We start from the raw sequence: 51,447 nt of genomic DNA on the forward strand, positions 1-51,447 counted from the left end.
TGGAAAAGGGCAGGAAATAACTACTCAGAACCTTGAAACTGGGCAGGAAGATTGTTACCAGTTAGGGGCCTAGTTTGGTTGCTGTGGCAAAGGCCAAGTACCAGTGGCTTTGACGAGAGGGACGTTTTTGTGGCGGATGGTGGTGAAAGAGCGTCGGAGAGACGGTTCTGAGGAAGACTCGACCTGCTGCCGTTGCCGGCTTTGAAAATAGAAGAAGGGAACCACAGGCCAAGGAACCGGGTGGCCTCCAGAAGCTGCAAAGGGCAAGAAAACAGATTCTCCCCACGAACGTCCAGGAAGGAACGAGGCCTGTCAGCATTTCAGCTTTAGCCCCTGAGACCCGTGCCCCACTTCTGACCCGTAGAACCTGAAGATAATAAACTTGTGTTGTCTTAAGCCACTTAATTTGTGTTAATATTCAGCAGCAGTAGGGCACTAGTAAAGATTTTGGTACCTGAGAGCGGGATGCTGCTAGAACCAATACCTAAAAATGTGGAAATAGCTTTGGAATTGAGCAGAGGGCAGAGACGGGAAGAATATTGAGGCGGCTGGGATTGCTTTAGACATACTGATGGTAGGAATACGGATGCTAAAGTCTCTGCTGATGAGGGCTCAGGAGAATCATCTTAGAGAATACCTGCATGGTTGTAAACAGACTGCTAATAGGAATCTGGACTTAAAGGACACTTCTGGTGAGGATTCAGAGGGAGGCTGAAGAACACGTTGTTGGAAACTGGAGGAAAGCGGATCCCTGTTATCTAGTAGCAGGGAGGTTAGCAGGACCGTGACCTGCATTTCTGTGGAAAGCAGAACTTGTAAATGATGAACTTGGATATTTAGCTGAGGAGATTTTTCTGCGGAGTGTTGAAGGTGCAGCCTAGTTTCTTTTTGCTGCTGATAGTAAAATGCAAGAAGAGAGAGATAATGGTTAAACAGAAAAGCCCCCAAGACTTGATGTTTTAAAAGGGAACTTTTCGAGCTTTGTGGCAGCTGGTTCCTGAGGGAGTTGGGTCCAGCAGAGTGAAGATTTAAATTCCAAGGTCATGGCAAAACATCTGAAGTTCATTGCCAGGACTGTGATGGTACAGGCAGGGAACATAGAAGGTGCATACAGGACCCTAAACAGAATCCTCACCATGGATGGGCTCATCGAGGACATTAAGCGACGGCGGTACTATGAAAACCTTGTCGCCAACGACGACAGGAAAGCTACGAAACCTGTCGGCGGATCTACAACATGGAAATGGCTCGCAAGATCAACTTCTTGATGCGAAAGAATCGGCTGGATCCATGGCAGGCCTGCTGAGGCCTGTGGATAGTAGGCCCAGTATGAAAATCCCTATCCAGCTGTCTCCTTTCTTTCTCCAATCCCATTTTCTCTTACCTTTCTTATAATAAATTCAATCACGTATGTGCAAATAAATAAATAAATAAATAAAAAATAAAAGGGAACTTTTCTTCTTATCCAGATTGCAAATGAGTGCTAAAATTGAGAGATTGATTGTTTGGAAAGCGTGCTCTTAAGAACAAGCTGAGGGTGTGGTTATATGAGCCTTTGTTCATACCTCAGAAAGATCAAAAAGTCAGAGTATTCAGTCACACAAAAGGCTTAAGAGGAATGTCCCTCAGCCATTTCAGTGAAAGCAAAAACAGAGATGGGATTATCTAGCAAAGATCTGTGGACGAGCCTCTTGCCTAACAGAGTGAATCCCAGCGACAGATACGGGAGACTCCCAATGTTCTTGGCAATTTCATGCCTGTCGAGGTACTGTCGGCTGGGACTGAAAGGGACAGAATGCAAATGAGACAAGGCTGTTGGACCCCCAAGATGCTAGAGGTGGGAAACAGGCTGATAAAACCACTCAGCTGCAGGGGCGCCTGGGTGACTCAGTTAAGCATCGACTCTTGATTTCAACTCAGGTCATGATCTCAGGGTTGTGAGATTGAGCCCCGTATAGGGCTCCCTGCTGGGCGTGGAGCCAGCTTGGGATTCTCCCTCTTCCTCTCCCTCTGCCCCTCCCCCACTCCATCTCTCTCTCTAAAACAAAACTACTCAACTGTAAACACGGATTGCCTTTCAAGAAAAGGGAAGGGCACGTAGAAGGATCTGAGTTCCTTTCCTAGACAGACTTCGAGTGTGAAGAGCTCCAAGTACGCCTGCATTCTTCTGGTAATGGATTGACGCCTGCATTCTTTTGGTACTGGATTGTGGTCATACGGTGCTTCCAGATGTTGTAAAACAGAACATCAGTTATATTTACAAGCAGTTTATATAATCATATCTAGAAGGATTCGTGTTATTTTGATGGTGCTAGAAACTGGTATGGAGAACGAGCACATTTTTTCAAGGAGATGTCAAAATTAGCCTCATCCAAGCTTAGTTATTTGCAGGAAACAAGTTTTCATGCCAATGGAAGTAGAAAAAAGGGAAATACAATGGCTTAAGAATAGAGTTGATCAAGATGTTAGTACCATAGTTTTAAAAAGTACTGGCAGTTTTCATTTTGAACTTTGTCTTTCACCTAGCTGGCAACTGATGGGCTGTATTTCCAAAGACTTGTGTATTCATTGAACAGCAGACTTGAAATATCTTCTGTGTCTGCCAAACTTCATACTAGGTGCTGGGGAGGCTAGAGCACATAAGATATGTCCCTCTTGTGCAAACTGTAATAAATAGCTACAAATTCCTCCCATCTCTGTGTCCTTTTCCCTTAGCAAGGTGACTTTGCCTCTTCTTTCTTCAATAGGTGAAGTCTATTTTCCACCATTTTGAATGTGGCTTGATCTTGTTCCTCACTTTCTCCAGTGGAATGTGGCAAGAGAGACATTTGTGGGAGTTCTCAGCTATGAGAATTCCAGGTCTTGCAGCCTCTGGTCTTGCTTTCTTGGAATTGTGCTCCTGCTATGGGAAGAAGCCAACGCCAGCCTCCTTGGTAGTGAGATACCACATGGAGACAGAGAGTAGCCCAGCTGAGAGCCAACACTAACTTCCAGTCATATGAGGGAGGCCATTTTGGATCATCTAGTCCTGGCTGAATTGCCAGCTGATAGTTGTGACATGAGTAAGCCCAAATGAGGCCAAGAAAAGAATCACCCATCTGATTCTAGCCCAAGCTGAAGACCCAAAGTATAGTGAGCTATAAATTATAGTTGTTTTAAGCCACTAAAGTTTTGAGGTGGTTTGTAACATCATAATATATAACTGCCATTGAGGGGCTCACTGTCTAATGAGTGTATTTCCAATGGTTTTTTTCATTCTAAAAGATTTACCTAGGAAATCTATATTTAGGTTTGTGGTAATTCCACTCATTGGGTTTCTTACATTCACATATTATATGTTGTCTCTTTGTCCTTTAGTCCAGATTGTCTGGATATCATGTGCTACATTTGGATTTTATTAATAAGGATTTATTCAATTTTGGATCCACTGTCTTAAGGGAAATTACGTTGGACTCCTTGGCAAAATTTGTTTTATACTAAACCGAGAGGGAGGGAACTGTGTCAGGGAGGGAATATCTAAACTGGATTTGGGTTCATTGCAAGAAACAGGGCTGTAGTTCTTGGATAGGTCACTTCTCTTGCCTTCTGAGCCTGAGTATTCTAGAGTCCTTCCTCGGGGCTTGAGCATGAGAGTAATTCTGACCTCCTTATGGAAAGAGTGTATGAAGCTGGATCTTGCTCTTGTGCTCCACTACCAGTTAAAATAGTACTTTACATTTCAGGGATGCAAATGAGCTCCCCCCACCCCAAACAAATCTTAAGTTTGCCCGACATGGAGGAGAGATTGCTCTGCTGTGGTTGTCAGTCACTAAAACTCACCATACCCTAAGGGAGTTTTCCCTAGTAAGAAGCCCCATCTGGGCTGGCATGTGAGTTTGTCTCTAGTGGTAGGTAAGAGAACTTCCTGTTGGTAGGGCATCCCTTCTTTGGTATAGAGATGCGCTCATCAGTGACTGGATGCTTTAGGTTATAAATGAATGGGAAGCTGAGCTTGTATCTAGGAGATCAAAATATTTAGGATCTTTTATGCAATATGAGGTGTCTTTTTCTTAATTTCCAATTGGTTCTCAGTGATATATTCTTTCCTCTTACTTCATGTTTGCATGATACATTTCCCCCTAATTTATGACAAGAATTGAGGCACTGTAACATTTAATATTAATTGGCTCATATTTCTCAGTACAGGGCAGGAGAGAGAAATACTGCTTGTCTGTACTTGTTTAAATAAGCAGTTTACAGAGGATTTTACAAGAAGAATTGCAATCTTACCACCAAGATCATGAGGCCTTAGTCACCGAGAAGCTATGTAGCAGTCTTAAATGATTTTGCAATGTGAGAGTTTTTTGCTCTAATCTATCAATTACTTACCCTATTACACTTTCAGGTTCTCAGAAGTAGGTATCTGAGGAGAAGAAGGCTTATTAAAATACCAGTTGAGGATACAATAGTACACTGAATAGAAGGTTGATTTTATTAAATATCTAAGAAATGCCAGAGGAGCTCATTTTATGTCCAGAGAGTATTCGGAGACAGGATATGTCTTTTATGATTTCAGTGCTAGAAGTTCATGACATTTTTTGAGGAAAACTGACAGGCCCAGAGCTCTTTTCTGGGAAAAGCAGAAGCAGACAGTTCCTTATTTTTGGTTTCTATTCTGTAGCCTGTAACCCTACTACCCTGGCCACTCTGATGGGACCAGGGATTGATGGACTGATGGGTTGACAACTGACCCAAAGAGAGTTACATGTCAGTTGAGATCCAATCCAATATACTTTTGGGGAGAGGAAATCCCATTCACTCAGAGAGATGATGGCGGTAAAGTGGGACAGAAGCCAAGAGACATGGAGACAGGCAGTCAGGAGAAGACACAGAACAGTTAGCTAGAGGTGAGCAGAAGCCATGAGGTAGAAAATAAGGGAGGGGAGAAACTTAGTGAATGTAGACATTATCAGCCTGGGTCACTATAAACCAGTGCCCCAGGACAAGGCCCAAGGGAAGCCTCTTGTGGAGAGATGACAGGATAGCCAGGGACTAGTAGAGGATTAGTAGACACTTTCTGTAGTGTCGCGCAGTTCGCAGCAGCCCCTTTCGTTTGAGAATGACCTTCTTTCACACTCTTACCACTCTCCTGTGGCAGTCAGGCTCGTGCTCCTTAGCCCCGCCTTCCAGGCCTCACTGGATTGGGCCACGGGTGGTAGTTTCGTCCAAGCTGAACCAATCAAACGGTCTTTCCTGGCACTTCAGAATTGGGACTCAGAGATCGTCCGTCTGTCTCAGCCTGTGGCTGGAGCAAGGGGACATAGAGCTATGGCATGAGAAGACGAAGCTGGTATGTGGAGAGAAAAGAGAGAAACAGATGGGTAGTGAGAAGTAGATATGGAGAGGCCACGTGGAGAGAGGGAGGGAGACAGTACGGGAGTCTTGGCTTCTGCTAGCTTTCCATTTCCTGGTTCTGATCCCGCAAAGAAGTTCCTTAGGGCCTCAAGATCCTTGTATTTTTACAATGTATACCACCATTTTTTTTTTTTTTTTAATTAAGGTGGTTTGGCGTAGTGTCCAGTGCTGTCAATGAAGAGTCTCCATGAGAACATAGAGCCGGTGTGGTAACCTGTATGAAATTTGTGTTCTCTCTGAAGCCCAGCAGGGCACCTGTCAAGATGGGTTCTTGTGTCTCTTCCTGTAAGCTCCCAGCAAAGTATCTCATATTCTTGCAATCTAGAGGGGACTAACAAGCATACCTGGAGAATCTGACGTAAGAATGGGGTGTGGAACTAAATGGAGTTAGATCTTCAAACGCCAAATACCAATTTCTGTTTGAGAATATTTCTGCAATTTTCTCTTCTCATTACCCCTTACTTTATATATGTTTGTTTGGGGAGAGCAGAGACTATCTCAGTGCAGTAGGAATGGGGGGACCCATGCTGAATTTCTCAGGTTCAGGGATTCCCCATTTGAAGTCTTCCTTCCTTCTGTCAGAACAGATGGGCAGGATTTGGGATTCTTGGTGAACAGCGGCTTCAGTATTAAATGTGGGCTCAATGATTGTGACTTTATCGAGGACAAGGATTGTGTTGCTTTCATTTGTGTACCCTGGAGCCTAGCACTTGGCCCAATACCTAATAGGCCTTTCATCAAAATTTATTGAGTGAAAGACTAAATAAATCATTTTTACCAGTGGCAATTTGAAGATACAAAAAACAGAATATAAAATCTGAAACCAAGCCACTCACTAAATTATATAACCTGAGCATACAAATGAATTAATGCCTAATAAAATTCTTTAAGGTATTAATTATGATGATGGTATCTTTGCTATGCAATTTCTTAACCCTCAAAGTGTGAATTCCCTAGTATGGAAACATTGATAAGAATATTAGGTCTATGTGTCATTTGCAAGGAGCTTGCTTTTCTCAACCCCAGACTGTGCTTTAATTTTGAAAGAAAAATTGCAAGCCCAGTTGCCACCAAGTCGTGCATCACTCCTGCTGAATTCCCCAGGGGGAAGGCTTCACAGTGTCTTGGAGGCTTCTACTTATTTTGCTTGTCAGAGGAACGTTTATAGTTTTCATATAAATTTTAATGGGTGGAAACATCTGTTGCCCATCCAACCGTGATGTTCGCATTGGGTATAGATGAGAATCTGGCTGAGTACGTACTATATTTGCTGTTTATTGGATCCTCAGAAAAATCACATAGACCAAGGACAAAGAAGTGGGGAGGAGTGAAGAAGGGAGTGGGGAGGAGAAGGTGGGTGTTTGGGCAGGAAGCCCTTCCCTGTCCCAGTGGGTGGTGCTGTGTGTTGACCTGTCCCTCCTGGGTGTTGTGGGTGGTCCCAGTGGATCCCAGGCCACCCTCCTTCCCCTTGAGCACAGTCAATGGGACTCGTGAATCTCTTAGCTCCATTTTATGGAGCTGCTCCCTCACAAAAATGGTGGGGGCCCCTTGCCCCTTGTATGGGAAAGGGTGGATGTGCGCCTACATGCTGTGGCTTTCGTACCCATTGGCCTTTGAAGCTGACAGGGCTGGCCACTCCTTGTCCGTTCCTGTACTTTGAGAGCTTTCTCTCTGCCTCTCATGACCTGAGCTCCTGCTGAAAGTTTGGCTCCTCAGGTTGCACTAAACAGAGCGCTGGGCTTGTCCCTCCATAGCTCAGAATTTGCAGAGGGCCCCCTGACCCCTTTCTGGCCCTATCTCTCATCCCTCCCACACTGTCCACGTTCTCCAGCCACCCCAAATTACTTGTGGTCCCCCAAATGCCCATACTTCTGAGCCTGTGCATCTGCTATATATTTTTTTTTAATCTGGAATGCTTCCTGCTTCTGTCCCCCATTCACTTAGTGGAGTGTGCACATGCGCAGAGCATGCATGTGAACACATACATACACCACCCTGCCAACTTCCCCCGCATACTGTAGAACTCAGACTCGAAGTTTTCTCTGTGAGGTGTTCTCTGACCCACTGGATAGTTTATCACCTCCATCTTGCTGCCCCAGGATTCTGCACACGTGCTCTGTGACAGTGTCTGTCATGTCCCTTCTCAAGGACAGTTTTGGATAGGAGAGCTCTGGCTCTGATGTCAAGTTGCTACAAATCATAGCTCCATTACTGGGCTGTGTGATCCTGGGCAAGTTACTTAATCTCTCTAGGCCTCAGTTTCCTGATTTGTAAAATGGGGATAGGGATGTTGGGAAAAGTAAGTGAGATGATATGTGCAAATCACTTAGCAAAATATTTGCGTCAATAAAGGGCAGCTATTAATACTATTAACTCCTCAGGTTTTTTAAAAAAGATTTTGTTTATTCATTTGAAAGAGAGAGAGAGAGCACAAGAGGGGGGGGAGGGGCAGAGGGAGAAGCAGACTCCCTACTGAGCAGGGAGCCCGACATGGGGCTCAACCCCAGGACCCCGGGATCATGACCTGAGCCGAAGGCAGACGCTTAAGCGACTGAGCCACCCAGGTGCCCCTCCTCAGTTTTTTTTCCCCCAGCCATGTATAGGGACTGTCTCTTACACAGCCTCTGTTCCTAGAGACCGGCATGTAATAGATATTTCAAATCTGTTTGTTGAGTTAAATTGTCCCGGTGGTTCCCAATAACTTATTGGCTTAAGTCCGTGTTCTCTAAAATCAGAAGTTGGGGTTCAAATCTTAATTTTACCAGTTTCTAGCTGTGGATCCTTGGGCAAGTTAATTAAACTTTCTATGTTTCAGTTTCTTCATCTGCAAAATGGTCATTAGGATTGTATCTACCTCATAGGGTAGTTGGGAGGATTAAAAGAGATAATACCACATTCACAGTGCCTGGCATATGGAAAGGTCTCAGTAAATGTTAGTTGATATTCTCAATGTGTTGGGTATTATTTCATTTAAAGGCTCATCTTAAGTATCACTACTTAAGATTAATCAAGTCTTTCTCAGTCACTCTAGCTGGACATGATCTCATTCTTTATTCAAACATCCAATATGATTATTAAATGCCAACCAGAAGCCAAGCACCAGGCTAGAGACCAGCTGTGTAGTGGTAAATACATCAGAGAGGATCTCCACTTTGGTGTAAGTTCAGGTTTGAGGGAGTGATAAACCTCAACCTGTTCTCAAAGTTCTAAATCCATTGAGATATTGATTCAGGAGACAGACAGATGGGGATCAAACTATCAGCTTTATAGCCGATTTTGCTGGATTGGAGAATATGATGTAGTCAGCCAAATTTAGTTTTTCTATGACTCTCCTTACAGAATTAAACTCATATGTCTATGAGTTAGTTTGGGCTGTAATTAACAGAAAATTTAAGTACTGGTGGCTTATTACCTGATGAAAAACCTGGAGGAGGGTGACTCCAGGTTGCAGCTCAGTGGTATCATTTAAGACCCAGCTCTTGCTTTTCATCATCCACGTGTTACCTTGTTCCCGGCATCCATGCGTTACCGTCTCAAGATGGGTAACTCCAGCTCCAGGTTGGAGCTATTCTCATATCTGCATTCCAGGGGGAAGGAAGTGCAAGATGGCGAGGAAGACTTTCTTTTTATTAGTGAGGAAATCCTTTCTGAGGAGCTTTCAAACAGACATCCTTTTACATCGCATTGGCCAGGAGAGGATCCCATGCCCAATCCTCTGCAAAAGAGGTGAGCTTACCTTGCCCAGCTTAGAGCTCTTCATTCTCGGGTGCAGGGGATCCTGTGCTAGTGGGAAGAGGGAAGAAAGAACTGCTGGAAGGCCATCCCAGTGACTGCCGCACCGTTCACGTAGAGCACAGCTACGGCCTTCCCTACCACAGCCTGGGTGCCCTTTGCAGGACGCAGGGGGAGAAAGTGGGACGCACAGCAGGTGGCCTGGCCCCAGTGAGCAAGCAATGAGGAGGCCTGATGTCACATGCTCAGTTTCTTCCCTGATCTTACCAATAGCAAGGTCATTCCCTCTCCATTGCGAGGAGTCCAGGGCAGAGGTGCTTCCCAAGGCTGTTTTTCCCAAGGGAGAGGAGACTAAATTAGGCTCTTGTGCTGCGTGAGCCCAGGCAGGCAAGCTGGGAGCGGTAGGGAAGATTCTCCTGCACCAGAGACAGTGTGGTCCCCGTCTGGGTCCTTGTGTGCACATCCCTCATAGCCTCTCACCACCGTCTGCATCAGATCATGCTCCCTGGCTCCCCTCCCTCTGGGTCCTGACCTCCTTGACTGTGTGGCCCTGCATGCTTGTCTGTGTACCCTGCACAGCGTCTCCCATATGTCCTTGCACATAGTGAGGGCCCGGCACCTGGTTGCCTCGGAGGGCGGCTCACTGCATTCAAGCCTGTTGATGGAGGCTGGTCGGCAGAAGGGTCACCGTGAGATGTCATAATTAGGGAGTTTGAAATAACAGACCAGATAAGGTGGTGGGGCCTGGTGTTCATCTGTTTTGCTATTCAGCAGACACATACTGGGGCCTTACTGTGTGCCAGGTTTACTGTTAGCAGCTGGGATAAACAGGTGGACATGATATTCTCCTGCCTTTGAACAACTCCCACTCTCGTGAGGGTGACACTTCTGTATCTGCCAAGGTGACATTATCCAATTCTGTTCACCCACTTCCTGCCACCCCAGGGGGTGGGAGCAGCGCCAGGGTCTGTCCTTAGGAGCTGCGGAGAATCTCCTCACATAGGCCAGAGTGGTGGATGAGATTCAGACAGATTGAATCTGCCAGTTCCAAGCTATAAAACCTTTTCCCTAATCTCAGTTGCCCAAACTGTAAAATGGGAATAATAGCAGTATGTACTTTATAGAGTTGTGGCGAAGACTAAGTCAGATAATGCGTGTCCGTGCCTGGCAGACGTGCCGGTCACTGTTCATTGTGCTGTTATTAGCTTCACACTTCCGGGAAAGGCACGTGCTGGGTTCAAAATAATACAACTTGCTTATGTAGAGAACAAAGCATATGTTTGTTAGTCAAAGATTTTTGTCAGATTTTTAAATTGCTTGTGAAGGAATCTTTTAAAAATAACAGTAACTTAGACTTATAAATTTTCATCAATTAAGGGCTTGATTCATTAAAGAAAAATCTGGATGATATTCATTGCAGGGCTAAGCTAAATGCTTTCTACCAAAGCCAAAATGTCTCACTGCCTTTTAAGTGTTGGAGAAACCATCCAATTGTTAAAGACACATAGGGAATCAGGAAAACGTGCAATTAGAAAAACAAAGCAGGAAAATGGGAATACTTACACCCACATATGAAAGGTGTTAACTGTGCATGTCCTCAACCCAACTATTCATTCTTTTGGCCTTTTTAAGTATATCATTAAAGAATTCTTGTGTCGCTGTAATTGGTTAAATCAAGGCCTTTGCCTTAGGCTGGTTTTGACTGCTTGGGCTAAATAGTCTCATTGATTTTTCTGTTGCTGTAGAAAGGAACTCCAGGGAAAACGTTGTGTTGGTTGGGAAACCAGATTACTTTGGGCAACTCTTGGATGATCCCTTGATGGATTTGGTAGTTGCTGGGGAAAGGAACACTGGACTTTATGCTCTTTGAGGCTAGGAATGTGGTCTTATATAACTCTGTGTCCCTGGGACTTGGGATATTGCTTGTAATAATATGTGCTCAGTAAATATTTGTTTAACTCACACTGTTGAATGACAGTTAAGGTCAACATAAAATTCCAGGTTGGCAGTTTTTTTCACTAAGCACTTTGATCTTATAAGTAACTGTCTACTGACCTCTAGGATGGCTTTGAGAAGTCTGCTGTCCATCTAACTGTCATTCCCCTCTTTCTTAGAGGTAGTCTTTATTCTGTAGTTGGTGCGTATTTTTCTCACCCATGCTCGTATACTTTTACTAAATGTATTTAACTATAAAATATTAGTGTGGAGTTAATTATAAAATTATATATATTTTTTATATATTATAGATATATACTATATCTATATATATATAGTATATATAAATTATTGTCCTGTAGGTAAACTGCAGTTTGCTCTTTCAAATTACTGTTATGATCTTGATATTTATCCATGTTATACAAGTAGATCTACGTCATTCATTTGCACTGCTGCATACTATTTCATTGTATAAATATGCCACCATGTGTTTATTCATCAATGATCATTAGGTGGTTGCTTCCACAAACAATGCTTTGATGAGCATTCTCATGTCCATCTTCTTGTATAGTACAGAGGAAGCACAATTATGAGTAGAATTGCTAGGTTGCAAAGGGTATGCACATCTTAGATGTTGATGGTTGATCTCCAATGGTGGAGACTGGTGGAGACACTCCCACCAGTAAGGCAAAGGAACCTCCCTTACATTTTCATCAACGTTGGCATTGTCAGATTTCTGAATGGGTATGTACTTGACCCCTACTTTACACATCTTCTCCAGGATTATCATTCCCTTTTATGGATGAGAAAACTGAGGCTAACGAGTGGAATGCTCTGAGAATGAATGAATGAATGAATGAATGAATGATATGGTGATATTTTGTTTGTTTATTATTTCTCCCACTGGAACTTAAGTTCCATGAGTTATAAGTACCTATTCCTAGCCCTTAAGAACAGGTCCTGGCATAAGGTAGATGCTCGGTAGTTATTTATTGTTGAATGAATGAATGAATGGAGGAAGCTGGGCAGAGAACAGAGAACAGGAGCCTCCTCTTGGCTTTCTGAGCTACACTCTGCATTTCCTCACTCACCTGGCAGGATTTTAGAAGGAGGGGCGCTTAGCAAGCTCTGCCACTGGAATGGTAACGCCTGCAGGCTGAGGCTGAGCTAACAGTGGAGGAAGGGTGAAAGCTAAGAATTTTTCAATGGAAAATGGAATCTGCTCAGCAGGAGTCTGATGAGGCGCTGGGGCCAGCAAGGAGGATGCAGCTGGAAAGAGTGTCCATCTGGATCCCACAGGCCTCTGGGTGTTGAGAGGTTATTCTTAGCCATCTTCTCTTCAGTCTTTATTTTCTCTTAATCAGGGCTCTCTTGATTTTGCAATTGGAGCCTTTTTCTCCCCCTTCTGTAAAGCAATGATTTTCCATATAGTAATTCTTTCCTTCTTTAGACTTCCCGGAGGGGGTGGGTGGTTCTTTTTGTGCTCAGACACTTTGCACATTGCCTCCCACCCAGCTCCCCGCGAGTGCTTTTGTGGCTGGTGGAGACCTATTATGTGAGCTGAGTATTTGACCCCATCTCCTTGTTTGTTTCCAGAGAATTTAAGCACAGCATTCTCCTTGCTAATTATTTTTTCCTAGTAACATCAATGTGAGTACATTTCCCGCCCTTCCTCCCTGTGCCTCATGTGTCCTGAATTCTGTTGGATTAATTTAACTTGAGCCTTAAGAGGCAACAAAGCCGAGGGCAGGTGGCCGAGCTCCAATCTTTGGTTCCTGCGTCATAATCATAATCCCTGGCATTGACATGGTGCTCTGTGGTTGACAAAGCACTTCCACACTCAGTAGCTCTCCAGAATGACAGAAGTCAAGGCCTCTGGGGTCTGGTGACATCCCCAGCATCTGTGTGCCTAAGAAGAAAGGCCTGGGTTTGAACTGGCTTTTCTGATGCTAAATCCCCTCCTTACTGTTTGTTACAGCTCTTACGGGGGTTACAAAGTCAGATGCCCTTAGGGCCAGGGAAATAATCAAATGAGGGAAGTTGGCTGGGGGAGAAAATGGTAGGGGCTAGTGAGGACTATGGGGAATAGGAGAACATGCCTTGCCTAAAGGCGTCGAAACGCAATATGTTTAAAAAGCAATTTAAAAACCCATTTTATCACCTACTCGATGCCCAGTCTGCAATCTACCTTCTGCTGGTGGAAAAGGGAGAGCATATGGACAGTGTCCCCTTTGCCACTGAGTAGCGTGACTTGGTGGCATGGGTAAGCGCCCCTTGGTTGCAGTAGGTGTCCAGTGTCAATGAGGCAGTCTGGTACTGTAGACCCGAGTGAGTCGCTTACTTTTAGGGTCATATTACCGACTGAAGGATGTACGGATCTTGGTCTACCCATCATCTCCCCTCCCTCCAGAGTTTTCAAGGGATGAGATTCAAAGTAATATTTTATTAATGGTTGTGCGGGTCCCTGATGCCCCAACCCACAGCCCTTGTCAAAGGTTCTACTCCTTCCCCACTTCTTTCTGCCTGCTCTCATCCCTTTTTGAAATCATGGGACTTGGTTGCTCAGGTCTATATTCTGAGAGAAAGAGTGACAGTGACAGAGACAGAGGTAGTCAGGGCCTTAAAGGAACCCCAAGTTCATGTTCTAATCCAGTGCATGGGACCCAGAGAATAGAGAGGAAGAAGATGGCTCGTGCCTTTAAGTAAAGAAAGCCTGCCCATCGGTAAAATGTGGCCCAGTGAAGGTCATGGGCTTTGGCCAATCAGATAAAAACTCCTCTTTTGAGGGGAGTTAGGGGGAGGGCATGGCCTGAGGCGCCAGCGTGGGACTGGGGCTCAAGTGTATCCCCTACTCTGAGTAGAACAGGTTAAGATCGTGGCTCCAGAGAGAGCAGCTCTGCTGCCTACTAGCTTTGTGACCTTGGCCGGGTGATTTCACCTCTTTCCTCATCATCTTCATCCATAAAACTTGGGGAAGTGCAGTGGTGATGAGGATTAACTGAGATAAGTCGTGCATATCAGTAAATGTTATTTTTGTTTTGAGTTCTGCCTTCTAGCGATACTCATCTTCATGTTAGTTAGAACCCAAGGACGCCTTCAAATGCTGCCAGAAGGAATATGGAAAGAATAATTCATAGAATAAGAAACTACAATATTCTGCCAATATTTTCCTCTTCAGAACTTGCCACTTGTCCAAATGCCCTGATTCTACCTTTCTTTCCTCCAGTTCCATACCCGTAGATGGTCCCAGTGAGCTGGAATCCTGGGCAAGGTAGCTGGGGTTCCGCTGGCTAAGATTCGGCTCTCAAATGCACTTTTTGTGAGGTGTAACTGATTTTTGCCCAAATACTCCAACTTAACTGTTGTTCAGTTGAAACTTTTGCGAAGTAGTTGTTTTCCCATCTGGCTTTCGTGGGACAGAAAATTTAAGAAGGTAGATTCTTTATTCAAACGCAACATTGCTGTACTTACCCAATCAATAGTGGACTGAAATTCCCCCTCCCCAGCCCCCACCAGTCTTTAGAATTTGTTTTCTTTGGTGTGCCTCACTTCTACTAATAAAAAACAGTTCATAGTGGATATTGCCTAGGCATAGAATCAGGTTCTTGTTAATGTGAAGAATTAGGTTCTTATCAGTGGCAAAAGTAGCATTGAGAGACTGTATGAAATGCTTATAGACTCTGATTTATTCTTAGTTTTTAGCCACATAATGTGTCTGTTGAGACCAGTTGACAGAGTAGGAGGTTCAGCATGGAAAAAGCATGGTAAATTCTGAAATGCAGATAATTCACAAATTACAGGTGTTTTATTATTTTTTTTTTCAAAGATTTTATTTAGTTATTTGACAGAGAGAGACACAGCGAGAGAGGGAACACAAGCAGGGGGAGTGGGAGAGGGAGAAGCAGGCTTCCCGTGGAGCAGGGAGCCCAATGCGGGGCTCGATCCCAGGACCCCGGGACCATGACCTGAGCAGAGGCAGACGCTTAACGACTCAGCCACCCAGGCGCCCCTATACGTGTTCTACTATGGAGTCAGCTATATATTCTTGGATGATCTCTTTCCCTCCCCCAGACAACCCCCCACCCTCCCCCAAACTTCTCCTTTCCCCACATCTGTGGCCATCCTCTCCTGCCTAAACCCGGAAGGAAAACTCGATGGTAATGAAGGGTACCATCCAGGAAATTATGATACCCAGGTTCTAGTTCCGGCTCTAGTTACTACCAACTGAGGGGTAGTCATCCCTCTGGGTCTCAACTTCCTTATGTAGAAAGTAGGAGACTGGGGCCAAGGCACCTGGGACTAAATGAGCTCTAAATTTTTATTACTCCGTGAATCCCACCTTTGCCAGCTTGGAGCCTGGCAGGTCTCAGCAGCTGGTCACTTGGATAATCCCCAAAGCAGATAACTGCATGCGGGATAACTGAGAATGGACTATAATCACAGCAGAGGCCAGCCACTCAAATAAATGCTGGGGCCTTTGGCTGCTTCTCGGAGCCACCAGCCAACCCAGAGATGAAGCTGGCTGGAAAAGTGGATGGATGTGTCGGAAAGGCCCGTGTCATCTCCAAACACAGTGTCTGGGAAATGCCCATGTCCCCGAAAGAGGTCCCCGAAACTCTTCAGCTGGTGGCGCAGTGCAAAGAGTCAGGCAAACCAGGTTTTGAACCCTGACTTTGCCACTTACACCAGCTGCATGACCTTGGGCAAGCTCTCTGGCCAAGTGTTCTTCTTCTCCATAGAATGGGGGTAGCAGTATATCTACCTTGCAGAATTGTAGTAGGATTGGGGTACTGCGGAGGCCTAACACTACCTACTCAGTACAGGTGCTCAGAGGGACTTAGTAAATGGTGGTAGTAATAGTTATAATTTTTCCTGTGCCCTTCATTCACGGGAGTCTGGCGTGGAGGTGGAGGAGCGCGGCGCCCCGCCCCCCGCCCCCACCGTGTCTGGCTCAGGGCTCCTCCCCCCACGGCTGGGAGGCATTGGCTCCGTGCCACGTGCCAGGGCCCAGCGATGCTGCTGATTGGAGCGCTGATTAAATCCCCTGATTGAGGAGCCTGGGCATCCTGGCCCACAGCAGCGCCAGCAGCATTTAGCACAATCTGCTTGGACCCCTCATCAAGTTGTTTTTTAGAACTGCCCTTTTCGGGCGCCTGGGTGGCTCAGTCCTTAAGCGTCTGGGTCCTGGGATCCAGCCCCGCATCGGACTCCCTGCTCCGCGGGAAGCCTGCTTCTCCCTCTCCCACTCCCCCTGCTTGTGTTCCCTCTCTCGCTGTTTCTGTCAAAAAAAAAAAAAAAGAAAGAAAAAAAAGAAAAGAAAAGAACTGCCCTTTTCAAGGTCTTGTCCCCTTCCGTCACCTCTCTTCGGCCCCGTCTCTGTGGGCCCGTGCCAGAGAAGGGAAGTAAAGCGATGCCGGGCTTTCCTCCCTCGTCCTCCAGAGAGAGGGAGACAGGAGGCAGGTAGAGGCAGCTTTCCGGGCAGCAGATGCGGCTCCCACAAGCCCTGGCCACGCAAGGCGGCTGCAGCCCCCTCCGGGAGGCTAAAGTCTCCGCGGGCGCCCGGCCGATCCCCGTTTTTCTGGCCAAGCCGGGGTCCCAACTCAAACCTGCCTCTTTCTCCATCCTGCGTCCCGACAGCTCGGCAGCGCTCTGCCGGGAAGCGCGATTAAAGTGGCACTCCGTGGGGGCGCCTGGGTGGCTCAGTCGTTAAGCGTCTGGCCTTCCGCTCAGGTCATGATCCCAGGGTCCTGGGATCGAGCCCCACATCGGGCTCCCTGCTAGGCCGAGAGCCTGCTTCTCCCTCTCCCACTCCCCCTGCTTGTGTTCCCTCTCTCGCTATGTCTCTCTCTGTCAAATCAATAAATAAAAAATCCTAAAAGAAAAAAAAAAAAGTGGCACTCCGTGTATTTTTCCAGCTTCTTAGACCCACCTGGTAAAAATAAAATAAAATAAATAAAGGAGCCCAGGATGGAACCGTCGTTATTTTTCAAAAGGTCGGGGGGGGGGGTCACATGACTGCGAGTAACCGTTTCAGCGAAGTGGCCGCAAGTCTGAGTTTGCTGCAGAGCCGCCCCCTCCCGGCGGGGGCGCTGACGTCACGGAAAAGCCCCGGCGCGGGCCGGCCGGCGCGCTATAAACGGCGGGGCCGCGGCGGCTGCGGGCGGCGGCACGGACGGCGGGCACGGCGCGAGCACCCAGCGCTCGGCGGCCCCGGCATCGTAGCGCGCACCCACGCAGCACACGCGGCCTCGCGGGCGCCCACCCGGCCGAGCGAAGTAAGCGGGCGGTTTGGGAAGGGGGTACCCCCCGACGCCGGGTGGGGGGGGTGGAGTGCGCGGGCACGGAGTGGGCGTTCCCGGCTCGCACAACTTTCTAAGTTGAGAAAAGAGGCCCTGGAACTTGCCGTGCGCGCTGTGGTTTTCTGTTCGGGGGCGGGGGGCAGAGTTTAAGGTGCAAAGGATGCCATTTGTCATCAGGTTCCTTAGTTCAGTTCAGTAGGAGGATCACCTCCTCCTGCAGACTCTGTGGTCAGAGGGCAGCCCTCACTTGATACGTCATGCTTTTGTTGTTCGAATGCCAGCCGGCCAACTGAGGCACGGCTTAATGAGATTGAAAAACCGGCCGGTCATCCCCGTTAGTGGCCGGGCGTGTTGGGGTGTGGAGTGTGGGTGTGAGTTTGGGAAGAGGAGTGTGCATTTCTCACTCTCACGAATGATCTTGCTTATGAAAAATGAGAAGGCTTCTACTTTATCTCAAGTAGCCTGAGAGAACAAACCTCCGTGCAAGGGGATGGAGGCTTGCAAAGGGAAAGTTGGAGCAAAGTTGTTCCATGGCATTTAGGAGGGTCTTTGGCCTTCTGATTTTCCTCAGGAAGGTTGAAGAACTCTCGGAGTGGACGTGGTTTAGTGAGAGTGAAGCATTTTCTCTGCCAATTTGATAGGTCCGAACGTGAGCAGGTCATTTCCCTGCGGGAACAACAGGGCTTGGGGCTGGGATTTTTGAAACATGATGTCTGTGGGCAAGAGGGCAGAGCTGAGGCATGAACCTCAGATAGAAATTCTTTTTTGCCCCCAAATAATAGCTTATTCGGGCAGCTGGAGAGCATCAGGGCAACTTTACTAAACATGGAAGTTCCAATAAGTGCTTGTCCAGTGCAGCCAGAGGGAGTGAGGTCATTGCCACGTGTTTGCCACCCAGGCACGGAAGCCCGCTGGACGCTGGTGCAATGAAGAGCCATGTTTAGACAAGAGCAGCTAACTGGCCGGCTGGTCCCCAGCTCCATTAACTTGTTGCTTTTCGAGCCATCTCCGAAGGCTGCTGGTTTGCTTGGGCTGCCTGTGTGTCAGTGCCGAGTGGGCTTCCTGAAGGCTCGCTCAAGGATGGAGGAAGCAGGGGGGGCCGTGGGTGTTGTTCACGGTACTTCTTTCTTTTTGTGAACGACAGTCTGCCTGAGGAGCTGGTTACTAATTGAAAGCCTCTTGGATTTGGGGACAGTTTCCTTGGGGTTCCGATGTCAGGGTTACTTGGGTGTCACCCCATCTGCTGAGATGCCACTGATGACTGTGTGGTGAGCCCCCCAGGCTCCCGCTCACTGATGCGTGCCTCTCGGCTGCTCTGCTCTGCAGGACCCAGCGATGACCCTGAACAATGTCGCCATGCGCCAGGGCACTGTGGGCATGCGGCCGCAGCAGCGCTGGAGTATCCCGGCCGACGGCAGGCACCTGATGGTCCAGAAGGAGCCCCACCAGTGCAGCCAGCGCAGCCGCCACTCCGCTGCCCCCGAGGACCACTGCCGCCGGAGCTGGTCCTCTGACTCCACAGACTCCGTCATCTCCTCCGAGTCGGGGAGCACCTACTACCGGGTGGTGCTCATAGGGGAGCAGGGGGTGGGCAAGTCCACTCTGGCCAACATTTTTGCAGGTGTACATGACAGCATGGACAGCGACTGCGAGGTCCTGGGAGGTAGGTGGCCCAGCCCCAGTGGGCTTCTGTCCATCAGCGGTGGTCCAGTCCGAAAGAGCGAGGGGGTGGGTCGTTTATCTGCAGAGTTGGGAGCGGTGATTATGCGTCCCTGGCACTGGCTGGGGAAGCTGAGTCCCCAGAAGAGCCCTGGCATGGGCCCTTAGGACGAGAAAATGAAAATGCTCCTAGATGGAACCGGGCCAGAAAGGGAATTTCTTAGATACCAGCGCCGTGGGGACTGGGGGGGTAGACTAATTAAAGAGGGCAGAGTCAGAGGGTCAGGATCCCACTTCTGGCTTTTGCCAACTCTGACCTGGACTTTTCAAGAGCTCAGTATGGACACAGCTTTTTTGCACGGTTATACCTAAAACCAAACAGATTTGAAAAACTATTAGGGTAGGTTCATCAGTTTCCACCATTATTAGAGGCTTTTGAGGGTGTAAAATAGTTTAATATCTATATTTGAAATAGTGCAATATTAAATTTTTTTTAAGTATAACAGTGGTGATACATGTGTTTGTATATGTACAGGTTTTCAAGACAATGTTCCATGTACAATCTCACTTAAAATATTTAAGACTCGCCTGTTTGCAAAACGGATTTGAGGTGACGTAGTCACAAAAATGCATGTGTTCCTCAGATACATGTATGAGGATCCTGATCATCAGTGGTATTCATACAGTGACTTTCAGCCACAGCTTCCATCTTAGCGTACGTGACAAGGGGAGCTACAGATCCTTATCTGCAGCTGTAGACATAAAGGAAGAACCTTCCAGTGCTTGCCCGAGTGGCATGGTCTGTACTCTTACTTGCAACTCACAGCTGAATCACAGACTCCCAGGGTAGGGAACTGCCTTAGTGATGAGTTGGTTCTGCCCTCTGCTTGACGCACAGGAGTCCTGCTCCTTCCTCCCTCCTGTCAGCCCATTTTGGCCAACCGTTTCTTCTTGATTGTCTCCAAGGTCAGGGAGTTCACTGCTTCACGTGGCAGCTCCTGATCTGGACTGTAAATGATGACTCATTGATAGAACGTTGAGTTCTCTCCTCACTTCTGGAATCTCAGGGATAGCTAAATGAGAGTCAAGGAGAAATAGGGTCAGTATTGGAAGGCTGATTCTCTCTTTCTCTGTAAAGGCTGGTGGGTGACTGTTGGTATAGGAGAAAGGGAGGGAGGAACGAATATCTAGAATGCACGTTTGCAATGGGAGAGGCGCTTTATTGGGTACCTTTTATCTGCTACTGTTAATTTTGGTACTTATAAAATTCCTGTACTCATAGGAGTAAACTGAGTCTCAGGGATACCAAGTAGCTTCCCTAGAATCAGTGGGGTAGCTGGAATCAGAGCTCAGGCCTTTGTCATCTCAGTTCCGTGGTATCCTTACACTGCCACTGACAGGGGACCTGCTCTGTGCTGGACACTCTACGAAGTACTTCTCCTGAGTTTTTTCTGATAAAACAAAAATCGAGCCAATTTTGTATTAATATCCCTGTTTTGGGTGCCTAGGTGGCTCAGTTGTTAAGCGTCTGCCTTCGGCTCAGGTCATGATCCCAGGGTCCTGGGATCGAGTCCCACATCGGGCTCCCTGCTCGGCAGGAAGCCTGCTTCTCCCTCTCCCATTCCCCCTGCTTGTGTTCCTGCTCTCGCTATCTCTCTCTCTGTCAAATAAATAAAATCTTAAAAAAAAAAAAAAAAAAATCCCTATTTTACAGGTGAAGAAATGGAGGCTTACGACATGACGTCACTTTCCCAGGGTGATAAAGCTAGCCCGTGGTCTGGCCGGGAGCCGGACCTGGTTGTGTGCATTCACTGTGCCCAGCAACCCCTGGCTTTAGCGTCCACATGCTGGTAGTGTCAGGTGCACGCCTGGCTCTGTGCCAGGCTCCGGGGTACCCAGTGACGTGTAAGATGCAGGACACCCTCTCAGGAACGAGTGAAGTGTCAGTGGCTGTAATTCAGAGCAGGGTGAAATTGGTGAATACCGTAAGAAGTAACAGGAAAGTGTTCCGGGAGATTGACAGAAGGAAGAGATCAACCAGGAGTCTTGTTTTTTGAGGGAGGTCTTGAAAAAGTTAGTGGGTAGCAGACTTTCAAAAATGTCCATTCGAGTGGAGTGGTACCTCTCGGGGGGTGGCATCCCCATAGGCATAGAGTGTTAAGAAGACCGACTCATACCTGGAACCTGGGAAGGCAGGCTTCGGTATTTGGGAGAACTCTTTATTTAAAGTGGGGAGGGAGAGGGAGAATGCTTACCTCCTCAGAGAATCTTGGGCAAGAAGCTTCTCCATTGACCCATCCTATCTAATGTGTCCTATTTGAATAACTTAATTTATACTGTCTAGGATTACAATATCTCTTACCTGTAGGCAGCTGTTGGAATCACTAGGGGCCTCACGTTTCCAAAGAAGAAGGTTTTCCAAGGCATGCCCCCACATTGTTCTTTTTTCAGCATTAACCATAAAAAAAAAAAAAATCCTCTATACAATACTCTCATCAGATTTTCTTCTAATAAAGATGGATGTTGTTACAGCTATATTGCAATAATCTTATGACTCTCTCTACACATTTAATGCCATTCATTTATTCATCCCTTCATTCATTCCTAAATAGTTACTGAACATACACCATGTAATTCGGTGAATCACTACGGGGACGTGCAAAGAGTCCTAGGGCTTCCCCCCAAAGACGCTTACAGTATGTGCGATAGAGACGGATGTACCCCGTCTGTGCACCAAGATCGGGTGTGATGGGTGTTTTGAAAGGGGTACAAGGACAGTGCTGTGGGAAGTCAGAGGAGGAAAGATTACTTCTGGCTGTGGAAATCAGGAAGGGGTTCATGGAAGAGGCGGTCTCTGAGCTGGACCCTAAGAACGGCCTGGGGTTTGGAAGGCCTGAGGTGGGTGGGAAGGTACGGCACCTGCCCACGGAGAGTCTGGAAGGAGCACTGGGCTTCAGGCTGTCGGTGTGGGTCGGGAGCCCAGCTTGGGTACGGACGTAGCTGAGCGCTCTCGCACAAGGGACGGACCCTCCTCAGACTTCCCTGTTATTGAAACGGACAATCCCTGCTTCACAGGACATTAGAGGAGTCAAGGAGAGAACATATACTAAGCATGTAGCCCAGTGCCTGGCATGTAGAAGTACGGAATGAATGAAAGAGCCGATTCTGAATCTACCGTTCCTTTCCCTGGACTTACCTTCTCAAACTGGCGCTTCAGTCACCTCTGGTCCCCATCCACTCTCGTCCTACTCCTGGCCAGGGTCCTGTGAGACGCTGCAGGAGGCGAGGACAGTGTTCCTAGAGCAGGTGTTCCTTCAGGGCCCCTTGGCATCTCCTGGGCTAGGAAAGCTGAGAGCCATTGAGAGTTTTGGGGGAGAGGGATGTTGGAGCCTCAGAGCTTTTGAGAGGCTGCAGGAGCCCGTTGCAGCGTGGGAGAGAATGCCTGTGCAGGTCCCACACGGCACTGGAACCAGTCCTGGGCCGGGGGGCCCTCCACGCACAGTGGGGGTCAAATGAAAGGTTAAGGTGTGCTAGTCCAGGGACGATAGCGACGGTCACCCAGTCATCGAAGCTCCATCCTACCCCCGAGGATGATCTCTCATTACACAGAGTGTGCAAGTGCACCCCCAGAGCACGGGAGAAAAGAGGACTTCCCCAGACCCAGGATCCTGAAAAGCCCTACAAGCCAATAGGCCTCAACCCTTTCTCCACACACCTCAACCCAGGGCAAATTTCAAAGGACTCGATGCTTAACCGACTGAGCCACTCAGGCACCCCTAGAATTCATATTCTTTTATCTCCCCTCTCCCCACCTGATTAGCTCTTGAGAAGGCTAAAAAGTGAGTGACAAGGGGAGGAAGAGAAACTAGAGCTTCGGGTGCAGGCAGGGCCCTCTCCTGGTTAGCCGAGGGCCAGGAAGCAGGATGCTTAGTGTGTCCGAAGAATCCGTGGGCCTGGTAGCCAGAGGCAGTATGTAAACCTAGGTGTGGGTCACACGCAGTGAAGCAGGGTGGAGACACGTTTTCGGCTCCTGGGTTTGCAGCACGATTTTCAGGCAAGGGTAAGTCCAGGAATCTTGGCAGAACAGCAAAGCAGTTAGGCATCTACTTTTTAAGGTGTAATCTTTAAACCACTTTTTCTCTAGGCTGATGTTCTGATACCTCGTGAACCAAGGGAAAGTTTGGGTTTGCTTTTTCCCCTAGCTATTGCTAGGGGAAAACAGTGTGGTAGGTATGTTTCTCTTTGAACTGCTGGGGACCCTGGTGAATCCCTTGTACCTGCTTTTGGGTGGTGAGTGGTAGGCTGAGGACAGAGAAAGTGCTGTTTTGGATTTCCTGAGCACAGGGAAAGCTTTTAGAGAAAAGAGAAGAAGCCCAAGGTAGCAAGGGGCAGTCAGCCGGCCCCCCTTCTGTGCTGCTCAGGCTCTGACCATTTCCATTTGGCTGTATAAATATGCCTGTTGAGTCATACTCTGTCATACTGTGCAGTAAGCCAGATTGTGCATCGCACTGTGATCCCATTCATGCTGCAAGTTGTGCATGGCAGACAGGATGGGCATAAAAGACTTTTAATCCCCCAGTGGGGACACCGTTACCATTGCTTAGAATGATACCTTGTGGAGGCAGGGAGACTGACAGAAAGACAGAGCCATCCCATCCCTGGTTAACTTTCTTCTCATTTGTCTGTGTTTTCCTTCCTTTCCCTCCCCTGATTCCATTTCCTAGATGAAGAAACATTTAAACAGGAGCATTACTTTTAATAAACCCCTTATTCCTATAAAATAAGAAATGCTCTGGTTTCCCCAAGTGGCACTTTTAAGCTGGCTTTTAGCTATGGTAGGAAATGCCACGTGTGGCAAGAACCAGCTTCCTCCATCCGAACAAGTGAGGACAGCAGCTAATATTTATTGCCTTTCTACTTTGTGCCCAGGCTTAACATAGGTAATGGTCATGCGGCCTTAAGGCATGAATACGGTTATCAGTCCCATTTCGTAGATGGAGAAATTGAGGCCCAGAGCACTTCAATGGTCCAGAGGCACATAGTTAAAAAGGGATGGCATCCAGATTCTAATCAGGTGTGCTTGTGCTTATATCCCCAGTGCTATAGTTCTCATTCATTCATTCATTCCATAAGCATTTGCTGCCCACCTGAAGTATGCTGAGCACTGCCCTACATGGGGGGTCGGGGGTATAGCGGTAAACATCACAGATGCAGATCTCTGCCTTCACGTTCTGGGGGTGAGAGGGACAGAAAATAATAAATGGATTGCATGTTAGGTACTTTTAAGTACGATGAAGAAAAACTGGAAGGGAGTAAAATATTGGTAGGGAAAATGTATTGCAATTTTAAGTAGATGGTGAGGGAGCGCTTCTGGAAGGAGGTAAGGGCGCAAGCCTTTTGGATTTTCCAGGGAACAGATTTAAGGCAAGAGGAGCAGCAAGAAAAATGGTAAAAAAAAAAAAAAAAAAAATCATTATGAAAATCATAATTTTCAAATGATGAAACTCAAAACAGGAAACCTTACTGTGAAAATAGAGTGGGGATGGGCTTCTTTGTATGCAGTTGATGGGAATCACTTCTGCAAAATCCCAGTTAACTCAGCCAACCCTACCCCCCAAATGATTTCTGTGGGCTGGAGCTGCTCTGGCCCCTCGTACTGCTCACCCTTCACCTATACTCAGACTGGGCTCAAGTGCAGGGAGGAAAGTTTCCATTACCAAGTGGAGCTGGAGGCTGCACTTAAGGCTCTACTTAAGATGGAAAAAGAAAAGCCTGTTTATTCCTAGGGAACTGTACTTTTTTAAGGGAGAAAACCTCAGCCAAGACAGGGACAGTCTCAAGGTTTTTTTCTTGCGTGTCTCAAAACAGGAAAAATGTCTCTGAGCCCAGAGCTCCTGAAATTGCCAGTGAATGTCCAGTAATCCCCCCACTGAAAGGTACAGTGGATTTCCATGTAAGGCTTACGAATGAGGCTTATGGTTCCCTTGGGTGATTCTCAAGCCATCATCCATTGAATCAGAGTCAAAAGCTCTCAGTGAGTTTATCCTTATAGATGGTTTCCCTAGAGCAAAGGTCTAGGAACGATGAAAATGAAAGTCTTCATTTCAAGTGGCTCAGTGAGACACATTCAGAAGACATAGGTGTTCTGCTCAGGAAGTACTGGAGGAACATACGTAGAACATTGTGGAAGGTGATTAAGAAATAGTAATTTGCCTTTGTGAGTATCTGCATATTTGCATAATTAATTGCATATTTAGTAGGCTTTCTTTGTAACATAATTTCCTACATGACACTCAGGTAAAAGTGTTGCCTATTTTCCTGACTCCAGTATTACTGTTCTTTCTTTTCCAGAAGATACGTACGAGCGAACACTGATTGTTGATGGGGAGAGTGCAACAATTATACTCCTGGACATGTGGGAAAATAAGGTATGCGGAGCCCGTAGCTCTCCGTAAATTCCTTCAGGGCTTGCCTTCCAACAGGCTGTTTGGTGCAAGGGTGACCTTGTCCTTTTCAGTGTTCTAGGTGAGGTGGGCTCATTTTCTTGATTAGCTTTTTTTTTTTTTTTTTCTGAAGTAGGAGACTGTTCTCAAGAAAAGGCCATTCACAAATGAGCTCTGAATAATAAGCAAGTTGCAGTGATTTGCCCTTAATTCTATTAAAAAAAAGACAAAAACGTCTATCTGCTTTAGGGAAAGTGCCAAGGATGGATGATCATTTAAAGCTATATAAAACCAGATTATATGAAGTTGACATTCTTAATACTCATCTTCAACGTTTGCTTTTTAAAGATTTGGGGCTTCTGAGCCTCTATGCTAGACCTTCTCTTGGTTGGGAACCCTCTTCTCACAGAAGGATTTGAAATTTCATCAGTTGGGAAAAGGCAAAAGGGAGTTGTTGGAAGTCAGAGAGGGCTCATTTTTGGTAGATTAGCTAGAAATTGGAAATGTGGTTTGGCAAAGTCGTTGTATAATTTATCAACTCAAGCTGTAGGAGGAACTGGATAGTAAAAACCTTAGGATACACAGATCGCTTCTTTGCGAAGGACGCTTCATTTCCCAGGCACGCCCGAGCTCAAGGAGTTTCTTCTCGTTTTTTCAGGGGGAGAATGAATGGCTCCAGGACCACTGCATGCAAGTCGGGGATGCCTACCTGATTGTCTACTCCATCACAGACCATGCCAGCTTCGAGAAGGCATCTGAGCTGCGGATCCAGCTCCGCAGGGCCCGGCAGACCGAGGACATTCCTATCATTTTGGTGGGCAACAAAAGTGACCTGGTGCGGTGCCGGGAAGTGTCCGTATCAGGTGAGAGAGGTGGTGCCCCACCACGGACACCCTCTCGGGGTCACCTCCTTTTCCTTCACCTGGGCCCTCTTTTCTTCTTCTTTCGTGAAGCTGGCACCAGGGACTCATTATTAAAATGCTCCGTGGAGTATCGTGTAGAAGATGCCAGCGTTCCCAGCAGATGATCCCTGTGCTGATGGCCGCCCCCTTGTCCATCTGGGCTACTTGCTGGATTCCCGTTTTCCCCAGCCTGGAATTGCTTGAGGGAAAAGATTATGCTCGGGGGGTGGATTTACTGGCACTCCCCAACCTTTTCTCCTTGTCCTTTTCTCTTCTCTGGGGAGCTCTTAGGAGTTCAGGGAAATAGAAGTAGTGTCTTTATGTAAGAAGGATGGGAACTCTGATGTGGGGGCACTGTGGGAGTTTCAGTGAGAATAAGAATTCCACTCTGGCTGCCTCTGGTTCCCGGAGACCCTAGGAACACCGTCCCGCCCCTTGCCTTTTGCTTCCTAAGTTTCCGTGAAGGCATCAATCTGATGGTGTCACCTAGACATCTTCATGCTTAGTTCAGGGATATCGCCTATTTGCTGGGGGCGGGGGCCCTTGAGATTTTATTGTCCACATACAGATTTGGTTCCTGGTGCAATGGTAAAAATTAAAACCCTGCATTGCCAGGCCCCACTCGGGAGGAAAGAAACCTGATGAAGACTTAATGTCTACAACTAGCTTGGGAATGTCTTACTCTTAGGAGACGACTGTCTACACTGATCATTTTTTTCTAAGCCAAACTTGGATACGTGGTCAGTGAACACAACGGAACTTTTGACACGGAGGCCACTCCAGAAAAGCTTGTTTATACAGTTTGCTGGAGACTGTATTGTACATTTGTGAAATCATCAACATTTTTTCAAAATAACCTCATCAGAGCTTTAACATCGTTTTTTAAGAGAGGAAAGTCAAAGAGTAGGATTGTTTTTCAATTCGGGGAAACCGAGTCAGCAGACAGCGTTAAGAATCCGAGCGTGAGGATGAAGCAGGCCTGGATTCGCTTCTGCCGCTTACAGGCTGTGCGAACTCCCTCGTGTTTTTAAAGGTCACCCCCGACCTCAGTTTCTTCATCTGTCTGGGAGGGAGAATGTGTTTTCCCAGTAACATGGTAAGTGCAGTAAGTGAAGGCTGCGGTTTTTACTGAGTTGGTGTTACCGTGGCACTCCACACAGCGCATCTGTGGTGGCCCAGCTCTAGAGCCCACCTCTCCTGCTTGCGGGAAGCTTCCTGTGACCGCCTCCCTGTGTGCTGGGAGGACACCGTCACCACCACGTGGCCGCCTGACCTAGAGTTGCCCGGCGACAGCTCCGAGTACGGAGCCCGCTAGCTTGGCCTGGGCCACGGAGCCCCTCTGACTTTCTTCTCCCCTCCTTTCCTCCCCAGAAGGGAGAGCGTGTGCTGTGGTGTTTGACTGCAAGTTCATCGAGACGTCGGCGGCCGTCCAGCACAACGTGAAGGAGCTGTTTGAGGGCATCGTGCGGCAGGTCCGCCTCCGGCGGGACAGCAAGGAAAAGAACGAGCGGCGTCTGGCCTACCAGAAAAGGAGGGAGAGCATCCCCAGGAAAGCCCGGCGCTTCTGGGGCAAGATCGTGGCCAAAAACAACAAGAATATGGCCTTCAAGCTCAAGTCCAAATCCTGCCATGACCTCTCTGTGCTCTAGGCCCCCACAGTCACCCCAGATGTCCCCCTATGGACATCGTTGAACACCATTGGGACTGATAATCTATATTAGATTGGATCCTTAAGTATTATTAGATAAGGCTTCCCCCATTGTAGCTGGGAATTAGCTTGTTAGCCTCAAGGGCAACATCATGCATGGGAAACGAAAGATCTTTGTAAAATCAGTATTTATTTACAGGAAAAGCCTGACCTTGCTACTTGAACACCCAAGACTCATCAGAGGATGTGTTTGGGGTTCACATGCGTTTGCTCTCTCCTCTGGATAGTAGAGAATTGAAGCCTACAAAAGAATGCTCAGAACAAGAACTTTTTGTTATTAAAATGTCACCCAGTGTTCCGATACATGAATTTGAGGCCAGTGGGCCATAGACAAATACAGGAAAGCCGTCAAAGGATTTATCCAAAGGAGGGAGAATTTCTTTCTCTGTACCTTATATTCGTGGAGCTAGGATTGTAGAACCGGGCTCATCATAATCATGACTATTATTGCTCCATCAAGCTGTGAAAAGAAATGATGGACCTTCCTGGAAACTAAAGCTTAGCGAACAATTTTTGTTCCATGCCCATAGTTGGGGATCCAGAAATTTGTAGAATTGGGAACTGATAGGGGTACCACTTACGGGATCAAAAATCATATCTTGGCTTTTGTGTCTTAAATTTTTTGTTGAGGGGAAAATTACTTAAATTCTACTTAGTCAAACCACCTTTTGTGTTTTCATTGTTTTTAAAGTCTTAGGGCCATCATGAATATATTTTAAAAATCTGAATTATTGATAACCTGGAGTGCAAAATGCCAAATTTTGAAATATAATCAAAGGTCTGAATTTTTATAAAACACAAAACATAAATACTTCAGTACTTTGGGTTGACCCTTATATGCCACAGCTCTGCTCTATTTATTGTTATTTTGCAAAATAATAACCATTTTAACATTTGATAAAGCATATTTATGAACATATTTCTTAATAGGAAAAATGTCCATTTTATTACCATTTTCTATCTTTTTCAGAATATGCAAGTTTTTACCTATATATCTTACAATAAAAGAAATAAAATCTTTGGGAAAAAAAGGCATTCTTAAATGTTTTTTCCTCCCCAAATAAGACGATTATGATTCTTTCCATTTGTTTTGAGAGCAAGCACACTCTACAGAAACATACCTGTTATTTTATTTCTTCTTTTCATTGGTGGTAGCCCCATTGTTATTTGTTTCAAAGACTATCCCTGACATCTCTCCTTCAGAACCATGACTCACAATAATGCAGAGTTATTTTTGGCTAATACAGTTGGGAAGTATTTGGGGTCCTCTAAATGCTAAGCACAATAAAAGCCAGATTGATCTTTTACTTTGGCAAATTCCTGACTGAACAGATGGACCTTTGCTCCCCAAAGGCTTATGGCCCTAAGCTTGACTAAAGCATTAGAGGAAATTAGATTAGGGGGCAAAGAAGAAAAAAAAAAAAAGGTGGTTTTCAGCCTGCAATCTAGCCAGCATGATTGTAACCAAATTCTCCCTGATGGCATTAATACAGTTTGACCTGCCCGTGGCTGTGTGTGACCCCTTGCTGGAGTGGGATGACCCGGTGTCCCCCTTTCACATCAGTGGCCCCTGCGTGTACCTTCTGGCACCTCCCCTCCCTATGTTTCTGAATATCGCCTAAAGCCACAGCCTTAGAACGCAGTTCTGCTGGCCCGCTCTCCTTTTTCCAAATCCAAATTGAGCACGAGGTGCCCATCTCTGTGCGCTTGGCCTCTTCGCAGTGCTCGAGGAAACAGTACAGGGAGAGGATAAGAGTGAACAGTCAGGCAATGTCACTGCCATTTAACATCAGTGTGTCTTTGGAGCAAAGGCGGAACCTTTGTGACCATCAGTTTTCTCCTCTGCAAAATGGGGTTGTTACTAATACCTACCTGTAAGATTGTGAGATGAACATCTTTTAATCTGCTAAACGTGAAGAGCTCAAGAGACGTCTGTTTTCATCGTCATACACCTTCCATTCTGCATAAATCAGTTTTATAAGTTTGCCTTCCCCCAGATGGAATGGAAACTCCTTAAAATCAGGGACGGCTATTTCTCCCTTTTATCGCTATACTCTTCAATGCAGTCCCTCGTGTATATTGGGCCTTTATCTGTTTCTTTGTGAATAGACTTTCCAAATGGCCCATGAAGTTGACAGGCCATTTTACAGCAAGCAAGTTCAGGGGGATAGGTGGCTTGTCCCAGTTCAGATGTTGTGTCTGGGCTTGGAGTAGAGTCCAGATGTGACTCGGAGTCCTTTGCATCTTTCAGGATCCCAAACTGTTTCCTATAGACACAGCTCTTTTCATCCCCAGGTGCCACCAACACACACCACATGATACCACCTCCACACATCACCCCCCCCATACATAGCACACACTCCACACAATACCACACCCCCACACACACTATGCACCACACACATGCACACCATACACACACACCACACATCCCATACCCCACCCACACCCCCCACACCGCACACACCCCTCCACAGAGCACACACATAAACATGTACATACAGCAAACACAGCACATATATCCCACACCACTCACCCCGCATCCCACATACACAACACCACACACACACACACACACACACACCCTAAACATACATTCTTTAGGCTATTATCTATTCTAGATTCAACCATCCTAGTCACTTACTTCTAACCTTCCCAGCCAAATGGCCAACAGTTGCCAAGACTCAAGCTGAAGGGCCTGTTGAGGATTGTCCCACGGGGCCTCCCTCAGTTTGAACCAGGGCAGGACAATACAGGGTGCATTCCAGTCTTAGAGGCTTTCTGGGGAAGAGCTACAGCTCTGGAGTCAGACAGACTTGGTTTCACTCTGGTTTCATCACTTAGATGTGTGACCAGGAGGAACTTCTTTATCCTCTCAGCCTCAGTTTCCCATCTGTGACGTGGGAATAACAATGACATCCGCTTCACAGGGTTGTGGTGAGGATGGTGGAGACCTGCAAATGTTATCATCCCGTGAGGACTTCTAATGAGACGTTTATGCCTTCATTCCCTCGTGCATCCTTCAACAGTATGGGGCACCCGGGCACCGCTGGGTGCTGGGAATATAATGACAAAGACATTATCCAGGTCCTCAGAGCCCCCCAAAATTGTATATTTGCCTGTCCCAAGAAGCTAGAGAAGGTGGCTTTGGCGGTGGGAAGAAACTGAAAAAACCATGGGAGGGTTATACCAGGAAGGGTCTGGATTTGCTGCCATTAGATAAGATTCAAATGAAGGAAAACATTATTAATAAAATGATTGGATTTGATGTGGGAAAGTAAATTGGGCTATTTAAAAAATTTCCATTTTGGGGAAGTGGGAACATTGGGGAAGAGTTGGTTTTTAAGCATCCTACATTGTTGCTCGCTAATACGTGAACTATTCAGTACAGGGAGAGGCAGATGATTATGAGTTCACTTGGCTAAATCTGTGGAGCTCTTGCCGTGCAAGGGGCTGTGGAGAATACATGGTACGAGAAGGAGGTTGTGATACATTAGTGGGAAGTGGGCACAGTGGTGAACAAGGACAACTGCACAAAAACCCAGAATAGGATGTAGAAGATAAGCAGGAGCAGCAGAGACGTGAAGTAAGGCAGTTGGAGCTTGGGTGGGAGAAAGAATTCCTTCCTTGGCCAGTGTAATCATGAATGTCTTCTTGGAGGAAGTGCCATTGAGCTTGATCTTGAAGGCTATTCAAGATTTCCACAGGTAAAATGCAATTAGTTAAGGATCTCAAGATGAAGTCTTTCTGGAGTTAGGGTAGGCCCTCAATCCAATGAATGCACAAAGGAGAGAGAGAGAGACTTGGACACAGAAGAGACACACAGGGAAGAGGCCCGCGTGAAGATGGGGCAGAGACAGGAGTGATACAGCTGTAAGCCAATAAGTACCGAGGAATGCCCGGGACCACCAGGAGCTGGAAAGGGAAGGAAGGATTCTCCCCTAATGTCTTCCAAGTGAGTATGGCCCTGCCCACATCATGATTCTAGATGTTTAGCCTCCAGAACTGCAAGAGAATACATTTCTGTTGTTTTTTAAGCCACCAAGTTTATGGTAAGCTCCGCAGCCCTAGGAAACGAAATACTTTGGGTTATTTAGGGCAACTTACTTAGCAGCTGTAAGCCTCAATTTCTTCATCTGGAAAACAAGGATAATACCCATCTCAAAGGATTATTGTGAGGATTAATTGGAAAGCGTTTAATGTATCATCTGTCCAGGAGGTGGGAAGTGAGCAATCTGCAAGGGAAGATGGGGAGCAGTTGCAGAATATGTCGATTTCCAGACTGAGAGGTTCGACTTGGTTCAGAAGACGATGCCGGCGCTCGAATGTTTCCAAACAAGGATGTGACGGGCCAAGTGGCGCTGCTTCAGGACATGGCCCAGGGGAGCTGACTGGCAGGAACCAGAAGGCATGAGATGGCCCTGTGAGGAGCTCGGTGAGGAAGCCACCGGGCACGGAGCCTGGTGCAGGCGGGAATGCGCTGCAGGCAGAGCGAGGGCGCTGTTCATCGGAGGCAGCAGCCCCCCAGAAAGTCCAGGATGGGCTTCCGGGGCGCAAGCGTCTGGCAGCGTTCAGGTTTTGTACGGGGAGGGCTCGCAGAGCACTGAGGCCCGACGCCGGCCACAGCAGACAGCGGTGCGGATGCCACGGAGAGCGGGGGGACGGCCGCTGAGGGGGGCAAACGCAGGAGTAAGATTGCCCTGGAGTCAGGGCTCGGCTTCTGACTTTGCGACTGTCTGGAAAACAGTCCCGGGGCAAGAGACCCTAAACCATCAGTCCTTGTGCGGCCTAACTTCCTGGGAAACGAGGAAGGGAACACGGCACACCTGCTTTTCTTATAATACGGCTAGGCACAAATGTATGCAAACAAGGGCTGGAGGCTTTTGGCGAAGGCCGGCAGGGCGCACAGGTGGCTCTGCGTGGGTGTGCACGTGGAGGCTTGCACGTGTGCACGCGAGTGCATGCGTTGAGTGTGTGTGCGCGCGTGCATGTTCGGGGGTACAGGTGGGAAAGAGAGGTCTCACAGTTAAAGGAGAAGTAGAGTACTGCAATTAGAGGAACTTCAAACATCAACTAGACTCTCATCTTGCTCCACTTTTCAGTATATGCCAAAAATGGGGCTGGGCGGTCTTACTATAGCAGCGTCCACCAAGGGAATGGAGTATTCGAGAGGTGCATGTCCTTTCTGAAACTCAGGACGAGTTGTCATTTAAGTTTGCTGGGATTGTGGTCAAAGAAGTCAGACAAAAATGTGCCAGGGCACCTGGGTGGCTCAGTCTGTTAAGCGTCTGCCTTCGACTCAGGTCATGATCTCAGGGTCCTGGGATCGAGTCCCGCGTTGGGCTCCCTGCTCAGCGGGGAGCCTGCTTCTCCCTCTGCCTGCCACTCCCCCCAACTTGTGCTCTCTCTCTGACAAATAAATAAATAAAATCTTTTAAAAATAATGTGTCCGTGCCTTCGGCTGTGCTGTTTTTAACTACTTGAATCGAAGTAGAGAAGCTAACCCCTTACGGTCAGCATTTAGAAACATGGAAATGTGGGGGCACTGAGAAGTGCCCCGTGTCTTACTGTATCACCCAGAGGCCCGAGGGCAGCTGTTTGACTTGGAGAAATCGGCTGCCTTGTGGGGAATTTGAAAGCTTTGGAAGGCGCTTTCTGGAAAGGCGTTCGCAATTTTATACCCATCTGCACACACAGACACGGATGCATATACGACCAGACCTACAGATGCACGTGGGCGGGTTCACACACACACATTTACACCAGCCTCGTTTGAAAGCAGGGAGTGCTCGTAGCACAGAGGGCAGGTGTTGGAGAATAAAAATCTGATGAGGGAATTACAGCCTATTAAGTCCTATTAAAAAAATCCAGAGGAAATCTCCTTGTGATTCATCTATTTGATTATAAGAGGGAGCTGGTGGCCTGCCTGGATGTGTTTCACGACTTGGAAATGGCAGCGTGAAGCTCTTGGGTTATCTGAGGGATGATTGGGCAAAAGTAGTTCTGAGCCGAGGTGGGAAAAAAATAAGCGAAACCAGGCCATACAGATGTCTTCTGGACGAGACCTGCAGCGCCATGAATATGCGACGCAAGCGAGCGGGCGAGGTAGTCGGCCCGGGGGTACCTTCCCTGAGCACCCCGAGAGGGGCCCATTTGAGCTGTCACTACGAACTGAATTCTCTGAGTCACAGCCCAGATTAGTGTCGATAAGGATGCTGGTGCTAATTGTTACCACTTTTTTTTTTTTTTAAAGATTTTATTTATTTCACAGAGACAGCGAGAGAGGGAACACAAGCAGGGGGAGTGGGAGAGGGAGAAGCAGGCTTCCCGCCGAGCAGGGAGCCTGATGTGGGGCTCGATCCCAGGACCCTGGGATCATGACCTGAGCCGAAGGCAGACGCTTAACGACTGAGCCACCCAGGTGCCCCTTGTTACCACTTTCTAAGTTAACATTTGTTAAGTGGAGTACAGGGTGCCGGGTAGGGAGCCACAGATCAAAAAGAGACCACAAGAGAAATTGAAACGGAGTTTTGCACAAGTCCTGGACCAAGTACATAGCACAGAGGCCTTGAGGAGGTGCACGGGGAGCTCAAGGCAGGTGCAGACAGAAAGAGAGGGAGGCCCCAGGGCATATGCCTTTATTAGCATTCGAGCGCTGGGGTTCCCAGACTAAGGCTGAATTGGTCGATTCAAACCAGACTTGGCTCTTCTCAGGACACCTATGAAAACTTGTCTTAGGCTCAGGCTTCTGGCAGGTGAAGGAATTGTGTAAGAGTAATTGTGTTGGTAAGTGTAAATATCTTACGCCTTGGTATTAAAGGCTTAGGTACTAGTCCTGCCTTTGCTAATTACTAGTGAGCTTTAAAATCCTCACATATAAAATAAGAAAAGTGATACCAACCTCACAGGGTTTTTAAGATGACAAAATGTGGTAAGTAAAAGTGATTTTTAATTCTAAAGAATATTCAAATCTCCACAGGATTATTAAATTGTTATGCACGAATGAGGTGGTATTAGGACTTGTTTGCCCATCAATTACTTCGACAGTGTTTGAGGGAGAATTACAGAGTGACTGGCACGGGGAAAGGTCTTTTAAAGTAGGTGGGTCTCTCAGTGCCCTCCTCCCCAGCTTCCCTCTTGGATCCCAGCATGTAGACACTCGCCTACTTTGCTGATATATTGGACTGGCCCTGATCCCTGTCTCTTGGAATGTATAAAGCCAGTTAAAAAGCATTAGCAGTTGGGAAAATGCCAATGCTACTTCTTCTGGCAGCAAAAGAAGGGAACTCTTAATGTGATTTCCTTAATTGTGTCTTTGAGAGTCTCTGTACAGACACTGGGCAATGAGACATGCTATTTTAGGTGTTGAAGATGAGGACGTTTGACTCATAAAAAAATCGGGTTGATGGTGACCTTGTCCGTTCCCCTGCTTTTATGCAGACAAGTGCTGCATTCAACAGATAAAGGGGACTTGAGGGTTTCACAGGTGCTTCCGGTTGTACTTGGGCATATGAGAAAGAAGACGGAAGTGGACACAAAGAATCCGCTTCCTTTGTGCCTGAGCGGGAAGATGCAGACCGAGCAGCCCTGTGCGCAGGTGGCTGGAAAGAGGATGAAGTGGCTGAGAAAAGGGTGGGTTCTGGAGTCCAGTTGCCTGGGTTTAAATCCTGGCTTCACCTATTCCCAGCTGGGTAACCTGGACAAGTAACTTAATCCTTTGTAGGCTCAGGTTTTTCATCTGAATGAAGAAATAGAATAAATGAATTAAAAAGTTATTTACTTCTTAGTTTTTTTTTTTTTTTTTTTTTTTTACAGGAAATGGGAGAATGCACACAAAGCCCAGTCACTGGCCTGTGATGAAAGCTCAAAAGGTTTTAGCTATGTTTTGTTATTTTCTTTATTCAAACGAAAACCAAGAGCCTTCAAATACTTGTTTTAGGAGGAAGCCTGGAGCGAGGGAGGGGCTATTTAACAAGAGACTCTTCTACCCTGGTATCCTAAATTATCATCTTTCCCTTGGGCAGTCTCAATGCCATTCTGGTGGGTAATTCCACCCAAATGCCCTGGCCAAGGGGTGGCCCAAACTCCCTGCCAAGGGAGTTCCACTTAGCAGCTGAGAACAGGCTAAAATTTCCAAAAGCCTTTTTTAAGTCCTGAGGTTGCTAAGCAACCTGTGTTCCGCACATAAACAGTACAGTCTAGAATGGTGGAGATAATTAGCCCCTAGTCCCTGGGGGTGCAGGTTGGGGTGCATTATCTCAGGCCTCTTGCCTGGCTCTCTTGTTTCCAGCCTTCCACGCCTGCCTCCAGAAGAGTGTTCCTCTAAGTTCTCCCACTTGGGAACTGCCTCATAGATAACCTGATTTCAGGACCCAGAGAACGGATGCCTCCTCTGCAGTCTGCAGCTGGCTGCTCTCCCTCTTAATCCTAGTTTACTGACATGCGGGCATCTTCCTTCCCTAGATGACTGGCCCACGTTTCTTCCCTGCATTAGGGGAGACCCTTGCCCTACTCCACCGTGGGATTTTATCCTTGAAGGTCCAGCCACACTGTGAGCCAACCTTTCCCCAAGTATGTTCTCTGGGACCCTTGCTTTCTGTGGTGTTCATGTGAGTTCTGGTGAAAGGGAGAATTCCAGGGTCACATATATCCAGGGAAAATTTGGTTCTAGGAAGTGAAATAGGCTTCTTTTCTATTGGGATAAAATATACACAAGATGAAATTTACCATTCTAACCACTTTTAAGTGTAGTTCAATGGCATGAAGTACATTCACATGGTTGTGCAACCATCACCACCACCCATCCCCAGAACTTTTTCATCTTCCCCCACTGAGACCTGTCCACATTGCGCAATGACATGCCACGCTCCCTTCCCCCATTCTGTGGGTTGCCTTCTCATTTTGCTTATGGTGTCGTCTGCTGCACATTTTTCATTTTGATGAAGTCTAATATTTTTTTCTTTGTTGCTTGTGCTTTTGGTTTTATAGCTAAGAAATCATTGCTCAATCCAATGCTCTAGAAGTGTCATCTAGAGTTTCATAGTTTTAACTTTTATGTTTAGGCCTTTGATCTATTTTGAGTTAATTTTTGTATATGGTGTAAGGTAAGGGTCCAATTTCATGTTTTTGCATGTGGAGAACAGGTCTCTTGCATCACCTAGAGTTGATTGGTTGCAAGCAACAGAAACCGAGATAGGCTCATAATTGGAATAATTCTGGATAGTTCATAGGAATTAAGGGAAAATCTGAGGGTAAAATCTCTGGAAATACAGAATATGTCTCAGCTCCAACAATCTTGTGTGTGTGTGTGTTGAAGATGAGGCAGCATTGTCACTGAAAGGTTTCAGTAAACAAGATGACATGAAAGGCAGGGTTGGGGTGGGGCAAGTGGGAGGGAGGGAGTGTTTCCCCGAAGGTAAACTAGAGTGTTGTTATGAGAGTGGGGGAGGGCTACTGGGCAGGCCAAACAGTAAGTGCCCACTACTCTTCTTCACAGAAAACTTACTCAGAGCTGTTGATATTGCATTGTGAATCTCAGGTCGGGAGGACCAGAGTATGTGACGTTTCTCATACCTGTTTGCCCAAGACAACTCTGGCGCATCCTACAGAATTAGTGTTCCACAGAACATGTTTTGGGAAATGCTCTCATATGCTAATAAAAAGAACTCTGTACTTGTACAAGAGCAAGTTCAGTCCTGGTTGAGTCTTTTCTTCAGTGTGTACATTATTATTATTATTTTTAAAGATTTTATTTATTTATTTATTTGACAGAGAGAGAGAGAGAGCACAGCAGAGCGAGAGGGAGAAGCAGACTCCCCGCTGAGCAGGGAGCCAGACACGGGACTCGATCCCAGGACTCTGGGATCATGACTTGAGCCGAAGGCAGACCCTTAACTGACTGAGACACGTAGGCGCCCTTCAGTGTGTATATTAGACCCACCTTACGCAAAAGGCAAGAACACGCATCACATACGTGCCAGCGCTGAGCTGTGGTGGGTTTTGACTTCCCAAGTGCATGCTGGGAAGCTAGAGTCAGACTTGAGAATCCTCCCATAAACTCGCAGCTTGGGTGATGACCTCACAGAAGCTACACAGAAATATAGTTTATGAATTTTGGTGGACATATTATCTGTGTGATGGGTACAAATTTCTCTGTAACATTCCTCAGCAGGGCTGGTCTTTTTGGGGAGACCTCCACTCTTTTGGACTATTCATGACACCATGGGATTTATTTGAGGCCAAAAGACCTGGCCCTAAGGGAATGGTTCCCTTTATCACTATTGTTCTTTCTGCTACTCAGTACCCCCCTGGGTGCTGGTCCCACCGTGTGTTGAGCACTGACACTCCGGGTGTGTTCCTGAGATGCCCTCCTCTGTATTCTTCTCCCCTGACACTCCGGGTGTGTTCCTGAGATGCCCTCCTCTGTATTCTTCTCCCCTGACACTCCGGGTGTGTTCCTGAGATGCCCTCCTCTGTATTCTTCTCCCCTGACACTCCGGGTGTGTTCCTGAGATGCCCTCCTCTGTATTCTTCTCCCCTGACTTCAGGCTCGGCACAGGGCCCTTTGTGCGGCTCCCCAAACCTCTTAGCATCCTGCCTCTGCAGACATCCGTGAAGCCAAACCCCCACTGAAGTCCGCCACCCTGTGGGGTGGCACGGGGGAAGGCTGGGATCGTCTTGCAGGAGCCCCATCTCCTCCACAAGCTCTGGAACTCCAATTCCATTAGACAGCGAGTCATCTCTGCTTCTTACCTCAAAGCATCAATGCCTCTATCCCCTCCTGTGGAACATAGCGACTCAGCACCAACCCTTGGGGTCAGAGGGCTGCAGACCGCTAGTCAAACTTCAGTTCCCCCAGGGGGTTTTAGACATCCCAGGGCCCTGACCCCGGAGGTTCTGCTTCAGTACCAGAATGGGGCCCAGATCCAGCTCCCAGCTTATACAGCACGTCTTCTGACCACACTTTGATGAGCGCTGGCCTAGACCTGGTGACAAAGGCCTGACAAGTCTCCTGGGGGTAGAAAGAGCTCGGGTCTTTGAAACTCCACCGCTGGTCTCCCAGCTTCCAAAAACGGAGAGTGGCTTTCTTCTGAAGGGGCAACAGCATACAACCAATACGCTTCCATTTTCATCTTCTGATTGATTTGCCATGCCTCACCCCCGGGGAGTGGTGTTCTGGAAGTCCCTGTAAACACAGAGGGGAGAGTCTGGCTATTGTGGCCGCGCAGGCATGGCCATGACCTTGGCCAGGCTCCTGGCTTGCTAACTCTTGGTTTCTGACAGGCTTGTGGCTTGAAGTGATTCAGGGCAGACAGATATGGGGGCTGCAGGGGCTTGTCTTCCCCAGGGCATAGCTGGGAATGCAGTCACCGATTTGGGAATCCTTGGTGACTTTCAGAAGCAGTGCCTGCCATTTTCTGTTGCTTCCCCAGATTCCATGCAGGCATCCATATTTCAGTCTGTCACAGACCCTAGTGTTCCAGAAATGAGCAGCTCTTCACCGGGACTGCAGCAACCCCATCAGCTCCAGGTAAGGTGGGAATGGCTGGTTTTTAATTCCAAACCTGAGGGCCAATTGGCAGGGTGATTTGGGGCCCTCTGAAGACAGGTTTCAGGAAGGAGCGGTTGGGGCTTTGGTAGGATCCTCTCAAGGCTCTGACTGGCCTCTCTTTCCAGAGGGTCAGGTTTGGGGATGAAGGGCCTGCATGCTGAGGGCAATAAGCGAGGACCAATGAGAATGGGCAGTGGGAATGTTCCCGGTGCTGAGAATGGTATTCTTTACAATGTGAACCTGGTGGCAGGACACTGGAGACACGGGACCTGCCTCAGTTCTTCCACGAATGTCTGGTCACCTCTGTGCTTCAGGATTTTTTCTTTGGTCAAGTGAAGAGGGTTGGGCTAAATCTATTAATTCAAAAATAAACATTTACTGAGCTTTGACTAGGCACCAGGCTCTGCTAGAGGGATGTGACATTAAATAAAGCATGATACATGCCATCGTGAAGATGATTTCCAAGGTCTCTCATCCGAGTCTCTAAAATAACGTCTGGCCCACAGCAGTCCTCACACACTGTGCTTTCACGTGCGTTATCATGACCGCACTGTGTGATGGCTGTCCTTCCCACCGCGTGGGCGTCAAGTGACTGGTCTAAGGTCACACGGCTATGAAGCAGCAGAACTGGACGATGAATCCAGATCTGATTCTCAGTCCTGGGCTCTCTGCTCTGTAACTTGCTGTCTATGACTTTCCTTACTGGGTATGATGCTCTCAGCTTCCAGATTTTTCCACCCAGGGGACAAATAGCTCTCATTTGCCAAGCACTTACTTTAGGTCCTGCTCCCTGCGTTCTCATGGAAATCTCACAGCAACCTCATTAGGTTCTGTTGTTATTATCATCTTACAGAGGAGGAAGCCGGGTCAAGGAGGCTGAGGGCCTTGACATCAAGTAGCGTGTCAGTGGTGTTTGATCCTAGGTCTGTTCTGGGGCTGCCGTGCTGTCCTGACTTCTGGGATTGTGGAGGGAGATGACTGGGAGCGGGCTCTGTTCTCTCTTGCAGAGCTGAAGGCTGGTAGGATCCTTCCTGGGCTCCCACTGGAGGATGGGGAGAGAGCCAGAAGGCTCCAGGGAGCTGGTTGTGACGAGGCCTTGGCCAGGGCCTACATTTGGAGTCTTTGTGGGGGAAATATGACAGACTTCAAAGCCTCAGAGACATCCCAGGTCCCACAGATCTAGATGTCCTAGTAGGAGTCAGCTGGAAGGCACGAGCACCCTGTCATTTTCCAGAAGAGATGGTATGTCCTGGCTGGGGAAGCTGCTTCTGGGGGTGCATGCCTGCCATCCTGTTCTCCCTGCTCCCACCCTCAGGCCAACTGCAAGGACGTTCCTCTTCCTAAAGCCTGCCAGTGGTGCTCCCTGTCCCCAGCTCTTGGAAGTCTGAAAACAAATTAACCTGTGGCTGGGCAGCGCCATCACCTCGGGGCTTCTGCCCAGCTTCATGCCATTGTGGGAAGGCTGAAAACTAGTGCGGTGCACCCCAGTACACAGATGGGGAGTGTAGGTTTAAAGGGGAGAGAACTTGGTCACCTCACGAATCACTGATAGAGGGAACTGGGCCTGAAGCCTTGACCTTACAGTTTCCAAGGGCAGGATGCCGACCTGGCCCAGCAACACATGGCTCCCACCTGTGTTTGCTTTTACGCACTTTATCTTATCTACTACAACCCTGCAAGGCAGGCAGGCCCGTCTCCATTCTACAGAGGAGGAGCCTCAAGCTCGGTGGTTAAGTAACTTGCCTAAGGCCAGTCAGCCAGAGGGCCACAGGGCAGGATTCAGAGTCAAGACCTTCTCGTTCCCTCCACTGCGTCCCACTGTACCTTTTCTCCCTGCTCCCACCTGTGATTCTCCAGACATGTAGGGTTCAAAGGAAGGCTGAGTTCCCTGGATGTGAGTGAAGCACAGCTGGTTCTTTATGGTTGGTGGCTGGTAATTGGGGTCCTAATTGCCCATCAATAGCTGACCCTCCAGGCCCTGGATTTTAATTATCTTGCAAGCTGTTCTGATAAGCTTAGACTCATTTGTTAGCAACAGGAAGTGTGTGGGAGGTGCAGAGCCTCCTAGGGACCTTTTAAGGTAGCCCGCAGCTTGGGAACAGTTATGGGTAGGGTAAGCAGAGCAGTCCGGAGATGAATCCACAAGCGGTAGGGCCCCAGGAAAGGGGGCTCTGGGTGAAGTCACCCTCCGGTGACAGATGCTAATGGACGAAAGTCATGGCCTTTGCAGAGATGGGTGTGAGGCATGCTTGTGTGAGTCACCTCAGGAAAGACTCACAGGCCTGCTCTGAAACCCAGGATCCTAAACAAGCTCTCTCCACAGTTGCCCTCCCATAAAATACATGATTAATTATGATAAAAGCCTCTTAGAAATGTGAGGCTTGAAACTGGTTTTGCAATTAGCATGAGAAGGTGCTTCACATTCAATTAATTTTTATCTGACGTGTCTGATCTCCTAAGGCAAGGCTCTGCTCCTGCTGAAAGGATGACATTCTCTGCCCGGGACTGAGGGGATTGCAGCTCTGGATCCTTCCAGACTGGAGAGTCTTATTTGTGAGATGGGCAAGCTGAGCCCTTGGGGGTCTAATGAGCTTAACTGTCTTCTTTCCCACCCCCTGGAGACCCAGGGAGGTAAAATCTAGCCTGTCCTTTTGGAATTTGAAAGAGAAGTCATGTGGCACAATTTTTTCTCAAGAAAGCATACTTCTTGAAGGGGGAAATTTCAAGTCTACACAGATGATTTTGACCCTGCACTGGCAGAGAGAGAGAGAGAGAGGGAGAGAGAGAGAGAGAGAAACACAAGCCGTGGATGGGGCTCTTTCTGGGTGCCCGATAGTCCCTGTGACCCCCTGGCTTTAGCATGGCCCACGTCTTGGTTTTTCCCCCCGGAAAATGCGGAGGGTCCGTGAACACGCCGGGTGCTTGAGGCTTGGTCCCAGGGTCACAGTCACAGACAGGCTCTGGGGAAGAAGTGCCGCACCTTGGGACGGAATTAGAAGACTGGGTGAGCGGGGAATGCCGATGTGACTTCAGGCTGGTCCCAGCTCCCGATCTGAGCGCCCGGTCCCCCCAAGTGGTCACAGGGACCCCAAAACACTGGCTCTGGCTGTAAATAGGGGGAACAGGGTGGGGGAAGCCAATGGAACCATTCACTGGAGTGAAAAGTCCCAGGGGACTGCTTGGGGTGGCCTTTGCGTGGGACAGGAGGATTTAAATCTGGATTTTGGGGTCACTTTACCCCGTCTTCAAATAAGGCCAGTGGGCCATGATCGGCCACACCCCAGGCGGCCTGGAGGCTTGGAGTTTTAGGAATAAGCGTTCAGAGTTCTCACCACCTAATTACCCAGAGAGCTCTCAAGTCAGGCAGACCGGTTCCACCTCTTTCCTGTTGAGTCATCTTGGGGAGGTTATTTAACCTTGTAATCCTTACCCTTACAATACGAAGGTCACAACCATCTCCCGGTAGGGTGATGTGATGAAATAATAGCAACGGACCCCTGGGTCTGCTGCAGGCATGCTCCTGAGCCCGCCAGCCTAACGGACTCACCTTTTCCTCTGATAGCCCTGGAGGCTCACCTGAGGCCCGTTCCACATTGTCCCATCTTCCTCCTTCATAGCTTTGAGCTCTTGGTGGGGTGGGGGGTGTTTTTCTCCTAATGGCCCCCCACTCTGATTTCCTGCTTCTGCAGGATTCTCCAGCTCCTTTGCACCCCCCCTGCTGTGACTGTCCTGTTACTCACCACCCCCGCCCCTTTACTCACTAGGAAGAGTGTCATTAACCAAGGTGCTGGTGTCTACTGCAAATGTGGGCCTCGCTGGGCCGGTGCAAGAGGGTTTACAGCACAGACCAGACAACAGCTTAAAACTGAGGATTAGTGGCCCTTCCCTGTTCTGTGGGCCATACCCCTAGTCATCTGTATTAGTTAGCTATTGCTACATAACAAATCATCCCGAAACGTCGTGGTCACAATTCTGTGCATTAGCAGGTGAGGATCAATGAGGTGGTTCTTCTGGTTTCAGCGGGATTCTCATGTGGATCTTGAATTAGCTGTGGGTCATTTTGCTGATCTCAGCTGAGCTGGGACACGTAGGCTCTGTTTCATGTGGTCTCTCAACTTGCAGCAGATTACACTAGGCTCGTGCGCGTGGGGGTGAGTAGAAGCACGCAAGGTCTCTGAGATCTAGGCTCACAGCGGGCACTGTGTCACTTCTGCTGCACGGTGCGGCTCCACACAAGCCATAGGACCAGTGCAGACTCAAGAGCCCGGGGAAAGGACTCTACTTTTGGATGAGGGGAGTTGCAAAATCATATTGCAAAGGGTGTGCATCTGGGGAGGAGTGAAGTGTTGTTTCAGTTTGTTGTAACCCAGCACACCACCTTTTCCCTCAGGGTCTTGCCTGCTGTCTTGTGGGTGGATCTTTAGTCTTTCCTCCTGAACTGTCTAGAGCTCTTTCCAAATATTCTCTTCTGCCTGTTCTAGGGTTCCCAACTCTTCTTCCTACCTGAAGACGACTCCAAAGTCTCCTGCCTTTATTATGCAGAATGTTTTTTTTTGTTGACATCTTTTTCCTTCCCAGTCAAATTCACACCAAAAATGGTCCTAAGTGTGTGGATTAAAGTAAACCAGTGGTTCTCAACCTGCCTGGGCATCAGACTCACTGGCAAAGCTCTTACAAATGACTGATGCCTGGATGTGAGGGTGATCTGGCTGTGACATCTGTCAGTCCATTGATCACCATGGTTGATTTGGCTGGCCAGGTGGATGTCCCCTTCCTCCCTCATGGCTCCTTGTACATCCCTCCAGAAGCTGCATGCTTGGTCCAAGAGGATGACCTTCCCCAATAGAAGAAGATTGTTCTTCTGTCAAGGGTATATGAGTAGCTGGTGCTCCCCAGCTAGAAACTCTAAACAAGCTCTCAGGGTCCATTCATAGGAGAATGTAGGGTAGTCAAGCTTCCAAGACTCCAGATGCTTCCAAATAAGGTGTTTCATGTGGCAGCCTACCTTTCTTTTAAAAAAAAATGAGTGATGCCTGAGTCCCACCCCCAGGACTGGGGGTAGGTTTTGGATATTGTGAGTCTTTTTCTTTTCAAATTTTAAGTAGGCTCCATGCCCACTGTGGAACTTGAACTCACAACCCTGAGGTCAAGAGTCACGTGCTTTACCGACTGAGCCAGCCGGGCGCCCCTGGATATTGGTATTTTTAAAAAGCTTCCAGGTGGTTCTAATACATAGTGAGGGTAGAAAACCACTGGAATAAACAAAAATACCATGTATCTCTGAGATAAATTTTGCTCCTTCCTTAAAATGTGGACATTTTAGAAGCTGTTTTTTTTTTTTTTTTTAAGATTTTATTCATTTATTGGAGAGAGAGAGAGCACAAGCAGGGGGAGTGGCAGAGGCAGAGGGAGAAGCAGGCTCCCTACTCAGCAGGGACTTGATCCCAGGGCCCCGGGATCATGACCTGAGCTGAAGGCAGATGCTTAACCGACTGAGCCACCTAGGCATTCCAAAAGGCTGTTTGTTTGTTTTTTAATGAGCGAATTCCCCCTTGGTATTACATTTGTAAAGTGTCCAGTGCATTGCACACACTCACTAAATGTAAGCTATCACCACTGTGACTGTTGCCGTCATGGGCACCATAGTGTGGTGGTAAGGAATGGGGGCTCTAAGTCAGAGCACTTCACCTCTCTGCCTCAGTTTTCCTATCTGTAAAATGAGGATAATTAAAATTCCTGCTTCATAAATGATACTTATTTCTCAGTATGATTGTGGGTATTGCTTAATATGTCTTAATGATTATACTCAGGCACAGAGTAAGTGTTCAATAAATGGCAGATAGTATGTAATCATCGTTGGATTTATTCAGCACCCCATAGTTTACTAAACTCACCTCAGTTTGCTTTCTCTTTGATCCAGTTTCCAAATCAAATGTGATGACAATGGATAGTGAGAGGTGCTCGCGCACTAACTAGAGCATACTCGTGTTGGGAGAAGGCAAAGAGACATTTCCATTGCTTGGAGGAGTGCTCGGCTCTGCCAACTCCAGATTATTAAAAGCATTAAGAAAATTCTCTGGCAAACTTGGGTATCTTTTTTCTTTTCCAAGCTGAGTTTTCTTCAGCCCAAACATTCATTTTAACGGAGGCAGCCTCAAATTTGTGCAATTACTTGAGGAGAGCATAATTGGCACATTTAGCTCAATTTGGATGTCCTGGAGATAATAGGTATGAGCAGGGATGTGAAAATCTGGGAGCAGTCTGGGCTGGGTCCAAGTGCCAGCCTGGGTGCGGTGGGGGGCAGACAGCACAATGAGGGGCATGGGTGGGACAAAGGACGTCTTGGAATCACAGAGTCAGAGTCAATGGGACCCTTTGATATCTAGACCCACATACAAGGAAATAGAATTCTAGAAGAACCAGGCGTATCCAAAGTCACATGACTGGTGACTGGTAGAGCTTAGACCAGGGAGAACCATGGGGATTTTAACTGTCATTGTGTCCCTCCTCGTGCTGGGCTTGTGTTGGGTCTTTATCTTTACTACTTATATCTCGTAACTCCAAGAAGTAGGGATTATTGGCTCCTTTTTGCAGCTGAGAGAACAGAGTCTTCAAGAAGTTAAGATGTCACAGCAACTAAGAAGTGAGATCACAGCACAACCTGTGACAGACACCACAAAAACAGTTTAAGGCACTGGAATAACATTTTAAAACACTCCTATAACATTTTTATCACTTTGAAACAGATTGCTCACCTGTCACCAGATGCCAAATGACATTATCTCCATGGTATGGTTTTAGGAAGACCCTAAGTAAAAAACAAAAACAAAAACAAAAAACCAAAAACCACAAACTTTCCAAAAAGTGAAATCAGAAAACCCAAATCTCACTTCAGTTTCCTGCCGTCTTACTCATGGATACGTGAAAAAGAAATTAGAGCTCAATTTAAGGTTTTAATTCCTGATAAAATGGAATCATTCTTGAAAGAAGCTAAAATATAATGTGACCTGAATGAAACAATGTAGTATGGTGGAATGATCCTCACATTTTACATAAACAATTTGGCTTAAAACTTGGCCCACCACATATATGGAAAATGCTGGAGGAATGGCATGGACGAGATCTTATTTGGTGGTAAAAAAGTCCAAATTAGGAAATATTTAGAAAATACACAATTTTATTATGGTCTCTATTAGAAACCCATGTATGTGATATTATTATGCAAAATAAACTGTGAGAATTTAAAAAATGATAAATCTCAACAGTCCTGATAACTGTCTCGTCAACACAAAACAATTACAAAGCTAGAATGTGGTGTAGTAGACTGGTCGGTTATGGTTTTCAAGTTGGGAATCAAACTTCCTGGTTTTGAACCCTGGTGGGACCACTTTACTAGTTGTGTTACTTTGTGCAAGTTTACTTAACTGCTCTGGGTCCACTGCCTTACCTAGAAAAATAGTCATAAAGACTGTGGGATGTACCTCATAGTGTCTTTTGAGATCTGAATGTGTGAATGTATTATTTTCTTCTCTTTACAGAAATCCTCTCTGGGTATTACCTTATTGCTAGTGACATGTTTTTTGAAAGAAGGCAACTACTTTCCTGGTTTCTGGTCATTATCATTGCATTGGACAGTCTGGCGTTACCTCTCATCTCCTCTAATTTCCTACTTGCGCATGGCTGCCCTGGTGTGGACTACCCGCTCTTGCATTGTTTTTCACCTTAGCCATGATTTTCAGAGCTTTGGCAAATGTGCATGGACTGGCCCACGGTTTGCTGCAAGAGGCACCGTGGAAGGAAAGGCAGGCAGGGGCCAGCAAGAGATCAAAGTGCAGCCTTGCCCCTGGCTGCCGGCCTCTCAGCAGCTCTTTGGAATAGTTCCGCCCAAACCATGAGCCGCCATTAGTCTAAGTTTGGGGTTGGAGGAGATAAGAGACCCAGCAGATGGCCTGGTGAGAGCCTTTCCAGGGCTTCAGTGAGACTCTGCAACAAGGATGATCGTCAAGAGGGTGTGATGGATTGAGAAATATGGGTGTGTCTTGCTACCAGAAGCATCCCCAAATCTCTTTAGAAGAGGAGGTATGGTTTGCCATCTATCGGCTTGGATGTATATCTACATGAGTGTTCCTCCCCACAGCTCCCCTAGTCATAGATGAAACCGTGGAACCACATGTCGTATGACAGACTGACTGTCACAGGTTCCTTCTGTTACAGGCATTTTGTCTGCACTGCATGCTTTCCTTACTTCTGGCACAGCATAAAGAGAAGTCACAAGTCATATGAAATTTGAAGATCTGTGTTCAGATTTAGATTCTTCTATTAGCTGACAGATGCTAAGGCAAATCACTTAACTGAAAAGAGGTTCTCCATCTGTAAATGGGACCATAACAGTATTTAGCTCACAGGTTGGAAAAATAGCATCTTAGATAAAAAAAATGCCTATTTTCTCAATCAATGGATTATTTTTCTCACTAGAAAAGAAGAGATAAAATCGTACCTTGGAATTGATGCACTGATGCTCTCATCAGGCCTGTGGCCTCTTTGGAGGTTTCTACAAGAACCCTGGTGCTTGGCATCACAACCTAGATGCTTCCTTCCTCACTTTGGGATGAATCTTGCTCAAGATGTATGAGAAATGTATGTGTAAGAGAGAAAGAGACTGTGAGCATTAATTTTATGTGTCAACTTGGCTGGGCATGATGCCCAGATATATGGTCAAACAATATTCTGGATATTTCTGTGAGGGTGTTTTTGGGTGAAATGAACATTTAGATCAGTGGACTTGAATAAAGCAGATTGTGCTCCATAATGCGGGTGGGCCTCGCTCAATCAGTTGAAGGTTTGAATAGAACAAAAGACTGATTTCCCCCCACCCTCACCCACCCCCTTCACCCCCAAGCAAGAGTGAATTTTGTCAGCAGATGGTCTTTGGACTTGAACTGTAACATTGGCTCTTCCTGGTACTAAGCCTTTTGGCTCCCCCTGAGGATTTTGGATATGTTAGCTTCCATCATTGCATGAGCCAATTCTTTAAAAAGAAATCTCTTTCTGTATAGACACACATCATATTGGTTCTGCTGCTCTGGAGGACCCCGACTAATACAGGGGTGGAGAGACAATGAAAACATCAGTGTTCTCTGCTGCTTTATATCAGCTGAGGGACTTCACTCGACAACCCAGCCCACAGCATGTTTCCAGGAAAATTTTGCATTTTAGGAATAGTCTTTTTTGTCTTGTACCTGCTTTATATGTATTTGCTTATTTGGGATAAATTAAAAGCCGTAAATGAGGAATAGCACGGTGGTTATTAGATTGCACTGTGTTCAAGTGAATCTGAGCTCAAGCTAAGACCGAAGACACACACTCACTCCTCTTCTAAGGATACAACCCAGTTTGCATCAATGTAGTTCTATTTTAAGGACCTACAGGGCATGGAGTATGATATTAATAATTCCAATATGACAATAATAACAATAGGTGCCACCCAGGAGCCCTTACCGATTATGGGCATACATAGGACTTTATGTATGTTATTTCCTTACACGTGATAGCAGATTTGGGAACCTCCCCCAATGTACAGGGCAATCATTTTCTACCATATTCTTTCCAATTCAGTTTTAAGTCTGTTTTCTCCAAAACCTTCGTGTGATGGAGTAAATATTTTGGCGGAGGTCATATTTAGCTAGATCCAATGGCAGGAGAGCCAGCGTGGTCAGAGAATGTTTTTTCTGGGGAAGCAAAGATTCTGGTTATATAGATTTCACATAGCCATATGCAGCTGAACATTTATCAGATAAATGTAATTCAATAAGAGATATTTAAAGCTCTGCCTCTCTGGAATATAATTGCATTTTGATGAGTCATAAACCTCTTCAGGACATCTCGCTGCCTCTAGGTCATCTTTACAGCCATCGATACTCATTGTATTGTATCACTACTTTCTAATCAAGAGAATGCTAAACAAATGAGCTCTCATTGAGTTACTTGCCACAGGGGAAAAGGGACTGCATCTGTCTATAAAAATATCACTCATGATCTATTTAAAAGTGATATAAGGCAATGGGAAAAAGGAGCTGTGAGATACACTTCCTTTTTACTCATTGCCCACCAGCACCTGCCAGGCTTTCGGAACGCCTTTGTCCTGCATTTGCTGCCTAGATAAATGGCCGAGGCATGAGCCGTCTTCTGAACTCACTTGCCTTCTGTAACAAGGTATTCATCCTGTCCCAGACGGTGCTGTTACCTTTATTTCAAGGGTTAGGATTTTTACCCAGGAAATGCTCTGTGAATGACCCCTGCAGGGACACCAGCCATCAGTATCCCCCAAGTGCTGCCCAGGGACCTGCCAGACCCAGACAGTGGAGAAAGGGTTTTGCAGGCAGACTTCCCTGGGTTAGAGGACAGACCAGGTCACTTACCAGCTGTGTGACCCTGAGAAAATTATTTGACCTCTCTGAACCTCCCTATCATCAGCTCTGATTTCTCTGACCACTGGAGACACGGAACACCAAATCATGCTGGGAAAGGCTAAAGACATTCCCACAGTGGCTGCAGATTCCTGGGGCTTAGTCTCCAGTGGGCAGTCTACCTCTTGCCCCCACTACATTCCCCTCACTCCCAGGTCACGGGCTCCTGTGTTTGCACATGCTCTGTTTCACTCTGCACCCACTAGGCCACGAATCCTGGCTCCCGCGAGAGGCTTTGCATTTAGATGCTAACAAAGGAGAACAGTTTTTATGTTTCGATACTAGTATTTTAAGACTTTGACCTCCAAATTTACCTTCTAATTCAGGAGTCTTCATTTAAATTTTCCAAAAGGCCAGATCCAGAATGTGAAGCAAGAGGATTCAGCACATGGTGTTAGGGTTGAATAGTCTCTTCTCAGGCAGCTTTCCAATTAGAATGTGCTCATGACTCTCTTTAAAGAAGGAAATGTCTTGATTATTTAATGAACAAAAACCCCACCACTCACCCATTATTGACTCAGATCCTCTGCTCAAGAATAAGAAGTTAGGGAAGGTCAGGATGTGTGTGTGTGTGTGTATGTGTGTGTGTGTGTGTGTGTGTGTTTGTGTGTGACTTGAATTTCCTCATCTTAACATTTTCTTTCTTTTTTTTTTAAAGATTTTATTTATTTATTAGAGAGAGAGTGCACATGCACGCGAGAGTGGGAGCAAAGACAGAGGGAGAGGGAGAAGCAGACTCCCTGCTGAGCAGGGAGCCCGATGCGGGGCTCGATCCCATGACCCTGAGATCATGACCTGAGCTGAAGACAGATGCTTAACCGACTGAGCCACCCAGACGCGCTTCATCTTAACATTTCCTAATAGAAAATTACAAATGCAAACAAAAGTAGAGAGAACAGCATAATGAACTCCCATGTACCATCATCCAGCTCCAGCTGTTACCAGCTCATGTCTGATCTTGTTTCACCTCTGTCCCCCTCACTACCCACCCTCACAGCCCAAATGGATTCTTTTGATGCAAGCCCCAGACAGTAAACCACTTAATCCATAACTCTTTCTGTATGTATCTCTACATGATAAGGACTCATTAAGAACTGAAACCACATAACTGTTATCAAACCTAAAAATGGACAACATTGGAATTTTCCTAATTGTTCCATTCCCCTATCCCCACTCTTTAGAAAGAACTGGTTGTTTCAACCAGGTCCAAAAATTCTCTTAAATTTGTTTTAATCTATAGGCTTCTTCTCCCTCCTCCCCATCCCCTTTTTAATTTATTAACATTTTCTTTCTTTTTTTTTTTAAAGATTTTATTTATTTATTAGAGAGAGAGTGCACATGCACGCGAGAGTGGGAGC

General features: G+C 47.0%; 1 protein-coding gene and 1 pseudogene across 1 annotated transcript; both read left to right on the forward strand.

Moving 5' to 3' along the window:
* The first annotated feature begins 983 nt into the window (after positions 1-983).
* On the forward strand, positions 984-1,412 carry LOC118518608 (small ribosomal subunit protein bS21m pseudogene; annotated as a pseudogene).
* A 15,755-nt stretch (positions 1,413-17,167) lies between these two features.
* GEM (GTP binding protein overexpressed in skeletal muscle) lies at positions 17,168-29,103 on the forward strand. The gene is made up of 5 exons (XM_036065523.2): positions 17,168-17,336; positions 18,687-19,023; positions 25,371-25,447; positions 26,121-26,325; positions 27,736-29,103. Exons 2-5 carry the CDS (start codon positions 18,696-18,698, stop codon positions 28,011-28,013), a joined length of 888 nt encoding a protein of 295 aa, XP_035921416.1. The 5' UTR covers positions 17,168-17,336; positions 18,687-18,695; the 3' UTR covers positions 28,014-29,103.
* The last annotated feature ends 22,344 nt before the right edge of the window (positions 29,104-51,447 follow it).

This window comes from Halichoerus grypus, chromosome 5 (genome assembly GCF_964656455.1).
Source record: "Halichoerus grypus chromosome 5, mHalGry1.hap1.1, whole genome shotgun sequence".
Taxonomy (NCBI): domain Eukaryota; kingdom Metazoa; phylum Chordata; class Mammalia; order Carnivora; family Phocidae; genus Halichoerus; species Halichoerus grypus.

Coding starts and splice junctions, on each gene's coding strand:
- GEM (XM_036065523.2), top strand. CDS start 18,696: ATGACCCTGAACAATGTCGCCATGCGCCAGGGCACTGTGGGCATGCGG. Junction 19,024..25,370: donor CGACTGCGAGGTCCTGGGAG/GTAGGTGGCCCA, acceptor TTTCTTTTCCAG/AAGATACGTACGAGCGAACA. Junction 26,326..27,735: donor CCGGGAAGTGTCCGTATCAG/GTGAGAGAGGTG, acceptor TTTCCTCCCCAG/AAGGGAGAGCGTGTGCTGTG.